This window comes from Equus caballus, chromosome 10 (genome assembly GCF_041296265.1).
Source record: "Equus caballus isolate H_3958 breed thoroughbred chromosome 10, TB-T2T, whole genome shotgun sequence".
Taxonomy (NCBI): Eukaryota; Metazoa; Chordata; class Mammalia; order Perissodactyla; family Equidae; genus Equus; species Equus caballus.
The window spans coordinates 27,993,800-28,044,915 of NC_091693.1; the positions used below are offsets into that span (position 1 = coordinate 27,993,800).

Here is a 51,116-nt window from a genome sequence, read left to right on the forward strand (position 1 = left end):
TATAATGATCTATGATCCTATTTAGGCAAGTGTTTTAAAATCTTTTTTGATATTTTTGACAGACTTCCAAAAATCAGATTCTAAAGGAAGTCTTTTTTGACCTCTAGCTAACTTTGGGATTTTTCAGAGGATTTCTTAAACATCTCAAAAGATTTGTTTTCTCTCCTTATAAAGAGGGATATTAAACTAACTAGGCATATCTGATACGTTAAATTACATGAGAAGCATTGTCAAATAAGACTTAGCACTAAGTTATCTTTATGTCATGTCTTTATAAGTAAATATTATAAGACTTCCAGAAATTATGTGCAATTCCTGCTGACTTTCATACAAAGGCAGTAACCACATAATCTATAAAGGTTATGACACATGTGGATGAAGTCCATTCTGCTTCTGAAAAGAAAATTGACTCCTCACTGCCAGACTTTTGCCATCTTGATGTCCTTGTAACACTGCAAAGGTTGCTCCTAAATCAGAGAAATTAAGATGAGTGAACAATGGCTGTAAATTAAATCAACATTCAGGGCTATGGGAAGTCCAAGACGGCTGCTTGTTTCTTCCCAGCTCCCTGGAAAACGTTCTTTTTCTTTTTTCTTTTTTTTTAAGGAAGATTAGCCCTGAGCTAACTGCTGCCAATCCTCCTCTTTTTGCTGAGGAAAACTGGCCCTGAGCTAACATCCGTGCCCATCTTCCTCTACTTTATATGTAGGACACCTGCCACAGCATGGCTTGCCAAGGGGTGCCATGTCCACACCCAGGATCCGAACCAGTGAACCCCGGGCCGCTGAAGCAGAACATGCGCACTTGACCACTGCGCCACCGGGCTGGCCCCTAAAAACATTATTTTTCATTTTTACATTCCTTCACTCACCATAGTGCACTAAGAAAAACTATTTCTGTCCCCAGAAGCCTCAGAACACTTCCCTCTGGATCCTTTGAGCACCTGCAGCTGGATTTCATTCAGTTGTTACTTAGTATGGCTTATCCACATGTTCTTGTTATTATATGTTCTCTGGATGGGTTAAAGCCCTCCCTTGCTACAAAGCTGATGCCCTCACAGGGACAAACAGACTGTTAGAAAATGTTTTCCACTTGGGGCATACCTTCCACGGTCTCCAGTGATCGAGGCACCCACTTCACTGGGCAAATCATACAAGCCTTGACAAAAACCTTTCAAACTTTTTGGAATTGTCACTGTTCCTAACATCCTCAATCATCAGGCAAAGTCAAGAAAACTAATGGAAAAACTGGATTCAAGCAGAACAAGTATTAATTACATGGGACTACATGAATCGAGGAGGATGCTCCAATGTTTTGTTTTTCTAGATTTAAAGAAATCTTTTCTTTTAAGCAATCAACAATTTTGTAAGACGTACCTTGGTGAACAGAGATGAAACACTTACTTTTTCTCCCTACCTAATCCCTCCAGAATTCAGAAACTCTTAGTTAAAGAATGTTTCCTGGATTCCAACTTAAAGGATCCTGTTGGTCACAGTGTAGAGCCTAGTGACTGGGTATTCTGGAAGCATCACCTGAGGAAGACAGCCCTCGAACCCCATTGGCAAGGACTTTACCAAGTACTCCTGATCACTGACACTGCTACAGAACTCGAAGGTATCACATACTAGCATACTATGTGCCTCCTTTGGGTACAGCTTTGTGTCTGATTACTATGGGGAACAATGGGCTTATGAATGTCTAGCCAGCTGGCATATGACAGGACAATGCCTTTTAGGATATCATAATATCCTATTCCAAGGCCTTGTTAAAGAAAAAACCCAACCACAATGTCACAGGTCTAGGAAAAACTTGGCAACCCCCTTTTCATACCCTGTCTACTCTCCGTTGATTGCCAAAGTCTTTGTCCCTTGGATTGGTGTTATCCATGATGACCTGTTGATTAAAACTTTATCCCTAACCATTGTAAACTGGCAAATTCTACCACTTGAGCCCTGGCTCAACAAGAACAATCTCCGGATTCTGTAACGAGTGTTGTATTAGATAACTGAATGGCACTCAGTTATCTCCTTGCAGAACAGATTGACATCTGTGCCATAGGCAACAGCTCTTGCTTACCTGGATCAAGTCTTCTGGTGAAGCTGAATTAGCACTTGGAAAAGTTATAAATATTGCACAGGATCTCTTTGTTCCAATGTCTTTTAATGACACCTTTTGGTTCCTTATTGATGTTTTCATCTGGCTTCCTTCACGTACAGATGCTTGAATGAGATCGGTACTTCAAATATTGCTTATGACTATTATTGGACTTCTGTAATATCTGCTTGTATTTTTTTTTAAAGACTTTATTTTTTTTCCTTTTTCTCCCCAAAGCCCCCCAGTACATAGTTGTATATTCTTAGTTGTGGGTCCTTCTAGTTGTGGCATGTGGGACGCCGCCTCAGCGTGGCTGGATGAGTGGTGCCATGTCCGCGCCCAGGATTCGAACCAACGAAACACTGGGCCGCCTGCAGCAGAGTGCGCGAACTTAACCACTCGGCCACGGGGCCGGCCTCAATATCTACTTGTATTTAAACTTCTTAGGCTACTACTCACTTAAATCTGCTCCAAGTTATACTAATGATTTTTTCCTGATTTGTGAGATCTTTGTTGCCTTCAAGCTACTAATGGTTTGTATTTCTCGATGTCTGTCTCAACCTCCAGAATAATGATTGCTCTGCAACTGGAGATGATTGACCAATCTTAGAACTCTGGAACAAAAAAAGGACTTGATACATTTTCCAAAAACAGACCATGGGGCTGGCTCAGTGGTGCAGTGGTTAAGTGTGCACGTTCCGCTTTGGCGGCCCGGGGTTCGCCAGTTCAGATTGGGGTGTGGACATGGCACCGCTTGGCAAGCCATGCTGTGGTAGGCATCCCACATATAAAGTAGAGGAAGATGGGCATGGATGTTAGCTCAGGGCCAGTCTTTCTCAGCAAAAAGAGGAGGATTGGCAGCAGATATTAGCTCAGGGCAAATCTTCCTCACATACAAAAAAAGAGAGAGACCATGTCTAAGACTCATTTTCTGATCACCTCCTTGTTGCTAAAATGTGGCCCAGCCCTTCATCACATATCTCCTATGGGTAACGCACCTCACTTTCCCCCATATGTGGGATGGGACAGGGCACAACTTTCTAGGAATGAGCCTTCCTGGAAATGTGGAATTGATCTTGCTAGATCAGTGATACCTTCTGATAATTGATCAACTATAATCACCAGTGATTTATCAGCAATGCTTTTTGAGAGAAAGATCTCCATCAAAAGGGGAAAACATGGAATGTGATTATAAAATAGAGTCACATACATCAAGGGTACCTACAATGAGCCCAGAGGCCATTAGGAAAGTGCAGCTTATGCAAGTATACAGCATCCCCAACCAGATGTTAACTGAACTTTTGAACTTTGCCTGACTGCAGAAGCCACATCCTGGAAACATTCCTCTTCCAAGGACAGACAATCTGCCGAGATACAACTCAATGACTAATCGCATACTGTGAGCTCACTCCTTGCCAGAACAATCATCAACTTTCAACACAAGCTTTGTAAGATTGTGGGTTTTGCCTTTATTAAGCCCTGCCTCTTTTGTCCTCCTCAGATCACTTGTCAGTTTCTACTCAAATTGGTGTCTCCTGAATTGCAATTCCTGAGACTTCAAATAAACCTTTTGCTTCCCTTGCAGTTTATGCCTCTTATTTGTTGACATATATCACCTGGAGACTTCTTTTTTTTGAAGGGAGTCACCCTGAGGTAACATCTGTTGCCAGTCTTCCTCTTTCTTTTTTTTCCTCCCCAAGGCCCTAGCACATGGTTGTATATCCTAGTTGTAAGTCTTTCTAGTTTTTCTATGTGAGCCATTGCCACAACATGGCAACTGACAGATGAGTGGTGTGGTTCTTTGACCAGGTAATGAACCTGGGCTGCCAAAGTGCTAAAAGCAGAGAATGTTAATCACTAGGCCATCAGGGCTGGCTCTGGAGACTTCTTAAAATTCTGCTCCTTGGACCTCACTCCCAAAGTGTCTGAGTCACTAGGTCTGGATCTGGACTGAAAGTTAGCATTTCTAACGAGTCCCTGGGTGATGCTGATGGAGAACGGCGGTGCAGAGATGAAACTGAGATCAAGTTGTCTGAGGAAGGCCAGACTGCCTCCCTCCAGGCCCCTGGCCATGGGGCTGTAGATCTGCAGACTCTGAGAGAACAGCAAAGCTAAGATTTCTAAAGGATACTCCCTGAGTGTCTCTGCAGTGAGCCAAGAAGGCTAACGGCTAAAACAGCTGGAGTCCCAGGACCTCCACTGCTGAGGACCCCTGTGAGGGCTGGACACACTGAATCCACCAATCCACCTGCATCTTTTGCTTGGAACTGTTAAAGTAACTAAACAAGGAGGCCATTAGACTAAGGTGGCTCTGATGCTTTAGCAGCCTAGGGAAGCACAGTGAAACCCAAGCCAGAATAAATTTGTTTAAATGCTTCAAGGGTAAGAAATCAAAACCTAAGAACAACCAATCACAAACAGCCAACCAGGCTTTCCCAAATAAGGCAATTCCTTAGCCTACAGACGGTCAAATAATTTCCTTGCTTTGCTTGCCTTTCTGGGCTACAAAAACCTTTGCCTTAGTTTGGTTTGGTGCTGCCTAATTGGAATTGATGTTAGCTCAAATAAACTCTTCAGAATTTTACTGTACCTCACTTTACCTTTTAACAGAACAAATACCAAAACCAAAAGCACCCCACGAGACTCATCCTTATCAATGGCACTCCTGTTAAGGAGGCCTTCCTTAGTGCTCAGTGTAATATTACATCCCATCCCTTCTCTCAGCAAAGTCACCTTCTCTCCTTGTTTCCACTGCACCTGCCACATTCTAGCCTACTGTATAGTTTAGTATTTCTTCTCTCACGTTTCCTGTGTTTTCCTTGAACATAATAGAAGCCCCATGAACCCCGGGCTCTTTGTGTCTCTTTTGCCTGAATTTCTCCCATGCACCTACAAAAGTTCCTGAAAACATAGTATGTGCTCAATGAACATTTGTTAGAGCAGCAAACAACATGACACCTCAACTTCCGTCTTATTTTCATGATTCTGGGTACAAGTAAATGTCATCTTTAACTCTCTCTCTTCAAAGTAGTGTTGTTCAATATTTTCAGGATTGAAAAAGAATCACATTTTGGAAACAAAAATCTTCACGATGACCAAAGTTCTAGCACAGTCATATGCTCAGCTTGATTCTACCTCTTCTCACACTTCAGAGAGCTTTCTTCTAAAACTTCTCTGAGGTCTTAACATTCTTCACCTTTTACTGATGTTTCCCCAGAGCTATTTCTGCCACAGTCTTTAAAGAAAAATGTGAACATCACTAACTGCTTTCTGAAATGCACATTTCACAACAGTTTTTCTGAGATAATCTCATTTCCACATGCAAAACTGTACCACCAAAGCCTGCAGAATTAATAATCACTTCCCAGCAAAGAGATGAGATCATGAGGTTCAGATACCTCTTAATTTCAGGTTTCAGACGCTCCCTCTGCACACATGCTCCAACTGAAAATTGCAGCGTTTCTTTGGTGCCAAAACCAGCATCAGTTACATTGCTCTTTGAGATAGATGTCAGATATGTTAAAGAAAAATGACTGAGGCCAGAGATAACCAGGTGGCTGATAAACTGTCACAAGGTCGCTCCGGCCAAGGCTCATGGCACTGGGCCAGAAGCCATCGAGGAAGTAGGACACCTGCGTGAACACAGCTTCTGCAGACCCTGTGCTTCGGAACTGCTGACCGCATCCTGGAACAAAGCCACATCCTGGAGCATTTCTTCTTTCCAGGGCACACAGACTGCTTTGAGACAATCTAAGGGCCAATCATACCCCAACAGGCTATCTTGCCCTTGACCAGAAATAATCATTAATTGTTCAGAACAACTTACGTGCACTTGTGGATTTTGCCTTCATAACCCCCTGTCTCTTCTGCCCCAGGGGGCACCTCTGAGATTTTCTCTTGGACCTGTGTTCCCCACGACAAATTGAAATGGCAAGCAATAGGATATATTGGAGTATATGAGGAAGCCATTTGGTATAAACCTAATTCGGCCTGACTTTGTTTTTTCCAAAAGGGCCTGACTGTGGCCATTGAGCAGGCATTGTATATCTGCTTAGACATTTTGAGATAAAGGTGCAACTTCCCTCCCCCTCGCAAAGTTGGCATCTCCTTAAAGATTAAGCATCTTTCTTTAGGCTGGGAACTGATTGCAGCCCTCATCTGTGATCACCCAGCTTGAGGCAACAGACCTGCCACCCTGAGGGGTTCACTGAGACAGCAGGCCTATCTGCTATTTCCATCAATCACTGTGCTGACAGAGCAGCCTCGTGACTATTGTAAAAGGGACATTTCAATCATATGTGAAACATTCTCTTTAGGGTATATAACCACCCTGTATACCCCCACTTCTTTGGAGTGCTCTGTTCCTTTGTGGAAAGACTCTCCCGGGTTATAATCCTCAGATTTAAACTCAGAATAAACTCACCCAAATTTTCATCATGGATTATTTTCGTCGACACCCGAATTGCAATTCTAAATAAAAGCCTCTTTCTTTAAAATTTCATTTTGCCTCCTTGAAGCCGCTCTTTTCAGTTAACAGATACCCAAAAGGAACTGAGTATATCTGGGGATATGTTGTAAGAAATATCATATGGATGAAAGTGTTCCTCAGTGGGTGGGACACAATCACTAACTACAGGAAAGAGAGAGGGTTTGCGCGACAGCAGACAAGACATGCTGTTTGTCCACCTAATTCAGGGTGGCCCACCATCCCTCTTCTCTCTTTCCAGTCATGGACCCCTATGGGACTTTCTCTTCTCCTTAACCAATCATACTGAAACTGACAAAAGTGACTGACACTTCAGACTACAAGCTTTTGAAGAGCAGTAACATCAAGTTTTCAGCTCCGCGTGGATTCATTTTATATCGAACTGACTGTATAGAATCACATGGCCATTTAGATCAGATTTGGGAGCATCTAAAACAATAGTTTTATCGTGTGAAAGCAGGCTGAGCTTCACGGAGCCTGCGATTACATCTTCTCTCCGCTTCTGACGGGGAGCAAAGCCCCTCCTTCCGGGAGGTGCACCATTTTCCCGGTAACTCTCAGGGTTCCACGCAGCCGGTGCCTTGGTTAGTCCGGATGGAAAACACCCTTCTCCACGGCCTGTAGCACCCTGGGAACTACATTACCCGGAAGAGCCTAGGGAGAGAGACGGCGGAGCTGAGCCAATGAGGGATCAGGATAAGGGTTTCCGTGCGTGCGCATGCGTCGGGGCTGGACTTCCGGCCTCTTCCTAGAGGCGGTCTTTAGATTTGTCTGGGTGTGGGCTCGCGCAGTCTGAGGTTTTGGACTCCGTGAGTGTCGGAGCGGTCGGCGTCGCTGCGACTAACTTGAGGAGGCGCGAGAGGAGGGGCTGTCCCCGCGGCCCAGGCGGCTCTGAGGCTCGGCGACGCCGCCCGGGGCCCCGCGCCAGGCCCGGGCCAGGGAGCGCCGCGCCCGGCGCCTCGTCTCCCGCCGCTCCCGGCCCCGCTCCGCCTTTGAGGCCGATGGCGGCGGCCGCGCGGAGGGAGCCGGCTCAGGTGAGCGCTCGGCTCCGGGCCGCCCCGCCCGCAGCGCAGCCCGAGCTCCAGCCCTCGGGCGGGCGCTGCTCCCGGGCCTGCAGCCCAGGCCCCGGGGCCGGGCCGGGGAGGCGCTTGTGGGGCCTGTGGCTGCGGGCGGGGGTCCCGGGCCGAGGGGGCGGCGGGGACAGGCGTGGGGACGGCCTCAGCTGGGAACCGGGTACAGAAGGCTCCGTTCTTTCTGTGAGGAGCAAAATGCAGCGGGGCCGGAGTCCGGCCTGTAACGTCGCTTCCTGAGAAGCTGGGCATCTGTTAGGGAGGTAAGGTGAGGTTTGAGTCAGAGGAAGGAGGTCGCCTTACCCGGATCTAAATCGGCTTCATCTGGCTGCAGGATAGAGAACACACTGTGGGGGTGATGGAGGAGGCGGAGAGCCCAGCAGGAGGTAATTGCAATAATCTAGGTGAGTGTTGATGGACCAGAGTGACCACCATGGATGTGGGAGAAGTGGTTGAATTCTGGATCCGTTTTTTAAGAAGGGCCAAGCCGAATTGCGGGTGTTTCGGGTCAGAAGAGAAAGGGAGGAGTCAAAGATGACCCCAGGGTTTTTGGTCCTGGCAGCTGAAGGGATGGAAGCTCTGTCGACTGGGATGGGGAAGTTGGCAGTAGGTTAACTTTCCTTGGAACTATCAGAAGTTTTGTTCGGGCCCTGTTAAGAGTCGGAGACGTTTCAGAGAACAGTGAGTCAGGCAGGCCTGGAAATCTGAAGAAGGGTTCAGGATGGAGACATGCAATGGTGATGGCTGTTGTGTGGACCAGGGTGGAGCTGTGCATTATGTTGAGCAGGCGAATGCAGGTTATGTTGGCAGTGCTATTAGCAGGTCAGAAAGACTAGGGTGCTTCTGAGGAGTAGTTCTCTTTCCCAGCACCTGGTTGGGGTTGCTGGGCCTCAGAAACACAGGTGAGGGGAAGAATGATCTGGCAGGTGGCCGAGGCTTCCCCGAGATCAGTGGACAGAGTTGGCTGTGGAGGCAGGGGAGTAATTGAGAGAAGGTGACAGGAGGCTGGGTCTGCTGCTTACCCAGGTCTGTTCCACTTCACAGAACTTTATAGTGAGCTTTGGTGAAGTGTGGGGTTTTTAGTTCTGCTAGGGGGTAAAGTCTGGGGCATATGTGGTCGTTTGTGAGAGTCATTGTGTCTGGCAGGGTGCGCCTTTTTTTTTTTTTTAACATTGACCCTGAGCTAACATCTGTTGCCCATCTTTTTCTATTTTCCTTTTTCTCCACAAAGCCCCCAGTACATAGTTGTATATTGTAGTTGTAGGCCTTCTAGTTCTGCTATGTGGGACACTGCCTCAGCATGGCTTGAAGAGTGGTGTTAGGTCTGTGTCCAGGATCCAAACAAGTCAAACTTTGGGCCGCTGAAGCGGAACGTGCAAACTTAACCACTCAGCCACGGGACCGGCGCCTGGGTTGGGGTTTTAACAAAGGTAGAGTGGAAAGAGGAGGGTTGTAGATACTCAAGGGCCAACAGGCATAGCACAGAAGTGGAAGAGGATGTGAGCATGTGAAATTGACATGTGGGTTCTGGGTGGCCAATAGGAAAGGAGAATGAGAGGCAGGGGGGCAGGTCTTCTAAGGACATTTGAGACTTTTCCTGGTATTGGAATTCATCAGAGGACTGGGGTTGTACTGGATCCTGTTTGAACTTGTCAAGCAATGTCTGGATGCCATGTGGCAGTTCACAGGTGAGTCCAGGGAGAATTCTGGGTGTGGAGCAGGAAGGTGGCAGAGCTGTGGGAGGGCACTTAGTTGCCTGAAGTGTCTGAGGTTCAGGAGTCTGAAGAGATGAGAGGGGTCTCCAGAGTGATGCCCGCCTTGAGAGGAAGTGTGAGCTGATCGCCCCCAGGGCACTGCTGTTGGGGACTTAAGACCAAAGCATGAACCTCTGTGTCTTGGAGGCATAATCTGGGAGACCCAGGGGAATTTGCTTGGCAGGAGGGATGGGACCCTGCAGGCCCGGCCCAGAGCTTAGATGGTATCTATGTCTCCCGCTGGCTTTGTTGCTGGGGGCTGAACACAGTGATTTCTGAGACAGTGAGGAGAGAGCTGGTGTGAGTGGCACCAGGACCTGGTGTCTGCTCTGTAGGGGGCACCTCTGGAGGCTTAGAGTGAGGTAGATGTGTGGGGTCCTCAGAGAAAGAATGATAATTTGATTTGTTCCCGTCATTACAGGCCAGTGTGACCTTTCATGATGTTGCCGTGTACTTCTCTGGGGAGGAATGGAGGCTCCTGGATGAGGCTCAGAGATGCCTGTACCTGGATGTGATGCTGGAGAACTTTACACTCATATCCTCACTGGGTAAGGCCCTCTCCCTCCCCATGACCTGGACTAGGCTCTGTATTTCCTCCCACTCCTTTTCCCTAGGAGGTGCTCTGTCCTTCTCACATGTGAACTGTGGGAATTACATCCTTCTCTTTCTTTCTGGGTGGTGCTGTGTTGCTAGGGCTGGGTGTGTACCACCCTCTTCTCTCCCCTGCAGCCCCAGTACCCTCTGTACTGAGCCCTCACAGGGAAGGATTACAGGTCAGTAGTCTTGCAGTGAGGCTAGTGGATGGCGCCTTGCTTGCCCTCTCCATGGCTGGGTGAACGTGTCCAGCTCCATGGCACTTGTGTGTGTATGGCAGGGTTTGCTCCCTTCCTTAACTGACTTTTCCTAGGACCTGCCTGTGCCAGGAATTACAGGCATTGTCATGGTCACTACTTATCTGGGACATGGGCTACTTTTTAAGACTATCCTATAAGGTACTTTTTATAGTGTTTCTCCCTCCTCTTCTCCCTGCGCCCCCAATTCCTACCCACCCTGCCTTTTTTTAAATTATTTTATTTTATTTTATTTTTTGAGGAAGATTAGCCCTGAGCTAACTACTGCCAATCCTCCTCTTTTTGCTGAGGAAGACTGGCCCTGAGCTAACATCTGTGCCCATCTTCCTCTACTTTATATGTGGGACGCCTACCACAGCATGACTTTTGCCAAGCAGTGCCATGTCCGCCCCCAGGATCTGAACCGGCAAACCCCAGGCTGCCGAGAAGCGGAATGTGTGCACTTAACTGCTGCGCCACTGGGCCCCCCCACCCTGCTTTATTGAAGTATAATTGACAGAGTCATGCATTTGAGGTGTGTGGCGTGATGACTGGATAACATACACATTATAAAGAATTACCACAATGACGTTAATTAATGCATTCATCACCTGAGCTAATATCCTTTTTTTCTTTTTGTTTTTGGTGAAAACACTTAAGATTTACTCTCTTAGCAAATTTCAAGTGTACAGTACGATTAACTGTAGTCACCATATGATACATTAGACCCTCAGAACTTATTCATCTTATAAATGAAAGTGTGTATCCTTTGACCAACATCTCCCCAACCCTCAGGTTCTGACATTCTACTTTGTGTTCTATGAGTTTGACGACTTTTTTTTTTGTTTAAAGATTGGCACCTGAGCTAACAACTGTTGCCAGTTTTCTTTTTTCCTGCTTTTTCTCCCCAAATCCCCCCAGTACATAGTTGTATATTTTTAGTTGTGGGTCCTTCTAGTTGGCATGTGGGAGGCCGCCTCAACGTGGCCTGATGAGCAATGCCATGTCTGCGCCCAGGATTCAAACCGGTGAAATCCCAGGCCGCCAAACTGGAGCGTGCGAACCCAACCACGAGACCACAGGGCTGGCCCCGAGTGTGACTTTTTATTTGAGATTCTACATATAAGTAATACCATACAGTGTTTGTCTCTCTCTTTGGCATATTTCACTTAGCATAATGTCCTCCAGCTTCATCAGTGTTGTTGCAAGTCGCAGTTCTTCCTTCTTTTTTATGGCTGAATATTCTGTGAATGTGTGTGTACTACATTTTCTTTATCAGTTTATCCATTGATGGACACTTAGCAGTGTTTCTCTGTCGGGGCTTTTGTGAATAATGCTGCAATGAATATGCACATGCAGATATTTCTTGGGAGAAACTGATTTTGTTTCCTTGGGATATATATATATCTCCCCAGAAATTGGAATGGTGGATCATATGGAAGTTCTATTTAAGTTTTTTGAGGACCCTCCATAATATTTTCCATAATTACTGCTCTAATTTCCATTCCCAGCAACAATGTTCAAGAGTTCTCTTTTCTTCACAGTAATTTGATGTGGTCCTACTTGTTGATTTTAACTTTTGTTGCCTGTGCTTTTGATGTCATATTCAAAATACCATTGGCAAGAGCAATGTCAAGGAGCCCTGTCTCTATATTTTCTTTCTATAGGAGTTTTAAGGTTTCACTTCATACATTTAAATTTAAGTCTTTAATCCATTCTGAGTTCATTTTCATGCATGTTATAAGATGGGGATCCCTTTCACTTTTTTGCACATGGCTATCCAGTTTTCCCAGCACTATTTATTGAAGAGACTGTCCTTCCCCCCTTGTGTGTTCTTGGTGCCCTCATCAAAGATTAGTTGAGGGGCCGGCCCCGTGGCCGAGTGGTTAAGTTCACACACTCTGCTTTGGTGGCCCGGGGTGTCGCTGGTTCCAATCCTGGGCGCAGACATGGCACTGCTCATGAGGCCATGTTGAGGCAGCATCCTACATGCCACAACTAGAAGGACCTACAACTAAAAAACCCCACAACTACGTACCGGGGGGCTTTGGGGAGAAAAAGGAAAACTAAAATTAAAAAAAAAAAAAAGATTAGTTGATTGTATATGCATGGATTTACTTCTGGGCTCTCTCTATTTTGTTCCATTGGTCGGTCTGTCTTTATGCTGGTACCATACTGTTTTGATTACTATAGCCTGTAAGATAGTTTGAAATCAGGAATGCGATGCCTACAGCTTTGATCTTTCTCAAGATTGCTTTGGCTATTCAGGCTCTTTTGTGGTTCCATTCAGTTTTTAGGTATGTTTTTTTTATTTCTGTGAAAAAAGTATTGCAATTTTAATACGGATTGCATACAAAGCGTAGATTGCTCTGGGGATTATAGCCAATTTAACAATGTTAATTCCTCCAATCCTTGAAATTGGGATATCTTTCCATTTATTTCAGTTGTCTTCACTTTTCCTTCATCAATGTTTTGTACTTTTCAGTGTATGTATCTTTCAACTCCTTGGTTAAATTTATTCCTTCGTGTTTTATTGGTCTCGATGCTATTGTAACTGAGATTGCCTTCTTCCTTTCTTCAGATAGTTTGTTGTGAATATGCAAAACGCAAGTGATTTTTGTATGTTGATTTTGTATCCTGCAACTTTACTGAATTTGTTTATTTGTTTTAACGGTTTTGGGGAGGATGTCTTCTCTCCGTAAGGAGGTTTTCTCTGTGTAAGATGATGTCATCTACAGAGATGATTTTACTTCTTTTTTGGTTGGCGTGCCTTTTGTTTCTTTTCTTGCCTAATTGCTCTCTAGGACTTCAGTCCCATGTTGAATAGAAATGGTGGGAGAGTGGCTATTTTTGTCCTGTTCCTGATCTTAGAGGACAAGCTTTTAGCATTTTACCATTGAATTCTATGTAGGTTGTAGGCTTATCATATATGACATATTATGTTGAAGTATATGTTTTATATACCTAATTTCGTTGAGAGAGTTTTTTAAAAATTATTTTATTCAGGTGACACTGGTTTATAAAATTGTTTGAATTTCGGGTGTACACTATTATATTTCAGCTTCTGTATAGACTGTGTCATGTTCGCCACCAGTCGTCTAGTTTTGATTCTTCACCATACATGTGTGCCTTTTTACCCTTTTTGCTTTCCCCTCACACTTTTCTCCTCTGGTAACCACCAATCTGTTATGCTTATCTATGTGTTTGTTTATCTTCCACATACGAGAGAAATCATAGGACATTTTTCTTTGTCTGTTTGACTTATTGTGCTTAGCATAATACCCTCAAGGTCCATCCATGTTGTTGCAAGTGGTGCAGTTTTGTCTTTTTTTTTTATGGCTGAGTAGTATTTCATTGTGTGTGTGTGTGTATACACACCACATCTTCTTTATTCATTCGTCTACTGATGGGCACTTGTGTTGCTTCCACAAGTTGCTTCCAACTTGTGTTGCTAGCTTTTATGAATAATGCTGCGATGAACATAGGGGTGCATGTGTCTTTTAGAATTAGTGTTTTCATTTCTTTGGATAAATATCCAAAAGTGGAAGAGCTGGGTCATGTGGTATTTCTCTTTTTAATTTTTTGAGGAATCTCCATACTGTTTTCCATAGTGGCTGCACCAGTTTGCATTCCCACCAGCAGTGTTTGCGTGTTCCCTTTTCTCCACATCCTCTCCAACACTTGTTATTTCTTATCTTTTTAATAATAGTCATTCTTTCAGGTGTGAAGTCATATCTCGTAGTTTTGATTTACTTCTCCCTAATAATTGGTGATGTTGAGCATTTTTTCATGTGCCTCTTGGCCATCTGTATATTTTCTTAGGAAAAATTTCTGTTCAGATCCTCTGCCCGTTTTTTGATCTAGTGGTTTGATTTTTTTGTTGTTGAGTTCTTTATATATTTTGGACATTAACTCCTTGTCAGATATATGATTTGCAAATATTTTCTCCCAGTTAGTGGGTTGTCTTTTCATTTTGTTCCTGATTTCCTCTGCCTTACAGTAGCTTTTTAGTTTGAAGTAGTCCCATTTGTTTATTTTTTCTTTTGTTTCCCTTGCCTGAGGAGAAATGGTTTTCATTGTTTATTTTTCGAGGAAGATTAGCCCTGAGCTAACATCTGCCACCAATCCTCTTTTTGCTGAGGAGGTGTATTCATTATTTATTTCTAATAGTTTTCTGGTGGATTCTTTAGGGTTTTCTATATGTAGAATTATGTTATCCACAAGTAGGGACAGTTTTCTTCTTCCTTTCCAATTTGGATGCCTTTTATTTCTTTTTCTTGCCTAATTGTTCTGGCTAGGACTTCTGATACTATGTTGAATAAGAATGACGAGAGTGTGCATCCTTCTCCTGTTCCTGTTCTCAGGGGAATAGCTTCCAGTTTTTCACTGTCAATTGTGATGTTGGCTGTCGGTTTGTCATAAATGACCTTTATTATGTTGAGATACTTACCTTTTATACCCATTTTATTGAGAGTTGTTTTTGTCATAAATGGATATTGGATCTTGTCAAATGCTTTCTCTTTGTCTGGTGAGATGAGTATTTGATTTTTCTTCTTCATTTTGTTAATGCGGTGTGTCACATTGATTGATTGCGGATATTGAACCATCCCTGCATCTCTAGAATAAATCCCACTTGATTATAGCATATGATCCTTTGTTTTTTTTTTTTTTTTAGATTGGGATCTGAACTAACAACTGTTGCCAATCTTCCTTTTTTTCCCCCCCTGCCTTTTTTCCCCAAATCCTCCCAGTACATAGTTGTATGTTTTAATTATGGGTCCTTCTAGTTGTGGCATGTGGGACGCCGCCTGAGCATGGCCTAATGAGCAGTGCCATGTCTGCACCCAGGATCCGAACCGGCGAAACCCTGGGCCGCCGAAGTGGAGCACGCAAACTTAACCACTCGGCCACCGGGCCTGCCCCATGTATGATCCTTTTAATGTATTGTTGTATTCGATTTGCTGATAGTTTGTTGAGGATCTTCACATCTATGTTAATCAGCAATATTGGCCTGTAATTTTCCTTTTTTGTGTTGTCCTTGTCTGGTTTCATGTCACGGTAATGTTGGCCTTGTAAAATGAGTTAGAAAGTGTTCCATCCTCTTCAATTTTTGGAAGAGTTTGAGAAGGATAGGTATTATATCTTCTTTGAATGTGTGGTAGAATTCACCCAGAGAAGCCACCTGGTTCTGGGTTTTTGTTTTAGGGGAGGTTTTTGATTACTCTTCCATTCTCTTTATTGGTCCATTCAGATTCTCTATTCTTGATTTAGTTTTGGGAGGTTGTATCATGCTAAGAATTTGTCCAGTTCTTGTAGGTTATCCAATTTGTTGGCATATAGCTTTTCCTAGTACTCTCTTGTAATACTTTGTATTTCTGTGGTACCTGTAATTTCCCCCTTTTTTTTTTTTTTTTAAGAATGATTGACTCAGACCTAACACCTGTTGCTAATCTTCCTCTCTTTTTTTTTCTCCCCAAAGCCTCTCAGTACGTAGTTGTATACCCTAGTTGTAGATCCTGCTAGTTCTTCTATGTGGGATGCTGCCTCAGCATGGCTTGATGAGCAGTGCTAGGTCCACACCTGAACCAGCAAACCCTGGGCCACTGAAGCGGAGCACATGAACCTAACCACTTGGTCATGGGGCCAGCTCTGCCTCTTGTTTCTTTTTTTTTTTTTTTCAATTTTCTTTTCTTTCTTTCTTTTTTGAGGAAGATTAGCTCTGAGCTAACATCTGCCACCAAGCCTCCTCTTTTTGCTGAGGAAGACTGGCCCTGAGCTAACATCCGTGCCCATCTTCCTCTATTTTATGTGGGATGCCTGCCACGGCATGGCTTGACAAGCAGTGCATAGGTATGCACCAGGGATCTGAACCGGCGAACCCCGGGCTGCCGAAGCGGAACATGCAAAGTTAACCACTGCGCCACCTGGCCAGCCCCTCTCATTTCTGATTTGTTTATTTGAGCTGTCTGTTTTTCTTACTAAGTCTAGGTAAGGGTTTGTCAGTGTTGTTTATCTTTTCAAAGAACGAGCTCTTAATTTTATTGATCCTTTCTGTTACTTTCTTTCACTCTCTATTTCATTTATTGATGCTCTGGTTTTTATTATTCCCTTCATTCTACTGACTTTGGACTTTGTTATTTTTCTAGTTCTTTTAAGTATAGTGTTAGATTGTTTATTTGGGATTTTTCTTGTTTCTTGAGGTGGGCCTGTATTGCTGTAAACTTCCATCTTAATACCACTTTTGCTGCATCCCGTAAGTTTTTTTTTTTTTTAATTTTTTATTGAGTTAATGATAGGTTACAATCTTGTGAAATTTCAGTTGTATATTATTGTATGTCAGTCGTGTTGTAGGTGCAACCCTTCACCCTTTGTGCCCACCCCTCACCCCCGCTTTCCCTTGGTAGTCACTAATCTGTTCTCTTTGTCCACAGGTTTAAATTCCTCATATGAGTGGAGTCATACAGAGATTGTCCTTTTCTGTCTGGCTTATTTCACTTAGCATAATTTCCTCAAGGTCCATCCATGTTGTTGCAAATGGGGCGATTTTGTGCTTTTTTACGGCTGAGTAGTGTTCCATTGTATATATACACCACATCTTCTTTATCCAGTCATCTCTTGATGGGCACTTAGGTTGCTTCCACATCTTGGCGATTGTAAATAATGCTGCAATAAACATTGGGGTGCACAGGACTTTTGGAATTGCTGACTTCAAGCTCTCTGCATAGATACCCAGTAGTGGAATAGCTGGATCGTATTGTAGTTCTATTTTTAATTTTTTGAGAAATCTCCATACTGTTTTCCATAGTGGCTGCACCAGTTTGCATTCCCACCAGCAGTGTATGAGGGTTCCTTTTTCGCCACAACCTCTCCAACATTTGTTACTATTTGTTTTAGTTATTTTTGTCATTCTAATGGGTGTAAGGTGATATCTTAGTGTAGTTTTGATTTGCATTTCCCTGATGATCAGCGATGATGAACATCTTTTCATGTGCCTATTGGCCATCTGTATATCTTCTTTGGAGAAATCTCAGTTCATGTCTCCTGCCCATTTTTTGATCAGGGGTTTTAATTTTTTTGTTGTTGAGTTGTGTGAGTTCCTTATGTATTATGGATATTAAGCCTTTGTCAGACGTATTACTTGCAAATATTTTTTCCCAGTTAGTGCGTTGTTTTTTTGTTTCAATCCTGTTTTCCCTTGCCTTGAAGAAGCTCTTTAGTCTGATGAAGTCCCATTTGTTTATTCCTTCTATTGTTTCCCTTGACTGAGAAGACATGGTGTCTGAAAAGACCCTTTAATACTGATGTCAAAGAGTGTACTGCCTACATTTTCTTCTAGAAGCTTTATGCTTTCAGGTCTCAGCTTTAGGTCTTTGATCCATTTTGAGTTTATTTTGGTGAATGGTGAAAAAGAATGGTCAATTTTCATTCTTTTACATGTGGCCCTCCAGTTTTCCCAGCACCGTTTGTTGAAAAGACTTTCTTTTCTCCATTGTAGGCCCTCAGCTCCTTTGTCAAAGATAAGCTGTCCATAGATGTGTGGTTTTATTTCTGGGCTTTCAATTCTGTTCCATTGATCTGTGCACCTGTCTTTGTACCAGTACCGTGCTGTTTTGATTACTGTAGGTTTGTAGAATGTTTTGAAGTCAGGGATTGTGATGCCTCCAGCTGTGTTCTTTTTTTCTCAGGATTGATTTAGCAATTCGGGGTCTTTTGTTGCCCCATATGAATTTTAGGATTCTTTGTTCTATTTCTGTAAAGAATGTCATTGGGATTCTGATTGGGATGGCGTTGAATCTGTAGATTGCTTTAGGTAGAATGGACATTTTAACCAAGTTTATTCTTCTAATCCATGTACATGGAATGTCTTTCCATCTCTATATCTTCATCCATTTCTTTCAGAAAAGCCTTGTAATTTTCATTGTATAGGTCTTTCACTTCTTTAGTTAAATTCGCCCTGAGGTATTTTATTCTTTTTGTTGCAATTGTGAATGGTATTGTGTTCTTGAGTTCTTTTTCTGTTACTGTATAGAAATGCTACTGATTTATGTAAATTGATTTTATACCTTGCAACTTTGCTGTAGTTGTTGATTACTTCTAAAAGTTTTCCAATGGATTCTTTGGGGTTTTCTATATATAAGATCATGTCGTCTGCAAACAGCGAGAGTTTCACTTCTTCCCCCCGATTTGGATTCCTTTTATTCCTTTTTCTTGCCTAATTGCTCTGGCCAGGACCTCCAGTACTATGTTAAATAAGAGTGGTGATAGAGGCCATCCTTGTCTCGTTCCTGTTCTCAGGGGGATGGCGCTCAGTTTTTGCCCATTGAGAATGATGTTGGGTGTGGGTTTGTCATATGTGGCCTTTATTATGTTGAGGTAGTTCCCTTCTATCCCCATTTTGTTCAGAGTTTTTATCATAAATGGCTGTTGGATCTTGTCAAACGCTTTCTCTGCATCTATTGAGATGGTCATGTGGTTTTTATTCCTCAGTTTGTTGATGTGGTGTATCATGTTGATTGATTTGCGGTTGTTGAACCATCCCTGTGTCCCTGGTATGAATCCCACTTGATCATGATGTATGATCCTTTTGATGAATTGCTGTATTCGGGTTACCAAAATTTTGTTGAGAATTTTTGCATCTATGTTCATCAGCGATATTGGCCTGTAGTTCTCCTTTTTCGTGCTGTCCTTGTCAGGCTTTGGTATCAGTGTGATGTTGGCCTCAGAGAATGTGTTAGGAAGTGTTCCATCTTCCCTAATCTTTTGGAATAGCTTGAAAAGGATAGGTATTAAATCCTCTCTGAAAGTTTGGTAGAATTCCCCAGGAACGCCATCTGGTCCTGGGGTTTTATTCTTTGGGATGCTTTTGATGGCTGTTTCAATCTCTTTGCTTGTGATTGGTCTGTTCAAATTGTCTGCTTCTTCTTGAGTGAGCTTTGGGAGATTGTAGGAGTCCAAAAATTTATCCATTTCCTCTAGGTTATCCATTTTGCTGGCATATAGTTTTTCATAGTATTCTCTTATAATCCGTTGTATTTCTGCAGAGTCTGTTGTTATTTCTCATCTTTCATTTCTGATTTTGTTTATTTGAGCTTTCTCTCTTTTTTTCTTTGTAAGTCTGGCTAGGGGTTTGTCAATTTTCTTTATCTTCTCAAAGAACCAGCTCTTTGTTTCGTTGATCCTTTCTCCTGCCTTTTTTGTTTCAGTAGCATTTATTTCTGCTCTGATTTGTTTTCTTTCTCTCCTTCTGCTGACTTTGGGCTTTGTTCTTCTTTCTCTAATTCAGTTAGGTGTAGTTTAAGATTGCTGATTTGGGATTTTTCTTGTTTGTTAAGATGTGCCTGAATTGCGATGAATTTTCCTGTTAGTACAGCTTTTGCTGCATCCCTTATGAGTTGGTATGGCATGTTATCATTTTCACTTGCCTCCAGGTATTTTTTGATTTCTTCCTTAATTTCTTCAGTGATCCATTGCTTGTTCAATAGCGTATTGATTAGTCTCCACATCCTTGTGCCTTTCTCAGCTTTTTTCTTGTAATTAATTTCTAGCTTTACAGCATTGTGATCGGAAAAGATAGTTGTTGTTATTTCAATTTTTTTAAATTTATAGAGGCTTGCCTTGTTTCCCAACATATGGTCTATCCTTGAGAATGTTCCATGCGCGCTTGAGAAGAATGTGTATTCTGCTGTTTTTGGATGAAGTGTTCTGTGTATGTCCATTAAGTCCAACTGTTTTAGCTTTTCGTTTAGCTCCACTGTTTCTTTGTTGATTTTCTGTCTGGATGATCTGTCCATTGATGTGTGTGGGGTGTTGAGGTACCCTACTATTATTGTGTTATTTTTGATAGCTTCTTTTAGGTTTGTGAATAGTTGTTTTATGAACTTTGGTGCTCCTGTGTTGGGTGCATAGATATTTATAAGTGTTATTTCTTCTTGTTGAAGTGTCCCTTTGATCATTATATATTGACTCACTGTGTCTCTCTTTACCTGCCTTATCTTGAAGTCTGTTTTGTGTGATATAAGCATTGCAACACCTGCTTTCTTTTATTTGCTATTAGTTTGGAGTATTGTCTTCCACTCCTTCACTCTGAGCCTGTGTTTGTCCTTGGAGGTGAGGTGTGTTTCCTGGAGGCAACAAATTGTTGGATCTTGTTCTTTAATCCTTTTTGCCACTCTGTGTCTTTTTATTGAAGAGTTCAATCCATTTAATTGAGGGTGAGTATTGATGCATGAGGGCTTAATGCTGTCATTCTGTTGCTCGTTTTCTGGTTTTCCTGTTTCCTTTCTTTCTCGTCCTCTGTATTTTAGCCTACCCATTGACTTCTGCAGTTTCTTATGCTGGGTGTCTTAGACTTTTCCTTATTTATGTTTTATGTCTCTGTTCTGTTTTTTAGTTTAGTGGCTACCCTGAAGTTTGTATTCAGAATCTCATGTATAACATAGTCCATTTTTTGGTTGTCTCTTACTTCCTTAGCCTAGACTGTTTTAGGCCCTTTCCTCCTCCCCTCCTAAATTATTATTTTCGTCTCTTATTCCAACTTGTGTTGTGAGTTTGTGGTTAGAGTGATAAGATTGTCTTTGCTTTCGTGATTTCCTTCCCTTTATCCTAATGCTATAGTTGAATATTTGCTATCCTGTTCAATTTCTGTCTCCCTACTCTGTGTTTTGTGACCACTTACTCCCTTTTTTCCTTTTTTCAGGTATGAGAGCCTTCTTGAGGATTTCATGTAGTGGAGGTCGTGTGACTACAAAGTCCCTCAGCTTTTGTTTGTCTGGAAAAGATTTAATTTCTCCCTCATATCTGAAGGATATGTTTGCTGGATAGAGTATTCTTGGCTGACGATTTTTATCCTTCAAAGTTTTGAATACGTCACTCCAATCTCTCCTAGCTTGTAAGGTTTCTGTAGAGAAATCCGCTGAAAGTCTGATGGGGGTTCCTTTGTAGGTTATTTTCTTCTGCCTTGCTGCCCTGAGTATTATTTCTTGGTCCTTCATTTTTGCCATTTTTACTACTATGTACCTTGCCGTAGGTCTTTTTACATTGACAAATCTAGGAGATCTGAAAACTTCCTCCACACACATTTCTCTCTCAATCCCTGGATTTAGGGATTTCTCTTCTATTATTTCGTTGAGCACACTTTCTGCTCCATTTTCCTTTTCCATGCCCTCAGGAATTCCAATGATTCTTAAGTTGCATTCTCTCACTGAGTCAGCTATTTCTCTGAGATTTTCTTCAGATTTTTTAATTCTTAGTTCTCTTTCTTCCTCTGTCTGGAGCCATTCAGCGTGTCTATCTTTGATTATGCTAATTTTCCCCTCTATGGTGTCTACACAGGCATTCAGGGAATCCATATTCTGTTTTATCTGATCCATTGTATTTTTCATCTCTAGTATTTCTAATTGATTCTTCTTTATAATTTCAATCTCTTTTGTGAAGTAACTCCAGAACTTGTGGACTTGTTTATATTTCCCTTTACCTCCTTGAATATTTTGAGGATAGCTATTTTGAACTCCTCTTCACTTAGTTTACCCATTTCCAAGCCCTCAGGAGCTACTTCTGTATTTTTAGTGTTTTCTATTTGGAATGGAGCTTTTATTAATTGCTGGATGGTAGAGGAGTGGTTTTTACACATGATGCTATTATTCGGCTGCAATTACAGCCTGTTGCCACTAGATGGGGTTTGAGAGGCTTGTTTTCTGAGCCCTGCGTCTTCAGCCAAGATGGCAGCGCCCAGCATGGCCTGGGGGAGGAGGGGCACTTTCACTCACTTCGACCCTTTTTGGATTAGCTCTCGCTTTCTGGTCTCCCAGGGACCTGGCTTGCTGGGGCTTCCCCACGCGAAAGCTGTCCCCTGTTAGAGGTTTTGCTGCACGGGTGGTGGGAGTCCTGGAGGATCCCCCCACACGCGGCCCCTCCCCCGCTCCTTCCTGCACCCGCGGCAGTGATCCCAGTCTCTAGGGGCGGGAGCGAAGTTCTCTCCTACCCTGTTCCAGTTCCTCCAAGGCGGGCTGCAGCCTCTCCGCCCTCCGTCGTTTGGCTGCTGTGGGTCTCTGATGATTTCTTTTATTAGGACTGTTTTTTTGGTTGGAAAGCAGTTGCTCTTTTTGGTTGTACTTTGGAGGGGAGAGAGTCGCGGGGGAGATCACGCCACAATGTTGCTGAAGTCACCGGAACCTGTGTCCATCCCACAAGTTTTGGTGTGTTGTGTTTTTATTTTCATTTGTCTCCAGGTATTTTTTGATTTCTCCTTTGATTTCTTATTGATTGAATAGTTGTTCAGTAGCATGTTGTTTAGTCTTCACATATTTGTGAGTTTTCCAGCTTTTTCCTGGTAGTTGATTTCTAGTTTCATAATATTGTGCTCAGAAAAGATGCTTGATATGATTTTAGGCTTCTTCTTTTTTTTTTTTAAAGATTTTATTTTTTTCCTTTTTCTCCCCAAAGCCCCCGGTACATAGTTGTATATTCTTAGTTGTGGGTCCTTCTAGCTGTGGCATGTGGCATGCTGCCTCAGTGTGGTTTGATGAGCAGTGCCATGTCCACTCCTAGGATTCGAACCAACGAAACACTGTGCTGCCTGCAGCGGAGCGCGCGAACTTAACCACTCTGCCACGGGGCCAGCCCCATGATTTTAGGCTTCTTAAATTTATTGAGGCTTGCTCTCTTTCCCAGTGTGGTCTGTCTTTGAGAATGTTCCATGTGTACTTGAGAAGAATGTGTATTTTGATGCTTTTGGCTGGAGTGTCGTATATATCTATTAAGTCCCTCTAATCTCGTCTTTCATTTAAGGCCAATGTTTCATTGTTGATTTTTTTGTCTGGATCATCTATCCAGTGATGTAAGTGGGATGCTAAAGTCCCCCACTATGATTGTGTTGCTGTCAATTTCTCCCTTTTAGGTCTGTTAATAGTTGCTTTACGTATTTTGGTGCTCCTTTGTTAGGTGCATATACCTTAGTAAGTCTTATGTCTTCTTGTTGGAATGTCCCTTTTATTATTATATAATATCCATGTTTGCCTCTTATCTTTTTTTTTCTTGAAGTCTGCTTTGTCTGAGAAAAGTGGCTACAGCTATTTTCTTTTGGTTGCCATTAGCTTGACGTATGTATCATCTTCCATCCCTTCACACTCACCATGCGTTCATTTTTAGAGCTGAGGTGTGTCTCCTGGAGGCAGCATATTATTGGGTCTTGGTTTTTAATCCATTTAGACACTGGGTCTTTTGATTGGTGAACTGAATCCATTTACATTTACAGTGATTATTGACATGAGGGCTTAAATACGGCCATTTTATCTTTTATTTTCTGGTTGTTGTATATTTCCATTGGTTCTTTTTCCTTGTTTTTCTTTTTTTTTCTGCTTCTTCTCCCCAAATCCCCCCAGCATTTAGTTGTATATTTTTTAGCTGTGGTCCTTCTAGTTGTGGCACATGGGACACTGCCTCAACATGGCCTGATGAGCGGTGCCATGTCCACGCCCAGGATCTGAACCCTGGGCCGCCGGAGCGGAGCGTGCGAACTTAACCACTCAGCCACAGGGCCAGCCCTTTCCTTGTATTTTGACTCCCATTTTCATTTGGTGGTTTTCTGTGATACTTTTCTCAGTTTTCTCTGTATTTATACTTTGTGATTCTGTTCTGATTTTTTTGTTTAGTGGTTTCCATGAGATTTGTATAAAAGAGATCATAGATGAGATGGTCCTTTTTCTGCCAATATCATTTTATCTCAATTAGCCTATGCATGTTCCATCCTTTTCCTCTTCTTCTTCTATGTTTTTCTCATCACAAATTACTCTTTTCTGTTTTGAGTTTGTGACCAAATTGAAGTGTTTATGGTTATTTTTCATGCTTTCTTTCCCTTTAGCCTTCATGTTATAATTGTTTACTAACCTATTCTGATATAGAGTTGTAACTTTCTGATTTTGTTTATTTGTCGCTTGTTCAAAGCTTCATGAACCTTTGCCTTTTTGTTTCAGGTAGGAGGGCTCCTTTCAACATTTCTGGTAAGGCAGGTCTAGTGGTGATGAACTCCCTCAGCTTTTGTTTGTCTGGGAAAGGTTTTACTTCTCTGTCATATCTGAAGGATAATTTTGCTGGATAGAGTATTCTTGTATGATAGATTTTGTCTTTCAACATTTTGAATACATCATTCTGCTCTCTTCTAGCTTGTAGGATTTCTGCTTAGAAATCCATTGAAAGCCTGATGCAGGTTCCTTTGTAAGTCAGTTTTTTCTCTATGGCTGCCCTTAATATTCTTTCTTTGTCATTGTCTTTTGACAGTTTTAACATTATTTGCCTTGGAGAAGGTCTTTTTGCAGTAAGATAACTAGGAGTCCGATTAGCTTCATGTAGTTGAATATCCAGTCCCTTCCCCCGGATGGGGAAGTTCTCAGCTATTATTTCTTTTTCTTTTTCTTTTTTTTTCGTGAGGAGGATTGGCTCTGAGCTAACATCTGTGCCAATCTTCCTCTATTACATGTCGGATGCCACTACTGCATGGCTTGATGAGCAGTGTGTAAGTCCACACCAGGGATCCAAACCCACGAGCGTCAGGCTGGCCCCTGTTATTTCTTATAATAAGATCTCTGCTCCTTTCTCTCTCTTTTCTTATTCTGGGATACCTATAATCCTTGTTACTTTTTCTAATTCAGTAGACTATTTCTTATAGAATTTCTTCATTTTTTTCATCTTAGTTTTCTCTCTGCCTCCACCTGAATCATTTCTTGATTTCTATCTTCAAGCTCACTAATTCTCTCTTCCATATGGTCTGCTTATTGAGAGAGTTTTTATCATGAAACTATGCTGAATCTTTTGAAATGCTTTTTCGTGAGAATGTCTGCATGTATGTTCATCATAAATATTGGGGTCTAATATTCTTTTCTTGTAGTGTCCCTGTGTGACTTTGGTAGTAGGATATTGCTGGCCTCATAAAATGAGTTTGGAAGTGGTTCATCCTCTTCAATTTCTGGAAGAGTTTGTGGCGAATTGATGTTACTTCTTGAAATGTTTGCTAGAACTCACCAGAGACAGTATCTGCTCCTGGGCTTTTCATCACTGGCAGATCTTTGATTACTGATTCAACCTACTTACTAGTTATACATCTATTCAGATTTTCAATTTTTCATGATTTGGTCTTGGTAAATTGTATGTTTCTAGGAATTTATCCATTTCTTCTAGGCTATCCAATTTGTTGGCATTTGATTGTTGATACTGGTCTTTTATGATTTTATGTGTTCCCATGGTATAAGTTGTAATGTTCCTCTTTCATTCCAGATGTATTTATTTGGGTCTTTTTTGTTTAGTGTACCTAAAAGTTTTAAAACTTTGTTCATCTTTTTTTTTTTTTTTGAGGAAGATTAGGCCTGAGCTAACTGCTGCCAAGCCTCCTCTTTTTGCTGAGGAAGACTGGCCCTGAGCTAACATCTGTGCCCATCTTCCTCTACTTTATATGTGGGATGCCTACCACAGCATGGCGTGCCACGCAGTGCCATGTCCTCACCCGGGATCCGAACCGGTGAACCCCAGGCTGCCGAAGCGGAATGTGCGCACTTAACTGCTGTGCCACTGGGCTGGCCCCTGTTCGTCTTTTTAAAAATGAGATGTTTGTCATTTGTCTTTTCTGTTTTTAGTCTGTATTTCATTTATTTCAGGTCTGTTTTTTGTTATTTCTTTTCTTCTGCTATTTTGGGCTGAATTTGTTCTTCATCTAGTTCCTTGAGCTATAAAGTTACTTATTTGAGATCTTTTATCTAATGTAGGCATTTATTACTCTAAATTTCCCTCTTAGTACTGCTTTTGCTGCGTCCCATAACTTTTGGTATGTGTGTTTCTATTTTCTTTGTCTTAAGACATTTTTTGGTTTCTTCTTTCACCCATTGGTTTTTCAGGATTGTGTTGTTTAATTTCCACATGTTTTGAATTTTCTGGCTTTCCTCCTGTTACTGATTTCTACTTTCATACTGTTGTGATTGAAAAAGATCCTGATGTTATTTCAATGTTCTTCAATTTGTTAAGACTACTTTTATGACCTATAACGTGACATGTGATATGGAATGTTCCGTATACACTTGCAAAATGTGTATTTTGTTGCCTTTGGATAGAATGTTCTGTATGTGTCTTTTAGGTCCATTTGAGATAAAGTATAATTCAAGTCCAAAGTTTCCTTATTAATTTTCTGTCTGGATGACCTACCCAGTGTTGAAAGGGGAATATTGAAGTCCCTATTGTTTGACTGTCTTGTTTTCTTGGTTGTTGTTTTTTGAAGATTAGCCCTGAGCTAACATCTGCCAATCCTCCTCTGTTTTGCTGAGGAAGACTGGCCCTGAGCTAACATCCTTGTCCATCTTCCTCTACTTTATATGTGGGACGCCTACCACAGCATGGCTTGCCAAGCACTGCCATGTCTGCACCTGGGATCCGAACCTGCAAGCCCTGGGCTGCCAAAGCGGAACATGCACACTTAACCACTGTGCCACCAGGCCAGCCCCTATTGTTTTACTGTCTATTTCTGTCTTGTAGCCCCTGCCACTTTTCCTTGTTTCACACCCTGTTTTTATATCCTTTCCCTGGTGAGATGTTCACCATTCTTTGACCTTAGGGTCCCAGTAGTACAAGCAGTCACTTCAACTGTATTCCAACTTTCTTGTCTTGAAGAGCATCCCATAGACTCATTCCTAGATGAGGCAGAAAAACATTTGCGATGAGATTGCCCCTCCCTGTAGTCAACATGTGCTTTACGAGAGTTTCTCTGTGTTTAGGTTGCTGCTGTGGAGCAGAAGATGTGGAGCCTCTTTTTCAACAAAGCATTTCTGTAGCAGTCTCACAGGCCACGACTCCCACGGCAGCTCTATCTTCCCAGAGGACCCACCCCTGTGAGATGTGTGGTCCAGTCTTGAGAGACATTTTCCTCTTTGCTGAGCAGCAGAGAACACAACACAGCCTGAAACTGTTAAAGTGTGGGGCTTGCACAAAAGGATTTTATTTCAGTGCCAAGTTTCAGCAGCACCAGGAGCAGCACTTGGGAGAGAAACCCTTCAGAAGCAGAGTGGGTCAACAGCACCAGGAGCAGCATGTGGGAGAGAAACCCTTCAGAAGCAGAGTGGACAGGGCCTCGTTTGTGAAGAGCTGCAGATTCCATGTGTCAGGGAATCCCTTTTCCTGGGAAGAGGTGGGGAAGGACTTCCTGGCCAGCTTCGAACAACAGCAGCAACAGACCACTCATACCAGGGAGAAGCCCAAGAAAATCACCCAATGCAGGGCCACTTTACCAGGCAGAAACAGTCATTACACCTGGGGAGAATGCAAGAAAGCCTTCACTCCCATTCGCACACTTGTTCAGGACCAGGGTGTCCATGCTGGAAGACAGTGTTTTGAGTGCCATGAATGTGGGAAAACATTCAGGTACAAATCCTCGTTTGTTATGCACCAGAGAGTCCACACTGGGGAAAGGCTTCATGTGTGTGGAGAATGTGGCAAATCTTTTAGGCGAAGCTCAACCCTTGTTCAACATCGAAGAAATCATACTGGGACAAGACTGTGCAAGTGCAGCAAATGTGGGAAATCCTTAAGCCACCAATCCATCCTTACTCATACTCAGAGAAGTCAAAGTGGAGAGAACAGCTATGTGTGCAGTGAATGTGAGAAATCTTTTAACCGTAGCTCAGTGTTCATTCAACATGGGAGAGTACATTCTGGGGAAATGTCTTATAAATGTAGTGACTGTGGGAAATCTTTTACCTCCAGCTCTGCACTCATTTATCATCAGATTTCTCACACAGGAAATAGGCCTTGTGGGTCCAGTAAATGTAGGAAATCCTTTAAGGATAGAAGCCAATTCAGTCAACATCAGACAGCTCACATTGGAGGAAGGCCTTATGGGTGTACTGATTGTGGGAAATTCTTTAATCGAAGAAATAACCTCATTTTACACCAGAGAGTTCATACGGGAGAAAAGCCTTACAAGTGTAGTGTCTGTGTGAAATCTTTTACTTGTAGCTCTGCCCTCAGTTATCATCAGAGATCTCACACAGGAGAAAGGCCTTATGAATGCAAGGAATGTGGGAAATCTTTTACTTCTAGGTCCAGCCTTCGTTATCATCAGAGTACTCACACAGGGGAAAGGCCTTATGAGTGCAGTGAATGCGGGAAATCTTTTACCATGAGTTCTGGCCTCCGTTATCATCAGAGGATTCATGGTAGAGAAAGGCCTTATGAGTGCAGTGAATGTGGGAAATGTTTTATCTTTAGCTCCCAACTCCGTTATCATCAGATAGTTCACACTGGAGAAAGGCCTTACAAGTGTAATGAATGTGGGAAATCTTTTAAGAATAGGTGGAAGCTCATCATACACGAGAGAGTTCACACGGGAGAAAAGCCTTATGTGTGCAGTGAATGTGGGAAATCTTTTACCTATGGCTCCATCCTCTGTTATCATCAAAGAGTTCACACTGGAGAAAGGCCTTATGAGTGCAGGGAATGTGGGAAATCTTATACTGCTAGCTCCAGCCTCCGTTATCATCTGAGATCTCATACTGGAGAAAGGCCTCATGAGTGCAGGGAATGTGGGAAATCCTTTAAGGTTAGATCACAGTTCATTAAACACCAGAGAGTTCACACTGGAGAAAGGCCTTATGAGTGTAATGAATGTGGGAAATCCTTTAGCCAAAAACCTCATCTCTCAACGCACCAGAGAGTTCATAACAGAGAAAGACTTTAGAAATGCAGCTAACATGGGAAATCTTTTACTTTTGATTCCAGCACCCATTGTCATCACAGTTCACACAGGAGACAGGTCTCATGAGTACAGTGATTGTGGAAAGTCCTTTAGCCAAAAACATTCCCTCCCAGTGGAGAACTCCTAATAGAGAATGGCTTTACGAGCACAGTGAATGTGGGAAATTCTTATGGGAAAATCTACCCTCACTCTACATAAGAGTATTCAAACTAGAGAAAGACCAAGATATACAGGGGATGTGCAATTCCCTGGTTTGATGTAAGGACATCAGAGGAAACTGAGGAGCCATTTGTCTGAACTGAATCTCATGTGTCTGAACATGCACAGTGGGGAGATTCCCCATGTGTGGTATGTTGCATTTCCAATCCGTCTAGGGTTCTTGCCACATATGTCACTGCCGATTTCTGCGTCAAAGCCATTTCACCTCTACCACCTGGCAGGTCCACACAGTGTGCATCAGTCACCACCCCTGTGTGCTCAGCGAAGCTGATCTCTGTTCTCTCAGGAATTAGAGCAAATTAGGAATAATGTGAACCCTTACGGGGGTCAGCTTCCCTCCTACTTGACTATGTTGGGCATGGACCTGTGTCACTATTGAGTTGGGCTATCATGTGAGTTCAGCTGGCAGCTTTTCACAAAGATGATATTTCTCAGGACATGTTGGTCTCACATGATACTTGTTATGAGATTCCAGCTTCCCAGTCATGAACTGGAGAACTGCCTGCCCCACCTGTTTAAGTCGTCTTTAATCTTGGATGTTCTCTCACTGTGTGGGGTAGTTTATAAACAGATTTGGGCTCTACAAGCATGAAGGGAAAACTTTTTAAGAGTCTCAAACTTTGTGTGCCTGAGGAGAGACAGTATAATGGCAGGAAATGACTTGCCAGTTTTGACCAAATTTCCTTTGCTGCCCACAGCCTCCCAGGAAATACTGCAAGGCTTTCTGCTCCTCATTTGAGGCCTGGAAGCGGGATTCAGGAGGCTCAGTGATGACCCTGAAGAGAGGGTTGGTGTGAGAACCTCAAGTGCATGTGAGGGCAGCATGAACTTTTTCCCTTCCTCACAGGAGGTCTCACAGGGGACGTCAGCCCTGTGGAGGGGATATCTTCCCATCTACAAAGAGCCATGTGCCCTGATGTCCACAGTTCATTGGGCGACGGTCACTGGTTGTAAGACCGTTGTGTCCAGGGGAAACCATAATTGATGGAGAAACACTGGCTTAACAGGGAATGGAGGAGACTGCAGCCAGCTAGATGGAATGTGCCTCTTATGAAAGTGCATGCAGAAACTGTTCTGTGACACTGACTGTGTTGGATCAGTTTTACACAAATCTCGGGACCTCCAGGCATGTTTATCTTGTTTAGCTGAAATCATTACCCAAGAATGTAATAAAAATAATTGAAAGGTTTTGTGGATTTCTGTAGCCTCCCAGTGCTATTCACCTCAAGGCCATTACTGCATAGGCAGGAAAGAATGGGGATCCATAGCCCAGGGATGTGGCTCTTGTGATCCAGGCAGCATTCCTGTTAACTGGGGTGGAAATATCCTTCAGTGTTCTCCATGTTTGTTGTCACTGAGGGAAGACTGACCCCTAGAGGGCGTGAGGAGACAGATGATGGAGTCAATACAGGGTTGCCAAACATTTTCCAAAAACAATGGGACATACAGATCTTTTTTTATATTGAGCCAATTTTTAAAGCTTTATTAAGGTATAATTTACATGAACTAAACTGCTTGTATTTAAAGTGTACAATTTGCTAAGTTTTGACATATTTATGAGCCTCTGAGACCATCATCATAGTCCTGAGAATGACCTTATGTGTCTCGGTATATTTACCTCACATCCTATCATAATCTCTCCTTGGCCTTCCCACCTCTCCAGCTACCCATTCACTTACTTTGCTTGCAGTAGATACCTTTGCTTTTTCTTGAAATCCTACGATTAGAATTATAAAACGTTTGGTCTTTTTTCTTCTTTTTTTTTATATTTCATAGAGATTTACCAATGATGATATATGACTAATTCATCTTTTTTGCTGAGTAATATTATCTTTGGATATAGCACTGTTTATGCATTCATGTGTTTATGGGCTTTCAGGTTATTTTTGTATTTTAACTATTGAAAATAAAGCTGTTAGAAACAGTTGTGTCAGTTCCTTTTACAGTGTATGTTTCCTTTATCTTTTGTCAATAACAGTAGAGGGCAATGTCTGTCACAGGGTAGAAGAGTGTTTAACTCTTGAAGAACCTGCCAGACCGCAATCTACCATGGATTGCTCCCTTTTGCTGTCGCACCCGCAGTGTGTGAAAATTGCACTTCCCCCCAATACTTGATACAGTCCTTCTTTGATGTCAGCCTTTTAACACGTGTAGTAGTATCTGTGTCGTTTTAATTGCCTTTCCTGAAAGATTCTTGATTTTGAGCATTTTTCATGTCTTGGCCAACTGTATACCTCTTGTACAAGTTCTGTTCACGGCATTTGCGTAGTTTTCATATGAGTGATAGCTATTTCCCTTTTGATTTTCAAATAAGACTGAAACACACGTTGGAATTTTTCTCAAATGGCATCAGCAACCTTTATGGAGTCATCATTTCTAAATACTAGGATTTTCCTCATTGTTTGTCACAAAGATTTGTGTCACACATAATGTCATGGTCAGAAACACCGTACATAGTTAAGTTTCGTCTGCATTATGACCTTAATGTCCATCACTTGAGTCCCAGCATTCAGTAGTACAGTAAATCTAGCCCCGGTTCCTAGTGTTTGCCAATTCCCCAAGTGTCAGTGCTCCCACGTGGAAGCGGGATGTGCTCAGAGAAGGAGTGGAAGATTCCACTCGGGTCCTGGGGTTTGGCGGGAAACCGGCCTTGGCGTGTGCGGGACACTCCCCCAGGCCGGGCAGCAGCTGCGGGGCTGCGGGAAGGCGGGAGGCTGCAGAGGCCTCACACGCGGGTCAGCGGCGAGGGTTCTCCCCGAACGCCAGGGGTCTCGGAGACCCGAGTGGCCTCGCCTTAGCGACGAGGGCTCAGAGCTGACACGTGCGGTTCCGGTGGCGCCTCCGACCCCACCCGGGACCTTGTGAGCGGGTCCCCTCGGACCGCTGTCCGTCTCGCCATTGGCCCCCTTCCCTCCGTCCTCACTGCCGGGTGGTCTCCCAGCGGGGTCCCCTGCCGGGCGTTCCCCGCGCTGTGGGTCGCTTCTCCCGGCGCCCCGACTCCGGGAGGACTCCCGCCTTCCCGCTGGGGCGGCGGCCCCCGCGCCCCCGGGACCCTGGGCAGGCCTTTCCTCCGCGGCGCCACCGCTTCGAGACCCGGGCCGCGTGGGACCCGAGGGGACGCCCGCCCACGGCTCCCTGCGCTGCTGCCCGGGAGGCCCCTGAGGCCGCGGCCCGGCGCCGACCCCGCTCCCGCCCGCCCGGCAGCGCCCCGCCCTCCGCCCCGCGGCCCGGGACGCGCGGAGCCGCCGGTCCCGCCGCTCGGGCGCCCCCTGGCGGCGCGGGGACGTCGGCGCTCTAGTCGGCGACTCGGCGTCCGAGGTCTGACGTCGAGGGAGAGACGGCCGTTAGCCGGTGAGCCCCAGACGCAGACGGCCAGAGACCGCTCAGCAGGGAAGATGCCGAGACCCCCGGGTAGCATGTCGTTTGCAAACGACGGGAGATCGAAGTCAGGGGACCTTCGTGAAAGAAGCCCGAGAGGAAACCCCTCCCCTCTAGGGGACCGAGAGCGACCGCCGCCGTCTCCTCAGACGCCGCGAGCGAGGAGAGGAACGAAGCCCGGACAGTGTTGAGAGCAAACTGACCTTCCGAGAGCTGCGTGCCCACAAAATTACCCTCCATCGGTGCAGGGAGACGGAGCCTCCGTCAGCCAAGCAAAAAGTGAGGGCTTGGTGGCCCGTAAACCTGCCAGCTCGGTCCGTTCGGGGCGCTGTGCCGAAATGCCCCAGGCGGGGTGGCGTGTGAGAGTCAGCGTTGGTTTCCCCCAGCGCTGGAGGCTGGGCAGCCCGGGTCAAGGCGCCAGCCTGGGCGAGTTCTGCGGAGAGGACCCTCTTCCCGGTGCGGAGTCAGCCCTTCTTGCTGCGTCCTCACGTGCGGGGAGGAGCTGGGGGTCTCTGAGGCTCTTCCTAAGAGCACTGGTCCCGTTCACGCGGGCCCCAACCTGGTGCCCTGAGCACCTCCCAAAGGCCCGGCTCCAACACTATCATCTTCAGGGGTTAGGATTTCAACATGAATTTGCGGGGACACAAACGTTCAGACCATAGTGCCTGCCTTGCAAGAAATGTTAACAGCATTTCTTCAGAGACAAGGAGAATGATCTTGGTCAGATACTCGGATCTATATAGAGAAAGAAGAGTGTCGAAGAAGGAGTAAGCGAAGGAAAAATAAAAGGTATTATTTTTCTTATTCTTAATTGATCAACAGAGAACCATTTCTTCAAAACAGTAATACCAACAATGTATTACCTATGCCTATCTTATGTGTATGTGTGCATAGATATATGCTTATCCCACTTTTATATAAATAGAATGAATGACCTCAATCATACAGGGGACTGGAGGGAGGAGTGGGGTTATTTTGTTAGTATAAGGTACTCACACTACCTGGGAAGTCGTATAGTGTTATTTGATGTGGACTTGGACTAGTTGTCAATGTTGATTGAGAGCTCTAGGGCACCACTTAAAAAAAAGTAAGAAAAGATGTTTAACTGATATGCTAAGAAAGAGAAAAAGTCTAATCATATAAAATACTCAAAACCACATAAAGCAGAAAAAGAGTGGAAGACAAAAATTGAAACAAAGTAGAAACTTGTAACAAACATAGTAGATATTACTCCAACTATGTCAATAATCCCTTTGAATGGCAAAAACACTAATTCAAAGACCAATTCAAAGAGATTTTCACAGTGAGTCAAAAACCAAGATCCTGCTATAGGTTGTTTAGGGAAACTGTGGAATGATTCCTTTGCAGTGTTTTAAGCCTCTAATTTGCAGTGATTTCTTACAGGAGCAACAGTTAATGAATACAAGGACAGACATGGAAAGAAATGCAGTAATCAAGAAAGACAAAGTTAGAGGAAGTCAGAGAGTGCTCACTTCTTTATGAAGATTCTGATGGGAGTGACCCTGTGTTGTCCGTGTGGGTAAGGAAACTGCTTTGTCTACTGTGGCTTCATTGCTTGACATTGTCCATTAGCTGTCATCAAGTAAAGGTGTAATTTTATATTGGTGTTTCCTCCTAAAATTTTTCAAGTGTGATTGGATCAGAAATGACCTTAGGACTACAGGTGGCAAGAGTTAGTTGGTGATCTATCTACCTAATTGGAAAGCATTCAAGTCATTCGGTTTAACAAAACCCACACTTGACCTCATGGTGTAGGATCTGTGAATGGAGGTATGGGAAGGGTAGGGCCTCCTCACTGTCTATTACATGAACTTAAGCCCAATAACTATTCACAGAGTGCATGCAAGTTTATAAATATGAAATCATACTCTAAGAATAATATGAGAGTATGGAATTAAACTTTTTTTTTTGAAGAAGAAGATTAGCCCTGAGCTAACATCTGCTGCCAATCCTCCTCTTTTTGCTGAGGAAGACTGGCCCTGAGCTAACATCTGTGTCCATCTTCCTCTACTTTATATGTGGGACGCCAGCCACAGCATGGCTTGCTGAGCGGTGCCATGTCCGCGCCCAGGATACAAACTGGCGAACCCCAGGCCACCGCAGCGGAACATGCGAATTTAACTGCTGCGCCACCGGGCCGGCCCCTAAACAAGCTTTAAAATGTCATCATTGGTTTAGAAACAGACACATAGATCAATGGAACAGAAAACAGAGCCCAGAGATAAACCCATGTGTATATGGTCAATTTATTTAGGACAAAAAAGCCAAGAATACACAATGGGGAAAGGATAGTCTCTTCAATAAATGGTATTGGGAAAACTGGACACCTATCTTACATTGTACACAAAATTGAACTCAAAATGTAAGACCTGAAACCAAAAAACTCCTAGAAGAAAACACAGAGGGTAAGCTTCTTGTCATTGGTCTTAGCGACGGTGTTTTTAGATTTGACACCAAAATAAAGGCAAGAAAAGCAAAAATAAACAAGTGGGACTACATCAAACTAAAAAACTTCTGCACAGCAAATGAAACCAGCAACAAAATGAAAAGGTATCCTAGGAAATGGGAGAAAATATTTGCAAATGATATACCTGATAAGAGGCTAATATCCAAAATATAAAAAGAACTCATATAAGTCAATAGAAAACAAAACTAATTAAAAACTGGGGAGAGAGGGCCTACCCACGGATGCAGCGGTTAAGTGCGCATGTTCCGCTTCGGCGGCCCAGGGTTCACCTTGTCCGATCCCGGGTGCAGACATGGCACTGCTTAGCAAGCCATGCTATGGTAGGTGTCCCACATAGAAAGTAGAGGAAAATGGGCATGGATGTTAGCTCAGGGCTAATCTTCCTCAAAACAAAACAAAGCAAACAAACCTGGGGAGAGGAACTGAATAGACATTTTTTTCATTGAGTTCATAATAGTTTACAACATTGTGAAATTTCAGTTGTACATTATTACTTGTCTGTCACCATATAAGTGCTCCCCTTCACCCCTGTACCAGGTCCATCCATGTTGTTGCAAATGGGATGATTTTGTCTTTTTTATGGCCGAGTAGTATTCCATTGTATATATATACACCACATCTTCTTTATCCAATCATCAGTCAGTGGGCACTTGGGTTGGTTCAACATCTTGGCTATTGTGAATAATGCTGCAATGAACATAGGGGTGCATAATTCTCTTTGAATTGTTGATTTCAAGTTCTTTGGGTAGATACCCAGTAGTGGGATAGCTGGATCATATGGTATTTCTATTTTTAGTTTTTTGAGAAATCTCCGTAATGGCTGCACTAATTTGCATTCCCACCAGCAGTGTGTGAGGGTTCCCTTTTCTCTACACCCTCTCCAACAACTGTTATTTTTTGTCTCAGTGATTATAGCCATTTTAACAAGTGTAAGGTAATATCTTAGTGTAGTTTTGATTTGCATTTCCCTGATGATTAGTGATGTTGAACATCTTTTCATGTGCCTGTTGGCCATCTGTGTATCTTCTTTGGAGAAATATCTCTTCATATCCTCTGCCCATTTTTTTATTGGGTTGTTTGTTTTGTTGTTGTTCAGTTGTGTGAGTTCTTTATATATTTTGGAGATTAACCCCTTGTCAGATATATGATTTGCAAATATTTTTTCCCAATTGGTGGTTGTGTTTTTCTTTTGATCCTAGTTTCCTTTGTCTTCTAGAAGCTCTTTAGTCTAAGTCCTACTTTTTATTTTTTCTTTTATTTCCCTTGTCCAAGAAGACATGGTATTTAAGAATATCCTTTTAAGATCTATGTCAAAGAGGGTACTACCTATATTTTCTTCCAGCAGTTTTATGGTTTCAGGTCTTACCTTCAAGTCTTTAATCCATTTTGAGTTAATTTTTGTGTATGGCATAAGATAGTGGTCTACTTTCATTCTTTTGCGTGTGGCTCAGCCAAAAATACTCTATCTGTGAAAATATCCTTCAGATATGATGGAGAAATAAAAACTTTGCCAGATAAACAAAAGCTAAGGGAGTTCATCACCACAAGTCCCCACCCTACAAGAAATCCTCTTGAAGGCCCTCATACCTGGAAAAAAAGAGGAAGAAAAGAGTTACAAAGCCCTAAGTAAGGAGATAAATAGGTAGACAAAATCAGAGAATTGGAGCTATCCAGCAGAACAGGTTAGCAAATACTCAAGTAAAACATTAGAGATAAGGGGAAGGAAAACACCAAAAACAAAGATAATCTTGTCATTTTAACCACAAACACGCAACACAAGATGGAATAAGATGTGACAAAAACAACTTAGGAAGGGAAGAGAAAAGGGAGTGAATTGGTTTAGTCTAAGGGAATAAGAGGTCATCAGAAAATGGATTATCTCATCTAGGAGATTTTGAATACAAACCTCATGGTAACCACTAAACAAAAAAGTAGATCAGACTCACAAATAGTAAACAAGGTGAGTAGACATTTTTCCAAAGAAAATATACAAATGGCCAACAGGCACATCAAAAGGTGCTCACATCACTAAATATCAGGATATGCAAATCAAAACCACAATGAAATATCACCTCACAACTGTTAGAATGGCTGCTATCAAGAAGACAAGAGATAAAAAGTGTTAGCAAGGATGTGGAGAAAAGGGAATCCCTGTGCACTGTTTGTGGGAATGTAAATTGGTGCTGCTCACGGAAAAGAGAAGGGAGGTTCCTCAAACAATTAAAAATAGAATTCCATGCTACCCAGAAATTCCAATTATGAGTATAATTCCAAAGGAAATGAACACAGGATATTGAAGCGATAGCTGCACTTCCATGTTCATTGCAGAATTATTCACATTACCCAAAATATGGAAACAACCTAAGTGTCCATCAGGGATGATGAATAAAGAAGATTTGGTGTATATATATATACAATGCAGTATTATGCAGCCATGAGAAAGAAGGAAGTCTTGCCATTTGTGACATCAGTGGATCTTGAGGACATTGTGACAACTGAAATAAGCCACACAGAGATAGACAAATACTGCATGGTATCACTTACATGGAGATTCTTTAAAATAAAAGAAAAAAGTCCAAGTCATACTCATAGAAACGGAGAGTGGAAAAGTGGTTTGGGGGGCCCGGGAGTGGGGGAAATAGGGGAAGTGGGTGAAAGGACACAAACTTCCAGCTATAACAGGAGCAAGGTTGGAGGATCAATGTAAGATGCAGTGAGTATAGTTGATAACACTATATTGTGTAATGGAAATTTGCTAAGGGAATAGAACTTAAACATTATCACATGCACAAAAGATAAATGTGATGGATGTGTTAATTACCTTGTCGGAGGAATCTTTTCATGATGTACACATGTATCAAATCACCAACATACCATGTACACTCTACGATCTTACAGTTTCATATCAATTTCAGTTTAAAGCTGAGATTAAAAAAGGAAATAAAAATTGTACTGAAAATAAAATAAAATCATAAAAAAGTTCAACCCAAGTCTTGCCTTTCTTGATCAAACTGACAAATATCATATCTATTTGATACTTTCTATTTTTAAATAATCTCCAAGAGAAAAATCCTACACCCTGACAGACTTACAGACAGAGAGTTCCATGAATCATTCAATGAAAGGTGTATCCAAACTTATTAAAAATCTTTCAGAGATTCCTCTTCCCCAGCTCATTTTATGGTGCTAGGATAACATTGTAGTAAAAAACTCGTTGATTAAATTCAGCTATGCTTACAGAATGTAAAGAAGATGAAAGCATCTCAGGAATTCAAGAATGGTTTATTATTGGAAAGACATTAATAGCATTCAACATATTAATGGATTGTAAACATCATGTGACTGTCTTAGAAATGCAGAAAGAGTAAAATACAAATCGATTCAAATTAGAAAAAACATCAGACCATGCATAGAAATATAGACCTTTAACTAGTTGAGATTTATCAATGAAAACACTACAATAAACTTAAATTTTAGTAAGAAAATATCAGAAATTTTGGCTTTTAACTTAGCAACCAAACAAGGCTGTCATTATTAGTGCTTAAATTATATATCACACCAGACATTCTAGCTGGGGCTATGACACAGGCGAAAAAGAATTAAAATAATTGGAATACCATTTACACACTGTAATTTCTCTTAAATTGTGTGATTATCTACACAAAAATTTTTCAAAAACTAACGTCATGAATATCTGCAATATTTATGACAGCTCATCGTTTGTCATATACGAAATAAGTATCAAAAAATAAGTTACACTTCCACAAATAAGAATCATAAGACCAAAAATAAATTTTTAAAAAACATTATTTTCCTTATAACCAAAACCAGTTACTGATACTCAGGATAAAATTTAAAAAATGTTTGTGTGGTGGGGACTGCAAATTTTCTACTAACATTGCTTCTCCCCTTCCTGGGCCTGAGCCTGCCCACTCACGTTTCCTTTTTCCTTCTAGCTGGGTCGTGAGATTTCCATAGTGGGTGAAATAGGATCAAAGGGAACGTGCCTGGGGCCGCCCCGTGGCGGAGTGGTTAAGTTCACTCGCTCCGCTTCCGCCGCCCAGGGTTTCACCTGTTCGGATCGTGGGCGCAGACATGGCACCGCTCATCAAGCCATGCTGAGGCGGCATTCCACATGCCACAAGTAGAAGGACCCACAACTAAAAATATACAACTGTGTACTGGGGGGCTTTGGGAAGAACAAGGAAAAGTAAAATCTTAAAAAAGAAAACAAAAGGGAACGTGCCTGTACCCATCGCTGGATCTCAGGGTGTTGGCCTGGCCTCCTCCACGCTCTCAGCTGAGAGCCATCTGACACGCTGCCCAGCACACTGGCTCAGAGTATCGCAGTGCCTCGGCACCAAAATGCCCATCAAGCCAGTGCCCTCTCTCTTCTCGTTTTTTTTTAAACGGTAGAATGGGTTTTATTATTCATTTATTTATTTATTTGAGGAAGATTAGCCCTGAGCCAACTACTGCCAATCCTCCTCTCCCTGCTGAAGAAGACTGGCCCTGAGCCAACATCCATGCCCATCTTCCTCCACCTTATACGTGGGACACCTACTACAGCATGGCTCTTGCCAAGTGGTGCCATGTCCACACCCGGGATCCGAACTGGCAAACCCCGTGCTGCCAAGAATCGGAACGTGTGAAGTTAACTGCTGCGCCAGCGGGGCCGGCCCCTGCCCATGCCCTCTCTTGAAAGTGTATTCTTATCAGCCATCAGTCTTTCCCAGCTCAGGCCACTTGGACTGGCCAGAGTCACCTCAAGGCAACATCTGCAAAACACAGGAAATCCTCATTATTGGTAAACACAGAGCCAGTGAAAATGTCACTGAACCAAGGGTTTGGGGACTCCTGTCCAGGATTAGTAATCACTAGCTCTGCGTCCTGATGTGCACAGAGCTCACTCTTGTCATCTGGGGTCTCGATATATGTGACTAGGAACTGGCCAACACATAGTGTTTAATCATTCATTCATTTCTTGAATACATGTGAATTAATGTGATCGCTGCCTGACAGCTTTGCTCTATACTAGACAAATCTGGACACACACCAGATCTCCTGAAATAGGTAAATATATAAACAAAATGTGTTATGTGCATAGAATAAGATACTACTCAGCAACAATAAGGAGTTAGCTATTGCTTTTTTTTTTTTTAAGATTTTATTTTTCCTTTTTCGCCCCAAAACCCCCTGGTACATCATTGTGTATTTTTTTAGTTGTGGGTCCTTCTAGTTGTGGCATGTGGGATGTGGGATGCCACCTCAGCGTGGCTTGATGAGTGGTGTCATGTCCACGCCCAGCATTCGAACTGGTGAAACCCCAGGCCGCCCGCAGCGGAGCACGGGAACTTAATCACTCGGCCACAGGGCCGGCGCCAGAGTTAGCTATTTCTAAATGCCACAGAAGGGAGGCATCTCAGGAGCATCATGCTAAGTAAAACAAGCCAAACACAGGGTATTTGTATAACATTTGTATAACATTTTTGAAAAGGTAACAGAAACCTAATGACAGAAATGAAATCAGTGGCCATCTGGGGCTGGGGGACATTGACAGTGGGATACGAGGAATGTCGAGGGAGACGGGAAGGTTCTATGTTTTGATTACGGTGGTGGCTACTCGAGTGCAAACATTTGTCAAAACTCAATGAATTCTATACTTCAAATGGGTGCACTTTATTGTTTTTAAGTCGTGCTTCAATGAAGTGGGAGAAAACTCTTAGCTTGTTTAAATGGTCACCAGAACCAACAGCCTAAGCTTCTCAGTGTCCAAAATGGGACACAGTCACAGGGAGGACTACCTCTGTGTGGGAGAGGGGAAGGGACTTTCCCAAGGTCACACAAATTGGAATGCAGGTCTCCTGACACCCAAGCAGGGTTTCCCTCACACTCCTGCCTCCCAGGTGAAGGCCGTGTCTGCCTTCCCTGAGCGAACATGGGCACATCCTCCAAAGACAGGTCCTGGGTCAGGGGCCACAGGGCACGGTTCACTCTCACCTCCAGGTGACCATAATGCCTGATCTGCTGGTCGACTTGTCCAGTAGTTTGCATCGTGAGGATAAGCTCGGCGTGCCAGGGCGGGGATGGGAGGAGAGTCGCCCCCCAGGGCTGGTCTCCGCAGGGGCTGAGAGACAGAGACCCTGAGTGTCTTCAGGGAAGCCTGAGGGGCACTGAAAAGAGTCAGGAGAGTTCAGATGTCCTGATTTCTCCAAGTTAGAATTTTTCTTTTCTCTTGAATTCTCAAGGAGAGAACCTCACCTGTCCGGTAAGTTCATTTTCTTGAGCTCATTGGACCATGAGAGGTCCCCAGAGGGAAAAGTGAGTCTGTGAAAGAACTTACAAAGAGAGGGTGGGACGTCCACTTGTCCTTGGAGGAGGCTAGGAATTAGGCGAGTGAAAGAATTCATTACTTTTGCCGTTGTCTATTGTTGCAAAAAAACATGACACCAAACATTAGTGGTTTAAAATATCAAACAATGCCTTAGCTCTCATAATTTTGGGGTCAGGAAATCAAACAGGGCTCAGCTGGGTGAGCCTGCTCTTCCCCGTGGCATCAATGGCAATCACTTGGCGATACTCGGGTGCTGTGTGGGTTGGTTTAGAGTGTCTGGGATGACTTCACTCACGTTGCTGTGCCTTCTTATAGATGGCTGGAAGGCTGGGCTCAGTGGGAACTTTCAACCAGGGCGCTTACACATGGGTAGACTTCTTACACGGCAGCCCAGGGTGTTTCAAGAGACCCACACAGAAACTGAATACTCTCTGTCTGGTTCTCAGAAAATAAGAAAAAATCCATCCACCAATTCTTTTGGTCAAGCAAGTCATCCACTTTCAGGCTGAGATGAAATAGACTCACTTTTCAGTGGGAGGAACAGCAAAGAATTTGCTGTCTTCCTTCACATACCACAAACACCTCCTGGGAGCTCTGTGGCCACGGGGACGCTGTGATGCACGGCCCAGGGACCAGTTGGGTAGGAAGACAAGCAATCGTAACATGGTGCCGCAATAAGTGAGGGAGATGTGAATGTTATGGGAACAACGAGGGCAGAGCAAGGGTTAGTGAAGCCGTGGGTGATAGAGAAGGGTTCTCAGCGGTAACCTGGAGGAGAGGTGAGAGGTCCTCAGGGAAGAGTCGAGGGCAGGCCCTATTTCATCACACTTGCCTTTCTCCAGCATGTGAGGTCCATGGGAGCAGAGGCTCTGTGTCTGTTCTCTCCACAGCTGCAGCCACGGAACTTCACAAGGGTGTCATTTGTTCACGAAGCGTTAGTGGGAAGGGATGAGCCGATATGAAAATGCACACAAGTGCAGACACAGAGACTATTCAGGGAAGGCGAGCAGAGACAGGAGGCTGAAGGTTTCTGTGCATGGAGAGGGTGGTAAGAGGTGAGGCTGCAGACGGAAGCTTAACACCATGTCTCACCATTTAAAAATGAATAGAATAACTCATTCACGACACTTTCAATTGAAGGTAAGATGTTCATAGTACGATATGACAGTTAAATAGGACACTATACATCTACCTACTATGGTTTAATAAGGAGTAAAATGTGCATTCAACCTGAGGAGTATTTTTCACTTGCTTGTGTGATTTTCACAGGAATGTGAGCTGCCCTGGCCACAGCCTTCCCACCCTCAGTTGAGGCCAACTTCACCCTTCCAGTTGCTGAGCCCACAAACCAGGGACCATCCTTGATTCATTCTTGCTCTCACTCCCCACATCCAGTCCTACAGACGTCCTGCTGGCTCTGTCCCTACAGTGTATCCCCAGTGGGGCCACTTTCCATCAGTGTCTCTGCAACCAGCCTGGACAGAGCCACCATCTTGTCTTCTGTGGGTTTGCTCATCGGTTGTCTGACAGTTATCCCTCTTCCTTTTCTTCTTGGCAGCGTATTCTTCACTCACCAGTCAGCATGAAGCTTTCAGTAGATGAGTCACATATTGTCTGTATTCTGGTCAAACCGTGTGATGACTCCCATTTTACTTAGAATTGTTCAAAATTCTTCTAGAAACCTAGACACCCTTACAGGTCTTTCTCCCGTGTTTTTCTCGACCTCCTCCTTACACTCTGTCTCACACCTGGTTCCATGTGCACTGGCCCTTGGCTTTGCCTGGGACATGACACTGCTGCTTCCTGGGTTGGGGTGATATACACAAGACATCTGCCTGGCTTACTCCTCCATCTTTTCTCAAGCACTGACTGAAACAGTCACTTGTGCATGAGGGCACCCATTACTCCCAGGAGATGGTGCATCATCCCCTCGGTCCTGCTCATCCACTAACCCAGCTCTTTTTTTTCTTCCATGACACTTACCATCATGTAACACATCAAAGATTTTATTTATTATTTGTTATTGTCCATCTTTCTTGACTATAATATTGGCTCAGTAGAGGCAGATCTTTGCAATTCATTTTCCCTGGTCCCTTTCAGATACCAAGAACAATGTGTGACAGACAGTGATGCTTGACCGGTGCCTACTGAAGCTGTGAGGAAAGGTGTCTGCACTTTCTCCAAAGTCATTTCTAACCCTCAGCCATTTTGTCCTAACTGATTCTTTGCTTCTCCCTTCCAGGCTGCCACAGTACAAAGTTACCAGAATTGAAAAATAATCATATTTTAGAGGCAAAACCCCTCAGGTTGGCTAGAAACAACGGGCAGCCTTGTTCTCAGCTTCCTTCTCTTCCTTCCCAGACCTCAGTGTCCCTGTCTGTCACTGTCACCTGGTCTTGTCCAGGCCCCTGAGAGGTGTTTTCCCTGCCCGGTTGTCAGTCTCTCTCTGTCTCTCTAATTGCTTAATCGTGACAAATCATTTCTAATAGCTTTTAGTAATTTGCGCATGTCACAGTTGTTTTTCTGGGAAAATTCCCACTCCCCATGCAGACACTGTCCCTGCACTTCCAGGGGAAAGGGTAATGAGTCCCCAGCAGGGAGGTGACCTCATTGTTTCCCAGCCTCATCTCAGGGATAAGATGCCCCCTTTGCACTTGTGCTCAGGCCCTGACCATGGTGGCTACTGTCCCGGCAAGCAACAGTATTTGATAAGTGGGCCGTCTTTTTAGACAGAGAGCAGGATTCCCAGGAAAGCAGAATGTTCCTCTAGAAACCTCCTAAGAAATACAGTGTGGACATGACTTCTCTCCCCACCCCCTTCCTTGAAACTGAACACATAAAAATACATGGAGGAGTGACATTTTCTGAGGGTTCCTGAGACACAGAGTCACTCTCACCTCCTGTCCCAGGGGGCCTGACGTCTCCCTGCACCTTGTCTGTGAGCACCCATCTGGAATCCTCTCCCTGAGCGCAGACCCCTCCCTCTCAGCCCCTGCTCCTGGTCACAAGATGCTGCCAGTGTGCTCAGCCCTCGGCTTCTTGCTTACACACCTGGTGTCTGATGGCACCTGCGACAGAGGACTTTCCCGACATCTGTGCTGGCGTGTCCTGCTTGCTTGGCTGTGATGTTGTGTCTGTGAGAACTTTCTGTGATCAGTGCAAAACCGGTCACCTCCATCTCCTTGACTCTGGGTTCTGCGGAGCAGCACGCGCTTTCTGGCACCAGTAATTTCATCTCTGAGAACACTTCTGGGATGGGTGTGAGGAAGGTGAACTGTGTCTCCCATGCAGTGAAATAGAAATCTCATTTTTGTTTAAAGTGACAGAGACTGCCAGGCTTAGGGAGCAGGAATGATCGGGGATTACAAACGTGTGAACGTCTTCCCGCGACTCAGCCCTGTAACCAGATTAGAAGTGCGGTGACAGCCTGCGACCCTCTGCATCTGCCCCAGATCCGCCGCGTGTCCGAAGCTGTCAGCCGGCTCCGTCTTCCAGCGGCGAAAGCTCCGCCTGCTCCAAACGGGAAGAGCTGCGGGGCGGGCGCGCGCCTGTCACCGCGGGGGCAGCAGGATGTGCCCGGTGGTCCCGAACTGGGCCTCCGCAGGACGCTTTGAGGAGGGAAGGAGAAAGGCCTTTGGTTTTCCCTAAATGAGCGCCGTTCTTAAAGGGCACCGGGGTCCTCAACCACAGCTGGTCCAGGATTCGGATAGTTTCTTGTTTGAAAATATTTACCAAAATTCTGTTGTTCTCTTTCGTTTTTTCTTTTCTTTTCTTTCTTTTTTCTTTTTCTTTTTTTTTTTTTTTTTTTTGCTACTGAGGAAGACTGACCCTGAGCTGACATCCGTGCCCATCTTCCTCTACTTTATATGTGGGACGCCTGCCACAGCACGGCTTGCCAAGTGGTGCCATGTCCGCACCTGAGATCCTGACAGGCGAACCCGAGGCCACGGAAGCGAACGTGCGCGCTTAACCGCTTGGCCACACGGCGGGACCCCCTGTGGTTCTCTTTCTTACTGAATTGTCTGGCCTGTGTATAATTCACATTTATGTTTAGGACTCCATTAGTATTTTATGGGGCATTCTCCCGCGTCTCTTATTTGGATTTATCAATTTCTACTACGCTTTCAGTTTGTTGTTACAAATCTTATACCTTATTTCTATGAAAAATTTGAACAGATTTTTGTGCATATACGTGAAATGCGTGTTCTTTTCTCATCCACTTTTCTCTCCATCTTCTATAACTCACACCGAGGTTAACTTGTTACTGATTACTGTGTATCGTTCCAGAAACAGTTGATTTTTTTAGCACCTGTTTCTTTTAACTAACCCACACTTCATCTAGATTCTACTATTTCCCAAATTTTAATGCCAGGTAAATCACTTATTGTCATTTAATAACTTGTTAATTACTAAAGTAAGCAAGTAAAATAGTATTCCAAAAGTAAAGACAGTTCTTGTTTTGATAATCCTAATTTGAATTCTTTGAAAAACATCTAAATTTTAGGTGATTATAAAATTTTCTGTCCAATTGAATGTGACAGAAAAATTTATATTTTACTAAATAATATCATGTAACGCGGAAGGATTCTATTCTCTTTCTGAGTTAAACAATGCCAATGACAAACCATAATTAATTCATTGAATTTTGTTTAGATGTGATCATGCAAAACTCTGAGAAGAAGACTCCTTATACAAAGTGAAGCTGTGACCTTAACTTAAAACATTTGGCAAAGAAATGTATTTTTAATTGAAAAATTATGTCTCATTTACAATTTATTTCTCATGTGCCTGATCATTTTGAGAGAAACACGTTTTATATTTGATAGTATTTTTTATCCTGAGAAAGGCTTCTTTATATAATTTCTCTGCTTAGAACACATATGACCTTTTCTCTAATTTTTTAGCTTGAGCACTTAAACTCTTATCGACAGCTTCCCTTTTATCTTTTGTTATATAAAATTTTTTCTAATATTCTGTTTCATCTTTATATTTTTGTGTCTTTCATTTTGTGTCAGTTCACTAGTATTCTAATATTCGTAGATTATTGTATGGCCCCCTCTTTTTTCCTATTGCTTAATACATATTGTCCTCAACTCATGTTTTAAAAAAGTACACACATTCCTATATGATTAATCTACAGTATTTTAATTTGTGTGTCCATATGCCAGTACACAAATATGTTTATTTATCTCAATGGGATGTGCTAGAAATTTGCTGTTTTTCCAAATAAGTGTCCAATTTTTTTTTTTTTTTGAGGAAGATTAGCCCTGAGCTAACTACTGCCAATCCTCTTTTTGCTGAGGAAGATTGGCTCTGAACTAACATCCATGTCCATCTTCCTCTACTTTATATGTGGGACACCTACCACAGCATGGCTTTTGCCAAGTGGTGCCATGTCCACACCCGGGATCTGAACCAAACAGTGAACCCCGGGCCACTGAAGCGGAACGTTTGCACTTAACCACTGTGCCATGGGGCTGGCCCTCCAAATATTTTTATACCATTTACTTCATAACCTTTTTGTAACTAATTTTTCTCTCATTTTTAGGTATACACTAAGTTCCTAATATTTTCTATACCTTAAGTCTTAGCTCTCTGTTTTTTAAAAAATTAACAGATCTAATGACTTTCCTATTTCTGTATCTATTTTCCTATCTACCTACCTATCAAATACTTAAAATTATTTTTTCGACTCTCTGTTTTATATCTTTGGTTTACTGTAAACAAGCTGTGTTTGTAATTTTAAAAAGTATTTGTCAGAGCTATTCCATTACCTTCAATTTCCTTTCCTTTCTTCTTTTTCCTCTTGTTATTATTATTACAGGGTACTTGGCAATGTTTCATTTAGTTATAAATTACATGGTTTATGCACACTTACATTTAGTTGATCAAATTATTTAAAATATCAAAGCACTCCAAGAAAGATAATTGTTTCTCTTGCACTTCTTTTTTTTTTTTCAGTGAGGAAGATTCGCCCTGAGCTGTTGCCAATCTTCCTCTTCTTTTGCTTCAGGAAAATTAGCCCAGAGCTAAGATCTGTGCCAATCTTCCTCTATTGTGTAGGTGGGTTGCCACCACAGCATGGCTGACAAGTGGTGTAGGTCTGTGGCTGGGATCCGAACCCATGATCCTGGGCTGCCCAATCAGAATGTGCCAAACTTAACCATTACTCCATGGGACCAGCCCCTCTCTGAACTGCTTTAGATCTTATTTTATGTCCTTCATTTTCTTGAAATACTTTTTTCCATATTTATTTAATTCTGTGGTTGTTCTTTATATTTGCACACATTTTCTCACAGCACTTTTTTCATCATATTTTCAAATATAACACTATCTCTACACAGAAAAATATGTAATTTATTCATTTTACCTAGCATTTGTGCATTTCCTAAGCTCTTATAATTGCTAATAATTCATTTTATTCCATTTATTAATTAGGAATTGATTTAGCAATTATTCAACGGAGTCATCTCTACAGGTTAAAAGGTGAGTGTGTGACTGGCACAGAATTCAACGTGGTTGTACTTTTGCTTCTTAACTGTCCCTTCTAGAGATATTGGATATTGGATTTAAAAAATGGTGGATTTCAACATTGTGGTCTTATTTGTGAACATTTTCATGTGCTGCCAATGATAACCACTCTAATACTTGTAAGGGTACTCTTTAGCTTTGGAAAAAGTAAAAACTGTACCAGAGGTAGTGCTCCTTTAAGAAACCACAGCTTTATCCGTTACTGGAGTCTGGAACTGGGAATCAATAAGTCTCAGCTAGAGCGGATGGATTTTTGTCTGCTTTGGGTTTCAGTTGGAAATTTGTTATTTGTAACAATTAAGGATATATATATTTTTTAATTAAAAAAATTTTTTTTAAGATTTTTATTTTTCCTTTTTCTCCCAAAGTCCCCTGGTACATAGTTGTGTGTTTGTATTTGTGGGTCCTTGTAGTTGTGGCATGTGGGAAGCCACCTCAGCATGGCCTGATGAATGGTGCCATGTCTGCGCATAGGATCTGAACCGGCGAAACCCTGGGTCGCTGAAGCAGAGACTGCGAACTTAACCACTAGGCCACTGGGCTGGCCCCAAAGATGTATTTTTAAAAACAATCTAGATTTGATGGCGTGGTAACACAAATATTGACAAAAAGTTAGAAGTGGGAACAACCACCCATTTCCTTGGGCCTTGCATCCTGCATTTTCCAGTTCTGCCTGCGTGGCTGGCCTCTTTCCTTTGATTTGACTCTCTGAATAATGAAGGCATTTAAATTTGTCAACCTGGCTTCTGAAAATGATAGAATATAGTAATATAAAGAGACTTCAATTCACCATAACACTGTCTGAAAATTGCAGGCCAAGTGACGCACAGTAAACAATTGTGGCACCCAGGAGAAAGAAAATGTTGCAGCAAATAGAGAACAAGGTCTCCATGTTTGTTAAATGTTGAGATAATAATTTTTAAACACTAGTATGGAAATTTCCAGCTATCCACAAAGGATGGGGAGGTAAATAATAGACCATGTGGATGTACCACCCAGCTCCACCAGGACCAATCCAGGGCTCAACTCATTTCCTGTCAAATTGCACCCAGTTCTCCTCCAGGAATTACTTAAGTTCAAGCAAATCCTAGCAGCCATATAATTGCATCTCTAAATACATCATTGATTTCTCTAAAAGACAAACACACTTTTCTTTTTCTTAATTACTGGATCTTATCCTCCATAAACATATTAATTCTTCAATACCATCAGATATCGTCATCATTCAAATTCACCAGAATGTTTAGTAAATATTCACAATATTTTTGTTTGAATCTGCATCCAACCAGTTTTCTAACCCTTGTATCATATTTCTATGTACCTTGATTTTCTTATATTTTGCAGATACCCTCCCTCTTTTATCTTGAAATATTTTGTTTCCTGAAAGAGGGCATTAATCATATGGAACTTTTGTTATTCTGATGTGGCCTACTGCCTCTTTGAGGTATCTTTTAACATGACATTTTTGACCCATAATTCCATAAACAGATAGTTATTCTCCCTAATTTGACATTCAAGTAGACTCATTCATAGGTGTTCATGTCTACTTCTGTCTACTTCTTTTTGCATCACATGAAAATATAATATACACTTGTCTCTATTTTTGTGACATTATGATCCATGTAATCAGGAGGTTCCTGTATCATCAGCCAGATCCATCCAGTAGGATATTCACCACTGACTGGCTCTTAAGGAGTTTGGCAGCCACTGAGGTTCAGTGACTGTATGGTCAGGGTAAGGGTGACCCCGGTCAGTCCTCCCTTTGCCTCTGTTGGGTGGAAACCATCTACTGAGAAGAGAGTTCCTGAGGAATAGTTCTGAGAGAAAAGAAAGGTCTTGATCCTTCCTCTTTATTTCTAATTTTTCATGGTGGCGATTTGGTTCTTTACTATTCCCCAGCTGTGAGGATTATTTTGTTGTGTTTTTAGCAGTATCAAACATATAGGTTTACATATATTCATTTGTTTTAATTATTAAAAATATTACCTGGTGCCATAAACGTCCCACCCTTTGCCAGTGGGACTCCTTCATGCCAACCTTTCTGTTCTGTTCCCATGAACCTGGTGGTCTTTGGTGGCCCCTCTGCTTTCTTGTGCAGGAAGCTTCTGAGCTCCTCCCCCGCACTGCCTGCTCTAGATGTGGATCCAGCAGTTTCGTCAGGAAGCTGGAGTTGCTTTCAGTGAAGACAGTATTTAAAGACCATATATATATACTATATATGTGCATGTATAAAATTTGGAAATGAATTACCCATTATACCTAATCACAATTTTATTACTTAAACATTTTACTTTTATTTTGTTCAATTATCAGTGCAGAACATATACTCACATAATTCTGCTTAAAATTCAGTGGAAATAAGTCCTCTTTGCTTGGTTAAACCCTAGTTTGGAACAATTACATTCTTTTCGTTATTTTTTTTAGATTTTCTCTTTAGGTTTATGAATTATATTTGAAAATACTTTTGACAATTTATATATGTGAGAAAAATACGTGTAAACTTCTAAACCAAATGAAGATACATTCATAACAGTGGAGCTTCGTCCTGTCTCCTCAGCAGTTTCCTCTCTTCCTCACAGGTACCCATTTTTAGAGATTTTAAAATTTATCCTTCCATTTTTTAGATATAAAAATATAGACATGCACACAAAAACATATCAAGGTATATTTCTCTCTGGTTCTTAGTAAAATAAAGCTAATGGCACAGGATGTCCTGAGCCTTTCTTTTGTTTCTTTGCACGTCACAGTATGTCCTATCAGGGCGACAGTGAAGAGAATGTCCTCACTGTGTCCACAGAGGCCTGGGTTCCAGCGGGGGAGGCGCCGGGATTCCTTCCATCCCGCACTGAGTGAAGCTGGGTGGGTTCCAGTCCTTGTTGTTACAAATGATGCTGCAAGAAACAGATTTGTGGTTCTGAAAGGCCTGGTCTTCGTGTTCATTTGTTGCCCTTATTCTTTGTTCCTATTATTGTCTTCCAAGCTTTTTCTCCCTTTTGTGGTTTTAATTGAGCATTTTTTATTATCTCATTTTCTCTCCTTTCTTAGCATTCCAGCTATACGTCTTTTTGGGGTGGGGGGGGAGATTAGCCCTGAGCTAACTGCTGCCAATCCTCCTCTTTTTGCTGAGGAAGACTGGCCCTGAGGTAACATGTGTGCCCATCTTCTTCTACTTTATATGTGGGACACCTGCCATAGCATGGCTTGC

The 51,116-nt window shown here is 42.8% G+C and overlaps 1 protein-coding gene and 1 long non-coding RNA gene across 4 annotated transcripts; both read left to right on the forward strand.

Annotated features, from left to right (window-relative positions):
* The first annotated feature begins 7,305 nt into the window (after positions 1 to 7,305).
* LOC111767459 (zinc finger protein 256) lies at positions 7,306 to 31,104 on the forward strand. 3 transcript variants are annotated; one of them, XM_023650611.2, is made up of 5 exons: positions 7,306 to 7,614; positions 7,985 to 8,054; positions 9,268 to 9,338; positions 9,826 to 9,952; positions 26,986 to 31,104. In XM_023650611.2, exons 1-5 carry the CDS (start codon positions 7,582 to 7,584, stop codon positions 28,941 to 28,943), a joined length of 2,259 nt encoding a protein of 752 aa, XP_023506379.1. In that variant the 5' UTR covers positions 7,306 to 7,581; the 3' UTR covers positions 28,944 to 31,104. The 3 variants fall into 3 exon arrangements, with proteins under 3 accessions (XP_023506379.1, XP_070079598.1, XP_070079599.1); XM_070223498.1 differs by lacking the exon at positions 9,268 to 9,338 and having other exon boundaries at positions 7,312 to 7,614; XM_070223497.1 differs by lacking the exons at positions 7,985 to 8,054; positions 9,268 to 9,338.
* Positions 31,105 to 32,476: 1,372 nt separating this feature from the next.
* LOC106781757 (uncharacterized) lies at positions 32,477 to 38,031 on the forward strand. The gene is made up of 2 exons (XR_001378495.3): positions 32,477 to 33,347; positions 33,963 to 38,031. It is a non-coding gene; the product is annotated as an uncharacterized lncRNA (long non-coding RNA).
* The last annotated feature ends 13,085 nt before the right edge of the window (positions 38,032 to 51,116 follow it).

Bases quoted from the DNA above. Each gene is read 5' to 3' on its own strand.
- LOC111767459 (XM_023650611.2), top strand. From the start codon at position 7,582: ATGGCGGCGGCCGCGCGGAGGGAGCCGGCTCAG. The intron at 7,615-7,984 runs GTGAGCGCTCGG...ATCTGGCTGCAG, and splicing joins CGCGGAGGGAGCCGGCTCAG to GATAGAGAACACACTGTGGG. The intron at 8,055-9,267 runs GTGAGTGTTGAT...GGAATTCATCAG, and splicing joins AGGTAATTGCAATAATCTAG to AGGACTGGGGTTGTACTGGA.